This window comes from Salmo salar, chromosome ssa17, assembly GCF_905237065.1.
Source record: "Salmo salar chromosome ssa17, Ssal_v3.1, whole genome shotgun sequence".
NCBI lineage: Eukaryota > Metazoa > Chordata > Actinopteri > Salmoniformes > Salmonidae > Salmo > Salmo salar.
The window spans coordinates 50,880,352-50,951,909 of NC_059458.1; the positions used below are offsets into that span (position 1 = coordinate 50,880,352).

The 71,558-nt window shown below is 42.6% G+C and overlaps 2 protein-coding genes and 2 long non-coding RNA genes across 7 annotated transcripts; 1 reads left to right on the forward strand and 3 right to left on the reverse strand.

Moving 5' to 3' along the window:
* Positions 1-10,583: 10,583 nt before the first annotated feature.
* On the reverse strand, positions 10,584-28,251 carry LOC106575963 (solute carrier organic anion transporter family member 1C1). 4 transcript variants are annotated; one of them, XM_045699677.1, is made up of 13 exons: positions 27,982-28,251; positions 27,625-27,723; positions 23,818-23,951; positions 23,232-23,364; positions 22,859-22,983; positions 22,473-22,571; positions 18,789-19,076; positions 17,706-17,901; positions 14,301-14,466; positions 13,793-13,989; positions 11,663-11,727; positions 11,402-11,519; positions 10,584-11,325 (listed from the first exon to the last, which is right to left on the reverse strand). In XM_045699677.1, exons 4-13 carry the CDS (start codon positions 23,279-23,281, stop codon positions 11,106-11,108), a joined length of 1,524 nt encoding a protein of 507 aa, XP_045555633.1. In that variant the 5' UTR covers positions 23,282-23,364; positions 23,818-23,951; positions 27,625-27,723; positions 27,982-28,251; the 3' UTR covers positions 10,584-11,105. The 4 variants fall into 4 exon arrangements, with proteins under 4 accessions (XP_045555633.1, XP_045555634.1, XP_045555635.1 ...); XM_045699678.1 differs by lacking the exon at positions 23,818-23,951; XM_045699679.1 differs by lacking the exon at positions 22,473-22,571.
* Positions 28,252-28,255: 4 nt separating this feature from the next.
* LOC123728216 (uncharacterized) lies at positions 28,256-30,824 on the forward strand. Its single transcript, XR_006760099.1, has 3 exons — positions 28,256-28,820; positions 28,937-29,024; positions 29,822-30,824. It is a non-coding gene; the product is annotated as an uncharacterized lncRNA (long non-coding RNA).
* On the reverse strand, positions 30,497-31,336 carry LOC106575965 (uncharacterized). Its single transcript, XR_006760098.1, has 5 exons — positions 31,300-31,336; positions 31,051-31,201; positions 30,903-30,940; positions 30,662-30,769; positions 30,497-30,540 (listed from the first exon to the last, which is right to left on the reverse strand). It is a non-coding gene; the product is annotated as an uncharacterized lncRNA (long non-coding RNA).
* Positions 31,337-32,225: 889 nt separating this feature from the next.
* LOC106593152 (mucin-19) lies at positions 32,226-60,677 on the reverse strand. The gene is made up of 35 exons (XM_045698638.1): positions 60,626-60,677; positions 60,407-60,451; positions 58,407-58,635; positions 57,599-57,728; positions 57,384-57,447; positions 56,489-56,571; positions 55,930-56,113; positions 55,648-55,773; positions 55,293-55,413; positions 51,737-51,872; positions 51,529-51,623; positions 51,237-51,433; positions 50,892-51,041; positions 50,490-50,584; positions 50,201-50,333; positions 49,324-49,567; positions 42,528-42,568; positions 42,320-42,408; positions 42,023-42,177; positions 41,518-41,656; positions 41,240-41,344; positions 40,761-40,958; positions 40,277-40,519; positions 39,771-39,927; positions 38,315-38,425; positions 37,936-38,077; positions 37,786-37,814; positions 34,720-34,863; positions 34,380-34,583; positions 33,919-34,160; positions 33,661-33,713; positions 33,198-33,374; positions 32,796-32,968; positions 32,505-32,574; positions 32,226-32,382 (listed from the first exon to the last, which is right to left on the reverse strand). The coding sequence occupies exons 1-35, from the start codon at positions 60,675-60,677 to the stop codon at positions 32,226-32,228; spliced, it is 4,713 nt and encodes a 1,570-aa protein (XP_045554594.1).
* Between the last annotated feature and the right edge of the window lie 10,881 nt (positions 60,678-71,558).

The window sequence follows — 71,558 nt, forward strand, 5'->3', positions numbered from 1 at the left end:
AGTGGTAGCATGAGACGGTGTCTACAACCCACACAAGTGTCTCAGGTAGTGCAGCTCATCCAGGATGGCACATCAATGCGAGCTGTGGCAAGAAGGTTTGCTGTGTCTGTCAGCGTAGTGTCCAGAGCATGGAGGCGCTACCAGGAGACAGGCCAGTACATCAGGAGACGTGGAGGAGGCCGTAGGAGGGCAAAAACCCAGCAGCAGGACCGCTACCTCCGCCTTTGTGCAAGGAGGAGCAGGAGGAGCACTGCCAGAGCCCTGCAAAATGACCTCCAGCAGGCCACAAATGTGCATGTGTCTGCTCAAACGGTCAGAAACAGACTCCATGAGGGTGGTATGAGGGCCCGACGTCCACAGGTGGGGGTTGTGCTTACAGCCCAACACCGTGCAGGGTGTTTGGCATTTGCCAGAGAACACCAAGATTGGCAAATTCACCACTGGCGCCCTGTGCTCTTCACAGATGAAAGCAGGTTCACACTGAGCACGTGACAGACGTGACAGAGTCTGGAGAAGCCGTGGAGAATGTTCTGCTGCCTGCAACATCCTCCAGCATGACCGGTTTGGCGGTGGGTCAGTCATGGTGTGGGGTGGCATTTCTTTGGGGGGCTGCACAGCCCTCCATGTGTTCGCCAGAGGTAGCCTGACTGCCATTAGGTACCGAGATGAGATCCTCAGACCCCTTGTGAGACCATATGCTGGTGCGGTTGGCCCTGGGTTCCTCCTAATGCAAGACAATGCTAGACCTCATGTGGCTGGAGTGTGTCAGCAGTTCCTGCAAGAGGAAGGCATTGATGCTATGGACTGGCCCGCACATTCCCCAGACCTGAATCCAATTGAGCCCATCTGGGACATCATGTCTCGCTCCATCCACCAACTCCATCCACCAACTGTCCAGGAGTTGGCGGATGCTTTAGTCCAGGTCTGGGAGGAGATCCCTCAGGAGACCATCCGCCACCTCATCAGGAGCATGCCCAGGCGTTGTAGGGAGGTCATACAGGCACGTGGAGGCCACACACACTACTGAGCCTCATTTTGACTTGTTTTAAGGACATTACATCAAAGTTGGATCAGCCTGTAGTGTGGTTTTCCACTTTAATTTTGAGTGTGACTCCAAATCCAGACCTCCATGGGTTGATAAATTGGATTTCCATTGATTATTTTTGTGTGATTTTGTTGTCAGCACATTCAACTATGTAAAGAAAAAAGTATTTCATAAGATTATTTCTTTCATTCAGATCTAGGATGTGTTGTTTAAGTGTTCCCTTTATTTTTTTGAGCAGTGTATTTTCAAAGAAGCTTGGATCATCATTATTCGGACCGTATAGGTTAATAAGCCATATCTGTTTATTGTCCAATAACATGTTTAAAATAATCCATCTACCTTGATAATATGTTTGGACAATTTGCACATTTGGATCAAAATTACTGTTAATTAAAGCCTTTTGAATTTCTTTGCCCATGGGAGAAATATATTTCACCCCCCCAGTTCTTTTTCCACAAAACTTCATCTAAAATTGTTGAATGGGTTTCCTGTAAACAATAGATATTATATTCCTTCTCTTTTAACCAGGTAAATACTGATCGTATTTTCTTATCTGCTAGGCCATTACAATTGTAACTGGCTATACTTATTTCACCACTTACCATAATGAGACACAACTTTAAATTATTTTTATGAAAATATGTTTGTAAACGTACCATTAAAAAGTAACATGATGATTGAGTGTCTATATAGCTGTACCATGATATTTGCATTGCTACTAAGTAAACCTCCAATTGGTCCCTACTATTCCACCCGCTAAAAGCCTTCCTCATCCCAATGCCCGGCAGACCACCCTCGATCCCCCGTATCCCATAGCCCTGAACAGACTGGGATCCATCCTTCGAAAAGAGCACACAGTACCATTTACCGAATTGAAGTAAATCAATTGCCAAATGTATTTCCATCGCCCTCACTTCGATTTGTATTATATATAGCTGTGGATCATCCTCTATTGTCCCTAACATCTTTTACTCCTTCGCAACAGTTGTGAGATACACACATACACCCACACACACTCAACCCTTTCCCCCCACACAACCATAAGCTCACATTCTCAACAGTTGCACCATCCCAGAGCCCAACTCAAGAAAGGTCTTGATTTACAAATGCATTTACAGTTGCAGCTGCATTAGAAGGTCTGCAAGACCGTGCAAAAAAATGGGCAGAAATTTAGAGATTTTATTAACCATTGTCACATCCTAGATGATGGAGGTCAAATGTACACCTTTTCCCTGAAACACCCACATCTTTCGAATTTCGAAAGGGGAGGGGACATTCGGCCCATGGACTTGCGGTGGGTGGTTCTGTAACGGCCGTCTGAAGGAGTAGACCAAGGCGCAGCGTGTTGAGTGGGGTCTTAAAACCTCTTACATCTAGACGTTCCGCTAGCGGAACACCTGCTCCAATATCCAATGATAGGCGTGGCGCGAATTACAAATTCCTCAAAAATACATGTCAAAAATGTTATAAAATAATTTGCATTTTAATGATGGAAATAAGTATTTGACCCCATCTCAACCAGAAAGATTTCTGGCTCCCAGGAGTCTTTTATACAGGTAACAAGCTGAGATTAGGAGCACACTCTTAAAGGGAGTGCTCCTAATCTCAGTTTGTTACCTGTATAAAAGACACCTGTCCACAGAAGCAATCAATCATCAGATTCCAAACTCTCCACCATGGCCAAGACCAAAAAGCTCTCCAAGGATGTCAGGGACAAGATTGTAGACCTACACAAGGCTGGAATGGGCTACAAGACCATCGCCAAGCAGCTTGTTGAGAAGGTGACAACAGTTGGTGCGATTATTCGCAAATGGAAGAAACACAAAAGAACTGTCAATTTCCCTCGGCCTGGGGCTCCATGCAAGATCTCACCTTGTGAAGTTGCAATGATCATGAGAACGGTGAGGAATCAGCCCAGAACTACACGGGAGGATCTTATCAATGATCTCAAGGCAGCTGGGACCATAGTCACCAAGAAAACAATTGGTAACACACTACGCCATGAAAGACTGAAAACCTGCTGCACCCGCAAGGTCCCCCTGCTCAAGAAAGCACATATACATGCCCGTCTGAAGTTTGCCAATGAACATCTGAATGATTCAGAGGACAACTGGGTGAAAGTGTTGTGGTCAGATGAGACCTAGAAAATCATTGAAAATTACAAGAATAGCTAAGTTGAACAACAAAATGTCACCATTACAGTATATACATGTCCTAATCACTGACTACAGTACTGTATCTACAGTATTCTCAATATTGACAAGAATGATATCTATTAATTCACAAGACCGCTTAAGAACAGTGCTTCACAAGGATAAGATTGTACAGACAACAGCATTCCATCGCCACGAATATGTTCTAATATTCTTTACCCATAACAGTCTAAACCCTGTCTTAGCCAGGGGAGGGGGTTTTACTAAGTTATATGGAATTGTTTTAAGAAGGTCATACAAAGGATCATTCAGCTATTTGATTTTGAATTTTAACCTGTTATGGCTAGGGGGCAGTATTTTCACGGCTGGATAAAAAACGTACCCGATTTAATCTGGTTACTACTCCTGCCCAGTAACTAGAATTTGCATATAATTATTGGCTTTGGATAGAAAACACTCCAAAGTTTCTAAAACTGTTTGAATGGTGTCTGTGAGTATAACAGAACTCAAATGGCAGGTCAAAACCTGAGAGATTCCTTTACAGGAAGTGGCCTGTCTGACCATTTCTTGAACTTCTTTGCCATCTCTATCTTTTACAAAGGATCTCTGCTCTAACGTGACACTTCCTACGTCGTCCATAGGCGCTCAGAGCCCGGGAAAAACCTGAATGTCGTCATCCCAGCCCCAGGCTGAAACACATTATCGCCTTTCTCAAGTGGCCGATCAAGGGACTGTGGGCTTAGGCGCGTGCCCTGGCCGTTTTTGCTAAACCAACATTTATTTACAGTCCTGGTCATTCCGAAGACAACTTTTTTATTGGTGTGCTAAACTTGCCGGGTGTCTAAATAGCTAGCCCGTGATGCCTGGGCTATGTACTTAGAATATTGCAAAATGTGCTTTCACCAAAAAGCTATTTTAAAATCGGACATATCGAGTGCATAGAGGAGTTCTGTATCTATAATTCTTAAAATAATTGTTATGCTTTTTGTGAACGTTTATCGTGAGTAATTTAGTAAATTGTTAGCAAATTCCCCGGAAGTTTGCGGGGGGTATGCTAGTTCTGAACGTCACATGCTAATGTAAAAAGCTGTTTTTTGATATAAATATGAACTTGATTGAACAAAACATGCATGTATTGTATAACATAATGTCCTAGGTGTGTCATCTGATGAAGATCATCAAAGGTTAGTGCTGCATTTAGCTGTCTTCTGGGTTTTTGTGACATTATATGCTAGCTTGAAAAATGGGTGTCTGATTATTTCTGGCTTGGTACTCTGCTGACATAATCTAATGTTTTGCTTTCGCTGTAAAGCCTTTTTGAAATCGGACAGTGTGGTTAGATAAAGGAGAGTCTTGTCTTTAAAATGCTATGAAATAGTCATATGTTTGAAAAATTGAAGTTTTTGTATTTTTGAGGAATTTGTAATTCGCGCCACGCCTATCATTGGATATTGGAGCAGGTGTTCCGCTAGCGGAACGTCTAGATGTAAGAGGTTAAGACCCCACTCAACACGCTGCGCCTTGGTCTACTCCTTCAGACAGCCGTTACAGAACCACCCACCACAAGAAGACCAAGCAGCGTGGTATGGAGGAACAGAGGGTTATGGACTCCTGGACTTGGGAGATAATCCTGGATGGGGCAGGACCCTGGACAACGCCTGGGGAGTACCGGCCGTCCGCAGTGGGAGATCGAGGCAGCTAAAGTGGAACGCCGATACTGGGAGAAACAGGCAAATCAACAAGGCAGGCACGAGAGGCAGCCCAAATGTTTTTTTTTGGGGGGGGGGTGCACAGGCAATAGACCTGAGCCAACTCCCCGTGCTTACCATGGGGAGCGGTTGACGTGGGGAGCACCGTGCTATGCGGAAGTGCGCACGGTCTCGCCCATCCGCATGCCCAGTCCGGTGCGGTCGATACCAGCCCCCCGCAAGTGCTGTGCTAGAGTGGGCATCCAGCCAGGGAGAAGTGCGCCGGCGCAGCACATCTGGCCACCTGTGCGTCTCCTAGGTCCAGCCTACCCTGCGCCTGCTCTACGCACGGCAGCCCTCAATCTCCAGCACAGCCCAGTTTGCCCTGAGCCAGGGCTTCACCCGTGCCGGGTTACAGTGACAACTCAGCCAGGATGGGTTGTGCAGGCCGTGCGCTCCAGACCTCCAGTGCGTCTCCAGGACCCGGTCTATCCGGTGCCTGCTCCCAGAGCCAGGCCTCCTGCATGTCTCCCCAGCCTGGTGAGTCCTGTGCCTGCACCCAGAGCCAGGCCTCCTGCAAGTCTCCCCAGCCTGGTGAATCCTGTGCCTGCTCCCGGAGCCAGGCCTCCTGCATGTCTCTCCAGCCTGGTGAATCCTGTGCCTGCTCCCAGAGCCAGGCCTCCTGCATGTCTCCCCAGTCTGGTGAGTCCTGTGCCTGAGTTGCCCGCCAGTCCGGAGCTGCCAGAGTTGCCCGCCAGTCCGGAGCTGCCAGAGTCGCCCGCCTGTCCGGAGCTGCCAGAGTCGCCCGCCTGTCCGGAGCTGCCAGAGTCGCCCGCCTGTCCGGAGCTGCCAGAGTCGCCCGCCTGTCCGGAGCTGCCAGAGTCGCCCGCCTGTCCGGAGCCGACAGCGAGGGTCCCCACTCCAGAGGCGCCACCAAAGTGGGGTGAGCCAGTGGTGGAGCGGGGTTTGTGTCCCCCCTCCTGAGCCACCTCCGTAGGGGGGAGGATTGGGAAGGGGGGGGGTGTTGCACAAGAACCGTCGTTGACTGTGGCCAGCCTCCCTTCCCTCCCTTTAGGTCTGGAGTTGTTTTTGTGTTTTTTTTTTGTTTGAGGTGCATTTCGGTGTCTGCACCTTTGGGGGGGTACTGTCACGTCCTGACCAGTAAGGGGTCAGTTTGTTATTATAGTTTGGTCAGGGCGTGGCAGGGGGTGTATGTTTTGTGGTTTTTGGGTTGATCTATGTTATTCTATTTCCATGTTTAAATATCTAGTTTTTCTGTTTCTATGTTGGAATTGTTTGGGGTTGGTCTCTAATTGAATCAGCTGAATCTCATTGCCTCTGATTAGAGACCATATTTATGTAGGGGTTTTCTCATTGTGTTTTGTGGGGGGTTATTTTATGTTTAGTTCATGTTAACCTGACAGAACTGCTGGCTGTCGTTTTCTTGTTTTGTTTATAGTGTGTCAGTATAATAAATACAAATATGAGCACTCAACACGCTATGCCTTGGTCTACTTTTTCAGACGGCCGTTACACTATTAGCCCATACAAACGCATTGAATAACTTACTACATGGAACAACATATAGTCCTGCATAAAAATCTAAAGGAAGTTTATTTTGAAGTGTCTGAGATATAAATACATATTTTTTCACCCATATTTATTTAACCCCTTATTTTTGGCACTAAACAGTCTCCATACTTCCATACATTTTCTTCAACGTACCGAGGGACCTTCAGACGAGTCTTGTAAGGCCTGTGGACAACCAACATGTACGTGTTCGTGACAGTCTCATCCTTCCATAGAGGGGTCATAATAGTTTATAGGCCAAACTGTTCAGACAATACAGATGATTTTGTCAGAAGGCCGATTTTTGTGATGTCTCATGGTCTGACAAACACCGTTCTAGCTCTGTCTCCTTTCACCACAGATGCGATTTTTGGGATGCTGTGAATTGAGAAGCATCCAATGCCAAAAAAAACAGATATAGCTAGCTCAAACTGGCATATTTTTATGCAGACAAATGTTACATGTAAAGTGTTAAAAAATGTGCACAATTGAAATCATGTGAAAATGTGTTTTTGTTCAAAAACACGTTTTCAGGTGATTTCACATGTGAAATGTCATGTGAAATGTCACATGTGAAATGTGACATGTTCTAAAAACATGTTTTCACATGTTTTCATGTCAATCACAATGGACTTGGATACTTTTTGACCCGTTCTGCAAATTAACTTGGCATTACTCACTTGCAATTGCATTTAAACTTATAGGATACTTTTGATGCGCTTATGGCACAAACTGTAAAAAAAAAAGTCCTGTAATTTTATAATACGTTACCGGCTACTGAGTCGTCATGAAAATAGTGAAAACAACTTTTAATGTATTTCTACAGCTAAACTGTATTTTGTCAGTAAACTTACAAAAATGTACTATATTCAGGAAGTAGACAGAAATTCAAACACTATTTTCAATGCCATGAAATTAGGAACTTTCTGAATTGACTGGAACTTAAATGCAATTGACCTCAACATTGGTTCACACACTTGGGATGCAACCACACCTGGGATTTGATCTCACAACCTCTTAGATGACAGCAATCTGATTTTCCTGTTTCACAAGTGTGGTGAGTCTCGTGTGGCTCAGTTGGTAGAGCATGGTGTTTGCAACGCCAGGGTTGTGGGTTTGATTCCCACGGGGGACCAGTACGGAGAAAAAATGTATGAAATGTATGCATTCACTACTGTAACTCGCTCTGGATAAGAGCGTCTGCTAAATGACTAAAATGTAAATGGTGATGACAGTGATTGGCCACAGATTTATTGGCAAGAATACGTTTATGCACTTTGCTTAAAGTTGCCCGGAATCAAGTCAATAATTGTGCGAATATAATTGTGCGACAACACCAACTAAGAAGTAGCAGTGCTCAGGGTCACTTGACATTAAGGCCTAATTTCAATCAGATACGGTGTAAACACATGATAGCGTTAGAGCTGTTAAGTGCCCTAGAGCTGTCAAATTGGTGAGTGGGAGCTCGTGTGGTCATTGTCACGAAGCCACACTCATCCTACTCGAGTTAAAGTTCAGAACAAGAAAGTGTAGGCTGTAGAGAAATAAGGATGCTCAAATTGAAAATCATTAAAGAGGATTTCTATCAGTTTTATCGAGGTGTAGATTACATTCCAGTGTTTCAACTTGTAAACAAGACTGCATGAGATTTCTCTTAAATCGAGTAAAATGGTACAGTTTTTCTACCCATGATAACATAACATTTAAAGTGGGGGCTCATTAGCATATTTGGGGGCATGCTTTAAAATATTTTGTATTAGTGCCAACCATCAATGGAAATGTTGTATCAGATTAAGTGGTTTTATCATTTTTGACATTTTCAGTTCCAGTCTTTGTTACTGTGCATCTTTCAGTAGCTTAATTGCAGCTGGTTCACAAGAAGTTAACGTTTGCATTTCAATAACTTACTGTCAACTAGTTACATGTGGGTTATTTTTCAAATCACAACTTACTGTAGCTGATCCATCACACTCACAGACCTAATAGTCAGGTATCACAATTACAAGCTATAAATAAAATATGTGGTTGTTGTATCACATGTACTTACGTTAGCCTCTAACAAGGCTGCAGAACTGACAGTGTAAAAGCTTAATGCTTATGAACAGAACAATTTAATTGGGATGACATCCCCTCTTATGGGAGACCAAAAAGAGCTGGCTGAAAGCCACATCTAGAATAAGCCATGCCTGCAATCTTCTGTTAGGCTACTGCTGCCAATCAGCAAGTGAGGTGCATGTTGTCAACAGTTGAATCAGTGAAGACAGTAGGTTACTGGATAGATTGTTAGTGGCCACTAGTGTCCTGTAAGTTACTGGCAACATTTTGCGAGTAAGTTTTTGAGACTTTACAATATCTAACTGACAAGCGATTGCGATTGCGTCGTCTGTTGACCTATTGGGGCGGTAAGTGGTAAGCAAATTGGAGTGGGTGTAGGGTGTCAGGTAGGCCGGAGGTGATATGATCCTTGACTAGTCTCTCAAAGCACTTCATGATGACGGACGTGAGTGCTACGGGGCGATAGTCGTTTAGCTCAGTTACCTTAGCTTTCTTGGGAACAGGAACAATGGTGTGAGGGTTAACACGTCTGCATGCGCAGACCAGCTGGCTGGTGTTTTTACGGACATATTCAATCAATCCCTATCATGCTTCAAGAGGGCCACCATTGTTCCTGGTGCCACTGCAGAAACATTGATGCACTCCCAACCAAGATGTCGCAAGTTATTTTATACTTCAAGTGTCCTTGAGTACTGCTAGTTTTATGTTGGTGGTGATAATTGGACTGTTATTTACTTGATTCTGGGCATCTTTTAGCATGGTTGCCAATAAGGCTGTGGCATTATCTCTTTCATGCTCAAACATCTTTTGGTGTAGCTGCAGTGTAGCAGGACACTTCAGGCTGCTAGCGACCAAGAGGTTATGAGTTGAAATTACATTTAAGGCCGATTCCAAATTGTGGTCACAGTACAAGATTTTACAATAATTGAAGTCAGAATACTATTTACTGCAACTTTAGGCAAAGTGCAGAAATGTATTTGTGCCAATCTACAGTATCTCCACAGACCTGGTGGCACAGCAGCAACTTCAGGTAGCTAGTAACCCAGAAGTTGAATCCCAAGTAATCAGCGTACAGCAGCATACTGTCCGTTAACATTAACACCTGCATTTTACTGTAACTAGTTCTAGATTTAGCAGATTATTGATGCAACTAGACAAAGCCTGCAGGGGACCATGACTGTTTAAATTGAATTAATGTCAATTATTTTCGAAATGACATTTGACACATGGGTTTTTATGTGCTCCAATGTTGTCACGTTTATTGTCATGATGTCACATGTTGAAATGTTCCTCTCCTATGTTGTCCCATTTATTTCATGAGATTGTGTTTTAACATGTGCTCACATGTTGTCTTGTGTTGTTAGGTTCTTCTTTTTCAGAGTAAACAACTCACAGACACTAGAGAAGCTTAACCAAGTTTAATTCTGCCCAATTAATTTGCTACTATGGCCTATTTATTGCCTTACCTCCTCATGCCATTTGGACACACTGTATATAGCCTTTTTTTCTATTGTGTTATTGACTGTACCCTGGTTTATTCCATGTGTAACTCTGTGTTGTTATTTGTGTCGCACTGCTTTGCTTTTACTTGGCCAGGTCGCAGTTGTAAATGAGAACTTGTTCTCTACTAGCTTACCTGGTAAAATAAAGGTGAAATAATATATATTAAAAAAGGCTCTTTACAGCTGTAATTCGGACAGCCAAACATTTCTCACCATCACAGATATATATATATCCCACTTAAGACACTCCTCCTTCTCTCCAATCCTTACATCTTCTGGTTCCACAGGAAGAGGGTAACAGGATACTAAACTCTTATTACTCCCTTCGTGGGATCTGACCTCACCTCCTGACCTCAACCCCTCCTTCGCCTAATCCACAGATGTCCATCTGCCTCCCCTATAGCAATCCTGTGATCTCCTCCCATCCACCCAGCACATTCCACAGCCACTCTGTCTTTCTACAGATCTCCTTAATATAATATGCGTCTGATCTATCATGTCTTTAATATCTCAATGTTCAAAATTTCAAATCCAACAGTGTGGTGTCATGGTATTATGCTGACATTTTGCATCCCCTTGTTGTCACATTTATTTAACATGAGATCATGTTTTCACATGTGCTCACATTGTTGATGTCACGTATAGTTTCATGTTATTACGTTGCTTCACATGGAAATGGAAATAGGACAGAAATCAAGTTTGGAAAGAACTTGTAAGAGGTTTTTTGTTTATAGTATGTAGAGACAAGTAATAGGTGCGGCCTGTGGATGGCAAACTATTCATAATGAACTCATATGGGAGGAATACATCATTGGGATCTCATATATTGAATACTGCATTAATAACATTGAGAGGATGGTAAATATATCAGGGCTTTGGTCGAAGAGATCTAGCAGCAAAATCAGTTTCACAAATAGCGACCAATTCCTACCAATGTACTGGGTCTTGGCTTAAGACTGTACCGAGTTGTGGCAAAAAAATGTACTTGTTCATTTGACAAGTCACCAAATACCCCAAAACACTTCAGGTGGATCATGGGCATGGCACAATACAGGATCAAAAAACCATTTGTTTTGGAAATCTCTTTGGTATCTTAGATGGTGCTCTCACTGTCCCTGTCCAGGTCATCTTTGTTCTTAAAGATGCTGACCATTGCATTGGGATTGTTGTTCCCATTGGCCTCCAGGGCTGTAGCCTTGGCCTGGCTTCGCAGTTCCAACTTCTTCTGCCGCTTGGACAGTTGCAGGTACAGCACCACCCACAGCATGTTGGCCAGGCCGTATAGACAATAGACCAGACCCAGGAACGTTATTCTACAGGGGAGAGAAGGGACAGAGGTTATAATAAAGTCCATCCATCCATTTATCAGTTGAGTTCAGTTGACTGTACCTGAATGCATATGAGTCGTAGAGTCTGCATGCTCCTTGACCCCCACATCGCTTTAATCCCCACTTCAGACACGTCCTGTCAACCAAAGCTCCAAAGTAGATAGGGGGAGGGATTCCACCTGCAAACACACACACAAGTTACTGAAGTGTTTTACTTTCTCAAGTTCCTCAACCAAAGAAATTGAATGAAAATAGAACGTTTTGAGAATGTTCCACAAGGTTCTAAGATTGTTCTTACCCTCAACAAACTTATCTTACTTACCCAGAGTTCTGTCTATCAATGTATGCATCCCAAGAGCCAGTGATTTTAAATCGGGGTGTATAGATCTGAAACAAAACAAAAGCAACATATTGAGGTTGCAAACAAAAATAATACAAAAGTGATTCCAATCATAGGTGGGCAGTTTCAGTTGTCTGAAGTAAAAAAAGTACTACTTAAGTCGTTTTTGGGGGTATCTGTACTTTACTATTTACATTTACATTTAAGTCATTTAGCAGACGCTCTTCTCCAGAGCGACTTACAAATTGGTGCATTCACCTTATGATATCCAGTGGAACAACCACTTTACAATAGTGCATCTAAATCTTTTAAGGGGGGGGGGGGGTTAGAAGGATTACTTTATCCTATCCTAGGTATTCCTTAAAGAGGTGGGGTTTCAGGTGTCTCCGGAAGGTGGTGATTGACTCCGCTGTCCTGGCGTCGTGAGGGAGCTTGTTCCACCATTGGGGTGCCAGAGCAGCGAACAGTTTTGGCTGGGCTGAGCTGGAACTGTGCCGGGCTGGAGGTGCCGTTCCCTTCACAGCTCCGTAGGCAATCACCATGGTCTTGTAGCGGATGTGAGCATCAACTGGAAGCCAGTGGAGAGAGCGGAGGAGCGGGGTGACGTGAGAGAACTTGGGAAGGTTGAACACCAGACGGGCTGCGGCGTTCTGGATGAGTTGTAGGGGTTTAATGGCACAGGCAGGGAGCCCAGCCAACAGCGAGTTGCAGTAATCCAGACGGGAGATGACAAGTGCCTGGATTAGGACCTGCGCCGCTTCCTGTGTGAGGCAGGGTCTTACTCTGCGAATGTTGTAGAGCATGAACCTACAGGATCGGGTCACCGCCTTGATGTTAGTGGAGAACGACAGGGTGTTGTCCAGGATCACGCCAAGGTTCTTAGCACTCTGGGAGGAGGACACAAGGGAGTTGTCAACCATGATGGCGAGATCATGGAACGGGCAGTCCTTCCCCGGGAGGAAGAGCAGCTCCGTCTTGCCGAGGTTCAGCTTGAGGTGGTGATCCGTCATCCACACTGATATGTCTGACAGACATGCAGAGATGTGATTCGCCGCCTGGTTATCAGAAGGGGGAAAGGAGAAGATTAATTGTGTGTCGTCTGCATAGCAATGATAGGAGAGACCATGTGAGGATATGACAGAGCCAAGTGACTTGGTGTATAGCGAGAATAGGAGAGGGCCTAGAACAGAGCCCTGGGGGACACCAGTGGTGAGAGCGCATGGTGCGGAGACAGATTCTGACCACGCCACCTGGTAGGAGCGACCTGTCAGGTAGGACGCAATCCAAGCGTGGGCCGCGCCGGAGATGCCCAACTCGGAGAGGGTGGAGAGGAGGATCTGATGGTTCACAGTATCAAAGGCAGCAGATAGGTCTAGAAGGATGAGAGCAGAGGAGAGAGAGTTAGCTTTAGCAGTGCGGAGAGCCTCCGTGACACAGAGAAGGGCAGTCTCAGTTGAATGCCCAGTCTTGAAACCTGACTGATTAGGATCAAGAAGGTCATTCTGAGAGAGATAGCAGGAGAGCTGGCCAAGGACGGCACGTTCAAGAGTTTTGGAGAGGAAAGAAAGAAGGGATACTGGTCTGTATTTGTTGACATCGGAGGGATCGAGTGTAGGTTTTTTTTTTTTTTTTTTTTAATTTATATTTTTGACAACTTTTACTTTTACTTCACTACATTCATAATGAAAATAATGTACTTTTTACTCCATACATTTTCTCTGACATTTTGAATGCTTAACAAGACAGGAAAATTGTCCAATTCACACACTTATCAAGAGAACATCCCTGGTCATCCCTACTGCCTCTGATCTGGCAGACACTCAGAATCATGTCTGAGTGTTGGAATGTTTGCTTAATATAAGGAATTTGAAATTATTTATACTTTTACTTTTGATACTTAAGAATATTTTTGCAATTACATGTGCTTTCAATACTTAAGTATATTTCAAACTAAATACTTTTAGACTTTTACTCAAGAAGTATTTTACTGGGTGACTTTCACTTTAACTTGAGCCATTTTCTATTAAGGTATCTTTACTTCTCCTCAAATATGACAATTGGGTACTGTTTCCACCACTGGGCAGTTCCATCCATCCTATTGTCTTGTCTTACCTGAGCAGGACGATGTATCCAGATGTGCCCCCGCAGGCAGAGACGAAGGCCCCCAGGACAGAGACAGCCATGTAGAACTTAAACATCCTGTCACAGTCACTCTTCCTGGGGCACTGGCCCAAGATGGCGGACATGTTGGTTGGTGGAGCCATCAGCCCCACCTTCAGCTCCTGCATACATGTGCAGTTATGGAACTCCTGTGGAACAGAGGAAGGAGAAGGTGGAAAAACAGAAGGAGAAACAGTGACTTTAAATTCATCAAAGTTGGTTATGGGTTTGACCCACAAGGTGAGCAGGTTTTGGCTCCAGCCCAGTACTACACACAACGTATTGTGTGGTATAGTATATAACATTTCGAAGTGTTCACTGGAGTTCTACACTCATATGTTGTCCCTATGGAAACAGAGACTTCTGTAACAACAGAGAGATGTATGTGTTAGTAAACAAGGCAGGAGGAGTTGAGAGTAACTCAGAACACATTTAGACATTTAGTCATGAGATGTCTTACCATCTCCTTGCCTATGCCCGTGGAGGTCTGGCAGCCAGCAAGACAGGGGGAGGCATAGGTGATGCCATTTCTGGCACACACAGGGTCCCAGTGTTTCAGGGAACAGGAGCGGCCCATGTTACACTGAGACAGCAAGCTCTCCTGTTGGTAAGACACCTCTGTAGCCCTGGGGGATAAAGGTAACAATGTAGCTATGAGTCAAATGTGTGACAATGTATTGTGTTTATTGTTTTACATGGCAGTGCTGTGCATAGATAATGAATACAAAGACAAAGATCAAAGTCTGTATTTTGTTATCTTATATTATCTAAATCAGTAGCAATAGTAATAGTAAAAAAAAATCTGATTTTGTGGCAATCCAAATATAATAGTTGATGAAGCACACACACACTGTGCTTCATGCCTTCTCTTAGAATCACTGTATAAACGCTAAGTCTCCAGCTATTACATTTCTACAAATTAATTTACTCTATTTACGCAATATGAACTACAGTATTTACCCTTGGTAACCCACTTCTTGGGTTGTCACACTGTAGGAAGTATTGGATGAGCAGGAGGCAGGAGAGGAACTAACCCTAACCCTAACATTTACAGTGCTTTCAGAAAGTATTCCCTTGACTTTTTTCACATTTTGTTGTGTTACAGCCTGAATTCAAAAATAGAATAATATAAACTCAGCAAAAAAAGAAACGTCCTCTCACTGTCAACTGTGTTCATTTTATGCAAACTTAACGTTTAAATATTTGTATGAACATAACAAGATTCAACAGCTGAGACATAAACTGAACAGTTCCACAGACATGTGACTAACAGAAATGGAATAATGTGTCCCTGAACAAAGGTTGGGGATCAAAATCAAAAGTAAGAGTCAGTATCTGGTGTGGCCACCAGCTGCATTAAGTACTGCAGTGCATCACCTCCTCATGGACTGCACCAGATTTGCCAGTTCTTGCTGTGAGATGTTACTCCAATCTTCATCTAAGGCACCTGCAAGTTCCCGGACATTTCTGGGGGGGAATGGCCCTAGCCCTCACCCTCGATGCAACAGGTCCAAGACGTGCTCAACGGGATTGAAATCCGGGCTCTTCGCTGGCCATGGCAGAACACTGACATTCCTGTCTTGCAGGAAATCACACACAGAATGAGCAGTTTGGCTGCTGGCATTGTCATGCTGGAGGGTCATGTCAGGATGAGCCTGCAGGAAGGGTACCACATGATGGAGGAGGATGTCTTCCCTGTAACGCACAGCGTTGAGATTGCCTGCAATGACAACACACTCAGTCCGATGATGCTGTGACACATCGCCCCAGACCATGATGGACCCTCCACCTCCAAATCGATCCCGCTCCAGAGTATAGGCCTCGGTGTAACGCTCATTCCTTCAATGATCAACGCGAATCCGACCATCACCCCTGGTGAGACAAAACCTCGACTCGTCAGTTAAGAGCACTTTTTGCCAGTCCTGTATGGTCCAGCGACGGTGGGTTTGTGCCCATAGGCGAAGTTGTTGCCGGTGATGTCTGGTGAGGACCTGCCTTACAGGCCTACAAGCCCTCAGTCCAGCCTCTCTCAGCCTATTGCGGACAGTCCGAGCACTGATGGAGGGATTGTGCGTTCCTGGTGTAACTCGGGCAGTTGTTGTTGCCATCCTGTACCTGTCCCGCAGGTGTGATGTTCGGATGTACCGATCCTGTACAGGTGTTGTTACTCGTGGTCTGCCACTGCGAGGGCAATCAGCTGTCTGTCCTGTCTCCCTGTAGTGCTGTCTTAGGCGTCTCACAGTACGGACATTGAAATGCATTGCCCTGGCCACATCTGCAGTCCTCATGCCTCCTTGCAGCATGCCTAAGGCAAGTTCACACAGATGAGCAGGGACCCTGGGCATCTTTCCTTTGGTGTTTTTCAGAGTCAGTAGAAAGGCCTCTTTAGTATCCTAAGTTTTCATAACTGTGACCTTAATTGCCTACTGTCTGTAAGCTGTTAGTGTCTTCACGACCGTTCCACAGGTGCATGATCATTAATTGTTTATGGTTCATTGAACAAGCATGGGAAACGGTGTTTAAACCCTTTACAATGAAGATCTGTGAAGTTATTTTGATTTTTATGAATTATCTTTGAAAGACAGGGTCCTGAAAACAGGGTATTTCTTTTTTTGCTGAGTTTATATTTTTGTACCAATCTACACACAATACCCCATCATGATGACGTCAAAACATGTATGTAGGCATTTTTTGCTAATTAATTGAAAATTAAATACAGAAATATCTAATTTACGTAAGTATTCACACCCCTGAGTGAATACTTTGTAGAAGACTCTTTGGCAGTGATTACAGCTGTGAGTCTTTCTGGCCAAGTCTCTAAGAGCTTTCCACACCTGGATTGTACAACATTTGCCCATTTATTATTTTCAAAATTCTTAACTCTTTCAAATTGGTTGTTAATCATTGCTAGACAACTGTTTCCAAGTCTTGCCACTCAGGAACAATCACTGTCTTATTGGAAAGCAACTAGAGTGTATACTTGGCTTTATCTTTTAGGTTTGTCCTTGAGTAATGTGTTTTATTGGATTTGACCCAAACATAATAACTTGTCTTCAGGACAAAAAATGAATTGCTTTGCCACATTTCTTGCAGTATTACTTTAGTGCCTTGTTGCAACATGAATATTTATATTCTGTACAAGCTTCCTTCTTTTCATTCTGAATTAGGTTAGTATTGTCGAGTAACTACAATGCTGTTGATTAATCCTAAGTTTTCTCCTACCACAGCCAGTCAATTCTGTAACTGTTTTAACATCACCATTGGCCTCATGGTGAAATCCCTAACCGGTTTCCTTCCTTTCCGGCAACTGAGTTAGGAAGGACGCCTGTATATTTGTAGTGACTGGGTGTATTGATACAGCATCCAAAGAGTAATTAATAACTTCACCATGCTCAAAGGGATATTCAATGTGTGTTTTTTTTTTTACACATCTACCAATATCTGCCCTTTGCGAGGCATTGGAAAAACCTCCCTGGTCTTTGTGGTTGAATCTTTTTTTGAAATTCACTGCTTGACTGAGCGACCTTACAGATAATGAATTGTATGTGTGGGGTACACTATTATTGCAGACAGAGTAAGTCTATGCAACTTTTTATGTGACTTGTTAAACAAATTTGTACACCTGAACATATTTAGGCTTGTCATAAGAAAGCGGTTGAATACTTATTGACTCAAGTAATTTGTAAAAATTTAGAAAAACATAATTCCACTTTGACATTATGAGGTATTGTGTGTAGGCCAGTGACACAAAATCTCAATGTAATACATTTTAAATTCAGGCTGTAACCTAACAAAATTTGGAAAAAGTCAAGGGCTGTGGATACCTTCTGATAGCACTGTAAATTGCATGAACTACAGTACTTACCCTTGATAGGTCATGGTGAGGCCAGCCACCTCTGAGTTGTCACACTGTAGGAAGTACTGGATGAGCAGGAGGCAGAAGGAGAGGAAGGAGGAGATGATGGAGAGTCGGGCTGCTCCCAGAACGCTCAGCTTGAAACGCTTCATCACCAAGCCTCCCACGATGACCCCAACTGCCACCGCAGGCAGGTTTATCGAACCTGGACAGAGACAGACAAGTCAAGTTTGTAGTACTTTATTCTCCCAAAAGTGATCAAATCATTTGCCATGCATCACATTTTAAAACATAAAACAGGCTAAATTGAAAGATTTGCAAAGACTGTCAGGAAAGTAGTTGACCATAGATGGATACATGTGTATCAGCATGATTTATAATGTCTAGCATGTGTATAACTAATGCATAGCAGAGTATTTTAAATGCACTGTTACTGCTGAGAGTATAAGTTGTGTGGGAAAAGTGTTGCATGACAGTCATGTACAATATGAGCTAGATACTCGTTGACAAGTGGTGGTGAGTAATCAGGTTAGCTACTGTACTATCTAATAACAGTACAGAGTGCTCTTTCAGTTTAAAGTTGCCGCCCACACATGCACACACTTTTAGTCATGTTTATCTCAGTCACATGTTCTTTCAATGGCAACATGGCTTTGGCTTTCTTCTGAGTGAAGGAGAGAGAAAGTGTCTGTGTGTGTGCCTCTTGTACTGTAGCCTACCTATCAAGAAGATTGCCTTGGAGGGAGACTGCATGTAGACCTGCTCCATGAACTTGGATGGGGTCAGGGGTTAGGGGTCTGTTAAGGGTCAGTGGTCTGACTCTGGATCAGGTTTGTCTAAGCTGTAATGTCCATCAATGATTGAAGACAATGCAAGAATTCTGCCACCCCAGTTCCATTAGTCACTAGCCTCTTTCCCCAGCACCTAACAACTCTGGGATCATAGATTTGAAAGAATTGGACTGATGAAGGTTAGTTAGCAGAAACACAACTTTGGGCAAGGTGGAGCCATTACTTTTTCCAACACCTATCCCACCCTCTCTGAAGCTAGGTGAAGAGACTAGGAATCTAAATGGAATCAATCCCACAATACCTTTAGCCATGGCAGCCATGGTGACAGGCTGTGGTGCATCCTCCTCAGTATTGTCCTCTGGTAGGAAACTGCCCTGCTCCTGCTCCTCCTCTGGGGTGTCAGAGGAGTTCTTCGCCTGTATGTCCTCCTTCTGTTTCTTTTTGCTGGGGCTCTTGCACTGCTTAGCCAGAGTGTTGGGGAGGAACCAAAATGGAATCCCAGCCAGGAGCATCAGGAAGCCAGATACCAGGAAGCCTAACCACCAGGCCCCCACCCAGCGAGAGTCCTTGTGGTTGATGGAGATGCTCTCTGTGGGTAGGAGAGAGATACAGATGTGAGTGAATATGAGGGTGAACAGGGTCAGTTGATCAGCCGTTGCCTTAAAATAACTAACTGGGCTGCTGAATTCATATTCCATTATAATCTGAAATAGCAATAATATCAATATCAATGTTATCAAGTAATGCTCAAAATGTGATGAATCAGCTACATGGCTCAATTAGCTCTATAGAAATCCCTGGTAAACTTAGCTCTCTAAGGACCATCATTACAACACAGCAAATTCTCCAGTTGAATAAACACTGATTCTTACATTTAACACTGTTCCAGTGTCTATACGGGTCCACACTTTTCAGTGTTAAATTAACACTTTGCTTAGTGTTAAGTCTTGTTCGTATATTTTCCAGTGTGCCTTTCGAGTAGTTACCACCCATGACTGTATTTGTTATTGACAGACATGGTTATTGCATTCATTGTCAGTCTTGTGGCCATCAGCAAGTGAGATCCAAAGTGAATATGTTTTCATTAAAATCTAATTCTTTAAGACACAGATACAATACACACACTGTGTGCACAAAACATTAAGAACACCTTCCCAATATTGAGAACTGCTGGCCCATGTTGACTCCAATGCTTCCCACAATTGTGTCAAATTGGCTGGATGTCCTTAGGGTGGTGGGCCATTATTGATACACACGGGAAACTTTTCAGTGTGAAAAACCCAACAGCATTGCAGTTCTTGACACAAACTGGTGCGCCTGGTACCAACTACCATACCCTGTTCAAAGGCACTTACATCTTTTGTCTTGCCCATTCACCCTCTGAATGGCACAAATACACAATCCATGTCTCAATTGTCTCAAGGCTTAAAAATCATTATTTAACCTGTCTCCTACCCTTCTTTTTCACTGATTGAAGGGGATTTAACAAGTACCATCAATGTGGGATCATAGCGTTCACCTGGATTCACCCGGTCAGTCTATATCATGGAAAGAACAGTATGAAATAATATTTTGTATACTCTGTATTTCATAAGGCCTAGTTTTACCCTAATACAGTGGCCTGAAACTCATGGTTTACAGGCCACTTCAGGTCTGCAAGTCACATTATGTTGGCTTGCAAGGTCATGTGTAATTCCTATTGGAATCCAGCCAGAATGTGAATATCCAACATTTGGAATTGTTATTCACTCACAACCTGCATTCAGCATTACTGCCAGGGTTGGGAAAATAAAGATATGACAGTACCTAAGGCATCTAAACTTGAACAACCATTTCAGTAACGGGTGAAATAAGTTCAAGTAACAGATTGGATTAGTTTAGAACAATGTATGTTATTTATATTTCCATTGCATGAAGTTAATTAATAAATCAATGTACATTTAATAAAAAATATAGAAATTGAAACAAACAATTCTAAAAATCACCCTGTAATAGAGCATGCTAGGAAATATGATAATGATGGGTGTGGTTTTGGTTCAACACTGGTTATTAACATCAACACTGGGGTTATTTTACACCACTGAGTGTTAATTTAACTAGTACAGAGTTAATATAACTCCTGAATTAACATTAGAATGTTATATTGAGAAATCAACAAAAGTTTTCACTGCCCAATTTGCTGTGTGGATAAAAATATACTGTTCTAGATAGATAGGATAATTCTTCTCTTAATGCAGACAGATTTAAATATCTCTATGTTTAGAAATGACCTTCAGCACCCAACAAGTCCCAACCAATAAACCGAGATGACCAAACCATTCTGCAAACAAACCACACAAACAACTACCCTCTGACACGATTTAGCAACATCATAGAAGTTAATCAACTTCAGATTCAACCAAAATAGATGGATTAACAACTTAGTAACTAATAAAATGAGGCAAATGCAACATGATTATTAGTAACACATATTCCGCCATAAATACAATATTGATGTGTACATATAAATTCATCCTAACTTACGTAAAATAGAAAATGTACGATTTGTTAGCTTTTTAGTGACAGGGGGCAGTATTTGGAAATTAGGATGAATGACATGTCCAAATTAAACTGCCTACTACTCGGGCTCAGAACATAGGATATGCATATTATTAGTAGATTTGGATAGAAAACACTCTGAAGTTTCTAAAACTGTTTGAACGATGTCTGTGAGTATAACAGAACTCATATGGCAAGCAAAAACCTGAGAAAAAATCCAACCAGGAAATGGTTTGTAGTTTTTCAAGACTGGGCCTATCAGTACACAGTGACTTAGGGTTCATTTTGCACTTCCTAAGGCTTCCACTAGATGTCAACAGTCTTTAGAACGTTGTTTCAGGCTTTTGCAGTGGACAGAGAGCAAACAAGACCTCCTGGAGTCTAATGACCGAGAGAATGACATGGCCTCAATTGCGCGCATTCACGTTTGAGGTAGCTGTGTTCCATTACATTTTTGAAGACATTTGAGTCGTCCAGTTGGAATATTATTGATGTTAAAAAGGCCCTAAAGATTGATGCTATACATCGTTTGACATGTTTCTATGAACATAAATATAACTTTTTTTGACTTTTTGTCGTGAAATTTTCGGCGCGCTTCCTACATTTGGAGTAGCTTACTGAACACGCTAACAAAGAGGACATAAATGATGGACTTTATCGAACAAAACAACATTTATTGTGGACCTGGGATTCCTATGAGTGCATTCTGATGAAGATCATCAAAGGTAAGTGAATATTTATAATGCTATTTATGATTTTAGATGACTCCAAAATGGCGGGTATCTGTATTGCCTGATGTATTTTTCTGAGCGCCGTACTCAGATTATTGCAAAGTGTGCTTTCCCCGTGAAGCTTTTTTGAAATCTGTCACAGCGGTTGCATTAAGGAGATGTTTATCTATAATTCTTTGAATAACAGTTTAATATTTTATCAACGTTTATGATGAGTATTTCTATAAATTGATGTGCTCATTCACCGGAAGTTTTTGGAGGAAAAGCATTTCTGAACATTACGGGATAATGTAAAATGTTTCTTTTTATATAAATATGAACTTTATCAAGCAAAACATACATGTATTGTGTAACATGAAGTCCTATGAGTTCAATCTGATGAAGATCATCAAAGGTTAGTGATTCATTTTAGCTGTATTTCTGGTTTTTATGACGCCTGTCCTTGCTTGGAAAATGGCTGTGTGGCTTTTATTTTTAGGCGCTGTCCTAACATAATCTAATGTTTTGCTTTCACCGTAAAGCCTTTTTGAAATCGGACAACATGGTTGGATTAAGGAGAAGTATATCTTTAAAATGGTGTAAAATAGTAGTATGTTTGAGAAATTTGAATTATGAGATTTTTGCTGTTTTGAATTTGCCGCCCTGCTATTTCACTGGCTGTGTCCCGCAGCTAGCGTCCCACATAGCCCATACTAGTTAATTCAAGGGTCAGTTACCTAAATCCACAGAGCCAATGTCCACATAGATCTTGGCACAGAAGAAGCCAAACATGAAGCCAAATACAGGCCCCAGGATGCCAACAGTCTGTAAACACGCTGAGGCAGAGGAGACAGAGAGAGTTGATCAGATACAGTGGGCTCATTGTCATGGCTGGAATGGAATAAATGAAACGGAGTCGTGGTTTCCATATGTTTGATACCGTTCCATTAATTCCATTCCATGGACTCCATTGAGCCCGTCCTCATATAGCTCCTCCCACTAGCCTCATCTGGTTTGGGGCTAATACTGTATGTAGACTAAAATTCATAGGAATAATATATTGAACTATGTTCCCAGATGCAGCCAGACTCTGATGCTGTAGTGATGGTGATTAACTCATTACCTGCTTTACTCGCAACTGTAGACTGATCATTTATGACCAGATGACTGGTGTTGGCCAGACAAGGCAGAATACTTTCTGTAGTGTTTTCCTCAGGAATATGTGACAGGGTTGTTTCATATACATACCTGCATGGGAAAGAAATGAAATGTATGTTTCCTCTATAAAGTGATACATTGGTTTTGAGACGCCACATATCACTTCTTCATACCCAATCATTTCTTTGTTGTTTTTTGTACCACTTCTTTAGAAGTGATAAGATTTTATTTCAATTCTTTATTGTCACGCCTTATGTTCATTTATATGTATATACTATTCACAAATATAAACAGTCTAGAGATAAATATTCAATAAACCAAATAAGAGGTAGACTTACTGTCCCTGGAAGAAGTGTGGCAGAGCAGTGAGGAAGGTCCCAGCAGCCATGATGAGACAGCCAATCCCTATCAGTCTGGGCCTGTGGAGCTTCGCCCCAAACTAACTCACAAATGCTATCACCAGCAGGTTACCTGGTAGGAGAAAGAACAGAACCATGATATAGCCAATGAGTAATGTTTATGGAGCTAAAGTTAGAAGGCAAAACCTCACAGGGCGCAGGCTTTTAATGTTCAGAATCTAATCAACCCCAATACTTCTTGGAGTATATTTCTTAAAGGATTGTGAGAAAAATTTTGAAAATTCCACCTAGCCCATTACAGGGCTTTTAACTTTCAACCTTATTTGTCCCAGAGGAATTTTGGTTGTGCAGCAAGACCACAAGTAAAAAGACAAAAAAGAAACATGGAATGGTTAGGTGGAACCCTTTAACTGTACTGTTTACACACTTTCAGATGGTCAGGACAAGTATATAGGGCCAGGGTTTGATGTCCTCTTTAAGAACGATAATCATCATCTACTGATTTCGGGCCCTGGGAAAACAAGACTTTAGGACTAAGTATTAAGACATTAGGATTTAGGCCTACCAATCTCAAAGCTGCCATCAATGACTCCTATGAGTGAGCTTGGGATGTCGAAGCGTTTCTCTGATAGAACTCTTCATGTAGCTTCCCCCGAAGGCTTTTGCGAAGTACACAAAGGGCAGGGAAACCAGGAACAGCTATGAAAATAAACACAAAGCAGAGTTCCATGAAGTGTGTCCCTAGAGTCTAGATGTTGATCTGAGACCAGATTTGTGTTTCCCAGATTATAGTTAATGTTGGTGTTTGGGAAGGGTAAACTGATATCTAAATCTACCCAGAGAACAACAAAACAACATTGAAGGGTCAGGAAAACATGAGTATGGAATGTTTGACACCACTTCCACTGTCCTACATTCAGTTGATTGTTAATAAGACAGGACATCTACTGTAGTTCAAGACAATCCTAAAGCAACGAATAATACCCAGACACAGACAACAAGACTCTGACCCATTTGGAAAAGGTGTTGTCATCCAGCCATGTGCTCATATCGCTTCAGTTATCCTGTTGGGGCTAGGGGGCAGTATTGAGAATTTTGAAAAAAATATGTGCCCATTTTTAACTGCCTCCTACACCAACTCAGAAGCTAGAATATGCATATTATTGTTCAGGTTTGGATAGAAAACACTCTGAATTTTCTAAAACTGTTTGAATGGTGTCTGTAAGTATAACAGAACTCATATGGCAGTCAAATCCCTGAGACAAATTCTGACAGGAAGTGGATACCTGATGTGTTGAATTACCTTTAAGCCTATGCCATTGAAACACACAGGGGCTTATTAATCTTTGAGCACTTCCTATGGCTTCCACTAGATGTCACCAGTCTTTACAACGTGTTTTGAGTCTTATACTGTGAGATCTGACCGAACAAGAGCCTTGGAACGGTGGTGGCCGATTAGACTCTGGCGCGAGTTCATGTTGGGTACTCTCGTTCCAATACGTTTTAAAAGAGAATGCAATCGTCCGCCTTGAATATTATTCATGTTCTGATTAAAAAAGGCACTAATGATTTATGCTATACAACGTTTGACATGTTTGAATGAACGTAAATATTTTTTTCCCCCTCCTTCATGAAGAGAAGTCCGGCAGGCATAGATCATGTGCTAACAACACGGAGCTTTTTGGACATAAATTATGAGCTTTTTCGAACAAAACTACATTTGTTATGGACCTGGGATTCCTGGAAGTGACATCTGATGAAGAGAATCAAAGGTAATGGATTATTTACATAGTATTTTCGATTTTAGATCTCTCCAACATGGCGGTTAGTCTGTATCGCAAAGCGTATTTTTCTGGGCGCAGTGCTCAGATTATTGCAAAGTGTGATTTCCCAGTAAGGTTCTTTTTAAATCTGGCAATCCGGTTGCGTTCAAGAGATGTAAATCTATAATTCTTTGAATGACAATATAATATTTTACCAATGTTTTCGAATAGTAATTATTTAATTTGTTGTGCTGATTGACTGGCGGTTATTGGAGGGAAACGATTTCCTCAACATCAACGCCATAGTAAAACGCTAATTTTGGATATAAATATGAACTTGATAGAACAAAAAATGCATGTATTGTCTAACATAATGTCCTAGGAGTGTCATCTGATGGAGATTGTCAAAGGTTAGTGCATAATTTTAGCTGGTTTTCTGCTTTTGGTGACGCCTGTCTTTGAATTGACAAAACATTACACACAGCTATTGTCAATGTAGTCTCCTAACATAATCTAACTTTATGCTTTCGCCGTCAAGCCTTTTTGAAATCGGACAACGTGGTTAGATTAAGGAGATGTCTATCTTTCAAAGGGTGTAAGATAGTTGTATGTTTGAGAAATTTGAATTATGACATTTAATTGTTTTCAAATTTGGCGCTCTTGATATTTCACCTGTTGTTGATAGGGTGTACCAGGGGTGGGACGCTTGCGTCCCACATAGCCCATAGAGGTTAAGGATTCATAACAGACAAAGTAACATTTTACAGGTTTGGCTGTTGGATGACACAGCAAAACATGTAACTCTTGTATCTGCCCCCCCCTCCACCCCCCCTCCACCCCTCCACCCCTCCTGCTTCATCACCTTTTTGCCTATTTGGCCTCCCTCCCCTTCAGTCCCTTCAGTTCAGATATAGTTAAGAGTTTGTTTGCTCTTTTGTTAGTCAATCTGCCATTGGTGGTTTTTTCTAAAAGACTGAACCTGAGCTGTACAGAGAATAAACAATTAAAGAGCTGTCGGTAAAGGTCTGGATCAGAGGCTGTCCATGGAATACGTTTACACAATCACTGTAATCCCATCTGCCATAGACAACAGCAGCAAATATAACAGCCAGGCTGTCATGTAAAAATCTTCCCAGCGTGAAATAGTTCACAATCGTTCTGATCTTGTTCTGATTGTGATGTCATGCTGTAAAATTTCTCACAGCGTGAAAATAAAGCTCTGCCTTATCTCAGCTCACTGGTCACGATAACAAAACCCACCCATAGCACGCGCTCCAGCAGGTATATCTCACTGGTCATCCCCAAAGCCAACACCTTCTTTGGCCGCCTTTCCTTCCAGTTCTCTGCTGCCAGTGACTGGAATGAATTGCAAAAATCGCTGAAGCTGTAAGCTTATATTTCCCTCTCTAACTTCTAACTTTAAACATCAGCTATCTGAGCAGCTAACCGATCGCTGCAGCTGTACATAGTCCATCTGTAAATAGCCCACTCAATCTACCTACCTCATCCCCATATTGTTTTTATTTATTTTTCTGCTCTTTTGCACACCAGTATCCCTACTTGCACATCATCATCTGCTCATTTATCACTCCAGTGTTAATCTGCTAAATTGTAATTATTTCGCTAGTATGGCCTATTTATTGCCTACCTCCTCACGCCATTTGCACACACTGTATATAGACCTTTTTTTTCTATTGTGTTATTGACTGAACGCTTGTTTATTCCATGTGTAACACTGTGTTGTTGTTTGTGTCGCACTACTTTGCTTGATCTTGGCCATGTCGCAGTTGTAAATGAGAACTTGTTCTCAACTAGCTTACCTGGCTAAATGAAGGTGAAATAAAAATGTTGCCAATTCAATAATTGCACGTGTATCTCTTTATGTGGATGACTGAGCTCGTGAGGATGCCTCCCTCTCACACCTTCACTCGAACTCGAAAAACTATTCTGTGGGCAAGCGCATATGCTTCACACATCTGCCAATCAATGGTGACAAGGAGTATTGACACTGACCAATCAGAAGCTTTTGGAGGCATGAGATCATCATATAAATACCCGGACTCGAGCACCAAAGTGCTAAGGGTTGATGTGAGAAGATATCTTTTTGGCACTACTTTTTTGATTGACAGTGCATATATTTGTTAGTTAGATAGCTAAATCAAGGGCAAGGGAGGGTGAGAGAGAAACATCCGCATGAGCTCAGCCATCCACATAAAGAGACGCACATGCAATTATTGAACTGGGAACTATTTCACGCTGGGAAGATTTTTACATGATTTTTACAATACTTGACTTACTTTGTCGTCTTCATTCCTATGTGGAACATAAGGCTTCTACGAGAGAATGGCACTATTCCCTAGCTTCTCCCTGTTTGGCCAGTACTTCAATCAGGCTTATTTCATCTTATTGAACATTTATTTTTCTCTTTCCAGGATACATATTTTTTAAAAGAGACATCAGTTAAGTTCTTCTTGCAAGTTCTGTGTGGACCACAAAGTTCCAAATGTTTCTTTCCAAGTACATCTAATTTGACTGTTTCTCTTCATCATCTACTAGGAGGCATACGTCCTTACTACCCTGAAGATGAATTGAGGAATTAAAACACTGACCTTCAGTTTGGAGCAGCAAGGCTCCCGGGGGGCTTTAGTTTCAACACTCATGATGACCTCTGCAGTTGACACAGGTAAATGTAGAGTGAACCAGGAGACCTACAGGCAGACAGACGGCAAGATCTGGGGTTGACTACTGTGGTTATCAAAACCTTCCGGTAGAATCACATTTTCTTAGGTACACAAATGTCAGTGCTGCTATGCAGGTTAAGCATTACATAATAATTTTCTCCTCCTGTTGCTCTAGTCATTATACCAATTATTAATCAAATCAGTCAACATACTATGTACAACACACACTATCCAGCACAAGGAACAGTATGTTGATTAAAAAAATACAAATATACCAGTTTTTACCAGTGCAGCAGCAGAGGTCCCACGAGGAGATGGAGAGATGTGTTAGAGCAGCAGAGGATTTCACTGACAGGACTTTGGTTGAAGAGCAAACCTTTATCTTAAAGAGGCATTATAGCCCAGGTAGTTTGGATCCTGGATGTTGATTGGCTGAAACTCTAACATCCATTCTACAGTAATCAGTAACCCGCAGGCCACCACTCATGTGAACTCTTTGATCATGTTGACATGCAGGTCTTCCCCTAAAAAACGTGAGTGTCCATGAGAGAGGTAGGACCCAATCATAGGAATCCTGGAGCAGAGTCCACAAGGTTCACGGAACACTATGGCTCAGACGCAAAACAAATAGACAAACATGCTCACACATTTACACACACAACCGCTGAACTCATGGAGAGAATATCATATGAGAGACTCCGTGACACACTGTAAATCCTCTCCTTGAGTCCTACTACTAAAAACAGTGTATTTTACAAGCAGGTCACATAGAGTTAAAGTATCAATCTTCTACAGACTTGCAGTGATTAAGGTCCCTTTTCCTCCCTCATGAAACTCATGAATGCTTTTCTAAGGCAGGGTGTAACCATGCCTGTTCAAAGTCTTCCAGGTCTTTGTTGTAGCGTTTCAAACAATATCACTCTCCCTCAACTGAGGATGGGACAGGAGGCTGTGGAACAATGGTTCTCAACCAGGGGAGCTAGAACACCTAGTGGGCCTTACAGAGATCTGACGGGTCTATGGAAAAGCATGGAAAAACATGAACTAACATGCCAACATGAATAGAAAAACATCAGCAACAAGAACATAATATTTTATGGAAGAGCACTGTTAGTTGTTTTAAGGTGAATATGTTATTGTTTATTATGAAGACAAAAGGGTTAGTGACATTGTGCCATTTAATTTCAGTGGGGTTTCCTCTTTAAAATGTTCTCAGAAAATATTTATATTATTCTTACAGGGGGTCTCCACATTTGAGGGGTGTCTCAGTAGGCCCCCCAGAGGAAAGGTTGAGAACCCATGGCAGCCATAGAAACTGATCCTGATTGGTAGGTAATAGTGCACCTATACATCTCTGATAGGATTAGCAACTTTTGTTGAACTCAGCTAATCAATACTGATGTTAATGTATCAGATTATTCTTAATCAATACTGATGTTAATTCAATTCATGCAAATTCATCAATGAAAGTCAACTGATTTTGTTAAGTAAATGGTTATTCAATGTAGAAGCTTCAGTACTTTATTTTAAATAAATCAGAAAAATCAAAGTGGTTACAGTTTTTGAAATAAACATTTCAATAAAATAAGAAAATCACTTTCAAATTGGAGCTGCAGTCATTTATATTAAAAAGTGCTGGGTTGATCATTAGAAGATTTCCTATGTGAAATCTATGGAACACATACACAATCAACAATATGCTACATACAATTGTCCATTTCCTGCACTGGAACAGAGAATATGCAATATAGAAAAAGTCCTTCGACCGATGTGCACTAGGTGAAAAACCTATTACACTAAGGAAACCATTGTTCTGCACGTACCGTACAGTATACCCTCAACACACCGACCAAGACAGTATTATAAGAAGGTAGCAGAATCTAGAAAAAACATTGATTTGGCACATTGTCACCATCTTAATAACAGTTCAATATAGATTTTTTGGTTTGTGTGCATATACGTTCAGAACACAAGGCAATGTTTACTGCAATATACTGCAGTTATGGCACTCGCAGCTGGTAACATGTGCATACAGGTGTGGCATAACGGAGCCTCCATTACAGGTCAGATTCACTGACTTCCTCTCATAACTCCTCACTCTGCAACACTCACACTTCTGTTCCAGGTGGAGAATACTGCGAGCAACAACCCATCTGAGGTTTAGAAAGAGGGAGGAGAGGAAGGAGAAGAGGACCAGACAAGATATTCACATTGTAGTCATGTCACACACTCTTATCCAGAGAAACATACAATAAGTGCATTAATAATCTCTGACCAGTCTTACCTCGTCTCTGTCCCACACTGGCCTTGACACATGGGCAGCTGTAGTGTTGCTGTGCAGTTGTCTACAGTGATGTTCACACTAGAAACCCTGGTAGCACAAGTCTGGTTACCTGGGGTAGAGAGAACGGCAGTGGGTGAGTGGAAAAAAATGCATCAACCTCATCATCACAGTTTTTTCTCTGAACTAAAGGTTTCTATGTTGAAAACTTTAACAATTGTTTTAACAGAGGACTGACAAACAAAATACTAAAATAGTTTTTTTTGTGAACTAACCCTTTAACACAGTTCAGAGTTACATTGTAAATAATCTTCCCTTGGAGCTATAAGCAGTAGATTCAGACTAGGAAACATTCTATTGTTGTTGATTTTCTAGTCTCTCCTTGCAGTGGAAACATCCACAGTGAATAAGTGAACCACCTCAGTTCAACCACTAGATGTCCGACTCTCCATCTCTTCATGGTCAGTGTGACCAGATATGATCATTTACCTACAACACAGACTGGAGATAAGAGTTAGCTTACATGTGTAGCAGCAATGTTGTTCGTCCCATACTCTGTCCTCCTAGAAACAAAAAAGTTACATTGAAAAGAATGTCCTGTAGCTCCATACGTTGTGACAGCTGTTGACGTAAAAATGTCTTCATAAATACATTTGATTGATACAGAGAAAGAGCAGCAGGTACCTCTGAGCAGTTCTGATGGGGACACACCCTTCTCACTGTCTGAGTGCCTTCTCTGGTACAGCTATAGGACTCACAGGGCAGGGCAAGGTCTGTCCATCTGTCTCCCACCTAACCAAACAGGCACATAGACATCAGACAATGAAGAGCTGCCAATGTGTACAAAGGTCTTGTGTGTATATATACATTTTTTCTGGTACAGTAGCTATATAAAATTGGTGTTTCTAAACATCTGGATGCTTACTTTGTAGGTCCTTCCGTCATAGTTACATGTCTTCTCAACTGCAAAGGAAAGTGAGGTAATGTGAGCACTAGGAAGGTGAGTGTATTTAGAAACACCCTATACAAAAGACATGCATCATTATTATTCAGTATCAGATCCATTATCTTACCACAGGTCTGTTTGCCACAGCAGCCGGTGACCAGGACTGAGTTCTGACTGCAGAGAGGTGGGGGGGAGGGGGGTTTAGGTTGACACTCCTCTGTCTTGGTTTGGTTGCTACACGTACACACCTGACAGTTGGATTGCCATGTCTCCCCAAGCTGTAAAACATAAGAACATTAATACTAAAAAGTACCAGTATATCAGCTCTGTAACAGAGCTGTAATCATGGAGCCATGAAAGCACATGGTCTTCTCACCTGCTTGTGTTCTCCCAGTGGACCCTTGCAGTCTGGAAGACATGATGAACAGGTTTAACTTCATACACATAAAACATCAGTATAGTATGAATGGTTGGGGTCAATTCCAATCTAATTGTAATTCACTCATGAAGTGGAGAATTTATGTTGAATTCAATTCGAATGTCAACAATCTTCAAGGTCTTGAATTTATTTGCAATTAAACTGTTTGGACTGTTTGAACTGGAATTGAAAAACATAACATTTTTGGAAGTGAATTGGAATACAATATTTGTATACTTCCCAGTAAATGAAATGAATGCACAAAGTATGACAAAACGCCTGCAGGATTTATGTAAAATTAATTTCAACTTGTATTTCTATATTACCAGTATAGCTAGGCTGTCTAAACAGTGACATGATCAGTCTGAAAGCCTGAAGGAATTGAATTTGAATGTGGAATTGTTGGGGATAATATTGAATTGGGAATTGAATTCATGTAATTTAACTTACTTTAATTCCTCTCAATTCCAATGTATCTCTGAATTTAACTTGACCTGGAATTAGAATTTAATTAAATGGAATTTACAGGGAGAGGGAATTTAATTAGAATTGAAATGGTGAAATTAACCCAACCCTGATAGTATGTATAAATTGCAAACCTGGAGGTCATTGCAGTCAATGTGTTCAGGCCAAATCCTGATTTGGGATGCTCATAGCACAGCATTTCTCAAACTCGGTCCTCAGGACCTCAAGGGGTGCAATTTTTTTTTTTTACCCCTAACACTATCAAAGCTTGATGATTAGTTGATTATTTGAATCAACTGTGTAGTGCTAAGGCAAAAATCAAAATGTGCTCCCCTTGGACCGAGTTTGGGAAAACCTGTCTTTGCATAACTCAGATGTTCACAAGCTAAACTTCAACCTATACAAGTGGATTTCTCAAGTTAGGATTTGGCCCTAGGCTCAAGAGAGATTCCCAATCTCCACTCACAAGGACACTCCGACACACAGATCTTCTTGTGCTCCTCAGCTCTGAACTGTCCTCTGAGACAGAAACATCCAGCCTTAACTTCCTCCAGTACTCTCCCTTGAACACGGACTCTGCAGAAAGAACGTGGAACACAGAAGACTCTTGAACTTTTTAGACACTTTTTTATACAATTAGACATGTAAAATGTCCTCTGTTAAATAATGTTAGGACACAGGGAGATGGATTCACTTACCCTCCGTGACAGTAGTCATCCAATTGACCTTGGCACTCTCTGTACACCATCCCTGTTGGGCACCCAACAGCTGAAAAAAAGAACGTTATTTAGTGAAATGTTCTTTCGCTCTTCTTGTCCTTGTGTCTTAATGAATTTCCCCAGCATCAGCACACCATGATGGATAAATATATTTTATTATATACACAAATACAACTACATTTCTTAATTTTTTTTTATGTCTCAGCTGATTTTCCAAGCACCAACACACATTTCAGGAAGTTTTAGAAACTTTAAAAAAAGTTAAATTACCACAGGTCCCATTGGTGAGTGTTCTCCAGTTCACACAGATGCCTGCTTTCTTACACTCCTCAACAGCCTGCTCCAGAGGAGAACAAGCCATGTCGTTCCTCCCACACGAATCAAACCTACAGTTCCTCTCAAGCTGGCTCAGATCCACCTGCCTTCTGCAATCTGCAAAAACTCTGTAATGACACATACCAACAGAATGATCAACAAATAGGAAAATAAACCTTCAATAGTTTTACAACACACTGCTTTTGGCACAACACAATCAGTTTGTATGTTGCATGGTTTTATCTCAATATAATGTTTTATCATTGCTGTCACAGCAACATTGAATGAAACGCCAGATTTTTGACCATTTGGGAGATCATCATGTAAAATAAATCAAATTGAATTGAATCATCCTACGGGTGATGGAGAAGGTCACAGAGGGGGCTGCCAGGACAGCTGGAGGTTCGAGGAGGGCCTGTATGATTGCAAGGGACGTCCCTGGGAGCAGCGCTACACTCAGGCTTCAGGGGGTCCTCATAGATCCAGTCATAGGCGGTCTTATCACAGCAGCTGTCAGCTTCGGACTCCCCACTTCTACGCACACAAGAGCTCCCACCACACACACCTGCCAATGGCCAAAAATGTAAACGTAAGCTTGGAAATGCAAACATGCATAAACGCTCGCAAGCATGCACACAGTCAGGCATGCACGCACACACAGACACACTTCCTAGTCTAATACAAACCGCATTGTCCTTGGGTGTTATGCAGGAAATGCTCCATGGCCAAGGTGACAGTCACAGTGTTGGATGGTGTGAGAGAGATATGTGAGCGTATCTCAGGGATGTATACAGACACCATATAGCCGGTCGTCTCAAACCTGATACCATTCTCCTCATAGGGAGGCTCGACGCTCTTCTGGTTCAGAGTAGACTAGGACAGAGAGGAGCAGAATGGTTTGAGTGAGTGAGATCTCAGAAAGATCACTATCATGGCTATATATTCAAGAGTCAATCAATCAAATGTGCTGACTACTGGAATGAATTAACTAATAATTTAATGAATGGATGGACGGATGAATGAATCCTTAAACCAATCAATCAATCAATCAATCAATCAAGTTGAAGACCGGCAGTACCTTCACCCTGTACTCATCCGGTACGATGCTGACAGTGGCCGTGTTGTTCTGGTACTGCAGGATGATGCCTTTGGCACAGGAGCCGTCCAACTCGGGAATACAGAAGTAGTTGTCCACGGCAACAGTCAGATGGTGACGCAGCGTTTTCTCCTTGACCAGGATGTATGTACAATTATCCAGGAAGTCAAAGGTCACACCCTGGAAGGAGATGTAGTGAGGGTCTCCATAGAGGTCACAACGACCTGGGGGACAGGGGGAATAAGAGTAGAGGGGCATAAGAGTAGAGGGGGAATAAGAGAGGAACTGACTTATAATAAGTGCATTCCCTTAAGGAAGACAAAACTACTACATAAAAAGAGCATCAGACTTTGCAGGAAGTAAAACCCTCTTCAAAAACAAGATACAAGGATAGACAAACTCTAGAACTTCACGCAAAGGTACAGAAAGGCAGCCAGACTCACAATCACACTTCCAGTAGTCACAGCATCCGTCTGAGACTCTGACCATCTGTCCCCTGGGGCACATGGTGGGGCGAACTGGATTCGGACAGGTGACCGAAGTCATCTCTATCTTCCCACCCTTACAAGTCTTACTGAAGCAGTCTTCTGTCCACTTATCTCCACACGCCCATATCTGGTTCCTCTTCAGGTCTCTACACTCACAAACTAGAAACAAGGTGAAGATTTCACTTAAACATAGTGGAACAATTTCTGCATCTATTTGTAAGGTCAGCATTAGTGTAGATTGTAGAGATATCAATAATCCAAATTGCCAAAAATATATTTAAATATGTTGGCCTACTTGTACGTGTTGTAGACTCTGTAGATATTGTTGTTGACATGGTTGTTGGACCCGTAGATGTTGTCGATTCAGAGGTAGTGGGAGAACGTGTAGAGAAGGTTGTTGGTTGACTTGTGAACAGGGTTGTAGCTTCAGTCGATGGTCCTTCAGATGTTGGTTTGGTTGTCATTTCAGTAGAAGGAGTTGGTTTGGTTGTCATTTCAGTAAAAATAGTTGGTTTGGTTGTCATTTCAGTAAAAGGAGTTGGTTTGGTTGTCATTTCAGTATAAATAGTTGGTTTGGTTGTCATTTCAGTAAAAGGAGTTGGTTTGGTTGTCATTTCAGTAAAAATAGTTGGTTCGGTTGTCATTTCAGTATGTGAAGTAGTTGGTTCGGTTGTAGATGTTGGTTCAACATATTTGGTTGTAGAATATGAGAATGTAGTTGTGGGTTGTGTAGATGTTAATTTAGTTGTAGTTTCAGTGTATGCTGTAGTTGCTTCTGCAGTAGTGGTTTGTCCGGCGGTAGTACTCAACACTAACACAGCTGCTGTACTAGGTTGAGTATTTCTAGGTCCTGTAACTATCGATGGGAAAAGTGTGGTTGTATATTCAGGTGTGGTTCTTGTTGTTGTGGGTTGTTTAGGTGTGGTTGTATATTCAGGTGTAGTAGTGGGTTGTTTAGGTGTGGTTGTATATTCAGGTGTAGTAGTGGGTTGTTTAGGTGTGGTTGTATATTCAGGTGTAGTAGTGGGTTGTTTAGGTGTGGTTGTATATTCAGGTGTAGTAGTGGGTTGTTTAGGTGTGGTTGTAGATTCAGGTGTAGTAGTGGGTTGTTTAGGTGTGGTTGTATATTCAGGTGTAGTAGTGGGTTGTTTAGGTGTGGTTGTATATTCAGGTGTAGTAGTGGGTTGTTTAGGTGTGGTTGTATATTCAGGTGTAGTAGTGGGTTGTTTAGGTGTGGTTGTATATTCAGGTGTAGTAGTGGGTTGTTTAGGTGTGGTTGTATATTCAGGTGTCATAGTCAGTATAGTTGTAGGTTCAGGTGTAGTAGTGGGTTGTTTAGGTGTGGTTGTAGGTTCAGGTGTAGTAGTCGGTTGTTTAGGTGTGGTTGTATATTCAGGTGTAGTAGTGGGTTGTTTAGGTGTGGTTGTATATTCAGGTGTAGTAGTGGGTTGTTTAGGTGTGGTTGTATGTTCAGGTGTAGTAGTGGGTTGTTTAGGTGTGGTTGTATATTCAGGTGTAGTAGTGGGTTGTTTAGGTGAGGTTGTATATTCAGGTGTAGTAGTGGGTTGTTTAGGTGTGGTTGTATATTCAGGTGTAGTAGTGGGTTGTGTAGGTGTGGTTGTATATTCAGGTGTAGTAGTGGGTTGTTTAGGTGTGGTTGTATATTCAGGTGTAGTAGTGGGTTGTTTAGGTGTGGTTGTATATTCAGGTGTAGTAGTGGGTTGTTTAGGTGTGGTTGTATATTCAGGTCTAGTAGTGGGTTGTTTAGGTGTGGTTGTATATTCAGGTGTAGTAGTGGGTTGTTTAGTTGTGGTTGTATATTCAGGTGTAGTAGTGGGTTGTTTAGGTGTGGTTGTATATTCAGGTGTAGTAGTGGGTTGTTTAGGTGTGGTTGTATATTCAGGTGTAGTATTGGGTTGTTTAGGTGTGGTTGTATATTCAGGTGTAGTAGTGGGTTGTTTAGGTGTGGTTGTATGTTCAGGTGTAGTAGTGGGTTTTTTAGGTGTGGTTGTAGATTCAGATGTAGTAGTGGGTTGTTTAGGTGTGGTTGTATATTCAGGTGTAGTAGTGGGTTGTTTAGGTGTGGTTGTATATTCAGGTGTAGTAGTGGGTTGTTTAGGTGTGGTTGTATATTCAGGTGTAGTAGTGGGTTGTTTAGGTGTGGTTGTATATTCAGGTGTAGTAGTGGGTTGTTTAGGTGTGGTTGTATGTTCAGGTGTAGTAGTGGGTTGTTTAGGTGTGGTTGTATATTCAGGTGTAGTAGTGGGTTGTTTAGGTGTGGTTGTATGTTCAGGTGTAGTAATGGGTTGTTTAGGTGTGGTTGTATATTCAGGTGTAGTAGTGGGTTGTTTAGGTGTGGTTGTATATTCAGGTGTAGTAGTGGGTTGTTTAGGTGTGGTTGTATATTCAGGTGTAGTAGTGGGTTGTTTAGGTGTGGTTGTAGATTCAGGTGTAGTAGTGGGTTGTTTAGGTGTGGTTGTATATTCAGGTGTAGTAGTCAGTATAGTTGTTGTAGGTTCAGGTGTAGTTCTCATTGTAGTTGATTGTGTAGGTGTGATTGTAGGTTCAGATGTAGTTGTGGGTTTTTTAGGTGTGGTTGTATATTCAGGTGTAGTAGTGGGTTGTTTAGGTGTGGTTGTATATTCAGGTGTAGTAGTGGGTTGTTTAGGTGTGGTTGTATATTCAGGTGTAGTAGTGGGTTGTTTAGGTGTGGTTGTATATTCAGGTGTAGTAGTGGGTTGTTTAGGTGTGGTTGTATATTCAGGTGTAGTAGTGGGTTGTTTAGGTGTGGTTGTATATTCAGGTGTAGTAGTGGGTTGTTTAGGTGTGGTTGTATATTCAGGTGTAGTAGTGGGTTGTTTAGGTGTGGTTGTATATTCAGGTGTAGTAGTGGGTTGTTTAGGTGTGGTTGTATATTCAGGTGTAGTAGTGGGTTGTTTAGGTGTGGTTGTATATTCAGGTGTAGTAGTGGGTTGTTTAGGTGTGGTTGTATATTCAGGTGTAGTAGTGGGTTGTTTAGGTGTGGTTGTATATTCAGGTGTCATAGTCAGTATAGTTGTAGGTTCAGGTGTAGTTCTCATTGTAGTTGATTGTGTAGCTGTGGTTGTAGGTTCAGATGCAGTAGTGGTTTGATCAGGACCTAAAGAGGCAAAACACATAAATGGATGTGTTAATACCACATTTTTATTTATTATTTCACCTTTATTTAACCAGGTAGGCCAGTTGAGAACAAGTTCTCATTTACAACTGCGACCTGCATTCCTGATAATATAATACTTTAATATAAGTCAGTCACAATTGTGATCAAAGTCTTAACTGATTTACAAATATGTTAATGCCGTCATAACTTATATCCACTTACCACAGTTAATACGTCCCTGTTCACAAGTGCTGTAGACAGAGAACACAGTAAAAGATCAGTTACCATTCTCCTGTATGTTAAATTTATTTTCCCTTTGTCATTTCCTCACATAGGCCTACATGCACTGATATAGTGTAAATAGGTACTCACCATTTCTCAGTGGGTGTCCTGATAACTGTACCAGGTTTAACAATAGTCTCGTTGGAATAACAGGTGCAGTTGTCCAAAGTGGAGCATCTCCTTGTGTTCTCATCATAGTATGGAGCCTCTGCTGGGCATCTCGGGTAGCAGCCTGCACACAGAGACAATGCCAAAGTTAGCATTAAGGTCAACATCACTGTGAGGAGTAGATTCATCTCTCATGACAGATATAAACATACACGTGAACTTAAACAGAATTATCTATTAGTGTACACAATATTTGGTTCTGGGATCATAGCCTGGTGACAGGTTGGTTTCATAGCACAAACAGACCTGGGACCATGTTAGATGGATCATCCATTTCCATTAATTGAGTCAGTTCAGTTACCTTCCAGCTTGCCATTGAAGAGGTTGTTTTTGCCACAGGTCTTGATATGTCCACAGGGATCGTAGTGCCAACTACTGTGGCCCTGCTCATTGTAGTAGTCGCAGTATACCGCTGTATGAGTAGGTAGAGGAATAGTTCACTCAAACACTGTTTCAATAACACATACATAGACAGTTGAAGTTGGAAGTTTACATACACCTTAGCCAAATACATTTAAATTCAGTTTTTCACAATTCCTGACATTTAATCCTCGTAAAAATTCCCTATCGTAGGTCATTTAGAATCACCACTTTATTTTAAGAATGTGAAATGTCAAAATAATAGTAGAGAGAAGGCTTGATTTCAGATTTTATTTCTTTCATCACATTCCCGGTGGGTCAGAAGTTTACATACACTAATTTTTACATTTTAGTCATTTAGCAGACACACTGATCCAGAGCGACTTACAGTAGTGAATACATTTCATCTACTTTTTTTTTTTTTCATGCTGGTCCCCCGTGGGAATAGAACCCACAACCCTGACATTGCAAACCCCATGCTCTACCAACTGAGCCACACGGGACCACTCAAATAGTATTTGGTAGCATTGCCTTTAAATTGTTTAATATGGGTCAAACATTTTGGGTAGCCTTCCACAAGCTTCCCACACTAAGTTGGGTGAATTTTGGCCCATTCCTCCTGACAGAGCTGGTGTAACTGAGTCTGGTTCGTAGGCCTCCTTGCCCGCACATGCTTTTTCAGTTCTGCCCACAAATTTTCTATAGGATTGAGGTCAGGGCTTTGTGATGGCCACTTCGATACCTTGACTTTGTTGTCCATAAGCCATTTTGCCACAACTTTGGAAGTATGCTTGGGGTCATTGTCCATTTGAAAGACCCATTTGTGACCAAGCTTTAACTTCCTGACTGATGTCTCGAGATGTTGCTTCAATATATCTACATAATTTTCTTTCATCATGATGCCATCTATTTTGTGAAGTGCACCAGTCCCTCCTGCAGCAAAGCACCCCCACAACATGATGCTGCCACCCCCGTACTCCACGGTTGGGATGGTGTTCTTCAGCTTGCAAGCCTCCCCCTCTTTCCTCCAAACATAACGATGGTCATTATGGCCAAACAGTTCTATTTTTGTTTCATCAGACCAGAGGACATTTCTCCAAAAACTACAATCTTTGTCCCCATGTGCAGTTGCAACCCGTAGTCTGTCTTTTTTATGGCGGTTTTGGAGAAGTGGCTTCTTCCTTGCTGTGCGGCCTTTCAGGTTATGTCGGTTGAAAAACGAGTTTTAATGACTCCAACCTACGTGTATGTAAACTTCTGACTTCAACTGTAAGTAGCATTTAATTGAAAGACTATCCTGGGCAGGCTCATACATATTTAAAAAATAACAATAAAGTGTTAGCGTTACTTTTAAATTAAATACTGAGGATAATATTTGCATCAGTTGTGTTACGTACGGCACATGTCTGGCGTTCTCCAGCGGACACACACGTCCTGGTCACTGCAGGCCTCAGTGTAGGCCGCCACGGCCGTACAGAAACCCAAGAACTTCCCCTCAAACTCACAGGAGCACGACTCCAACACACAGGCCTGGTAGTAGGGCTCTGGGTCCACCTGCAGAACAAAGCAGAACATCTTAACTGAATGTCTCCTTAAATGTGTTACATAATAATATAATACATGCAATTTAGCAGATGCTTTTAGGGGTACATAAACATTTAAAATATCTTATACGGGTGTTTGTGGGAATCAAACCCACTATCCTGGCATTGAAAGCACCATAATCTACCAACTGAGCTACAAACGACCCACATGTTTGGGGTGAACTATCCCTTTAAGCCTACCTTTAAGTGGAGGTGTGTGATGTTCGGGGTAAACTAACCTTTTAAGCGTACCTCTTTGGCAGTCCTTAATTAAAGGTGTTTAACGTTTGGGGTGAACTGTCCTTATAAGTGAACTGTACCTTCAAGTGGCAGTCCTTAAAGGTGTCTCCCCTGAGGATCATACAGCGTCTCTCGGCCCAGGCGGAGCAGTAGGAGTGGCGCTGGCACGGAAACACCTCATTGGTCACGTCAGAGCAGGGGGGTGTGGCCGTCTTCCAGCTGTTGCCAAAGGCGAGGGGGCTGGACACCACCGATGACCCGCTTATCTGCAGGTCGTTCATCTCGTTGGAATCGAAGTTCCCGCAAAGTCCACACACTCGGTTCTGTGAAATTACAGCTGATTAATTAGGTAATTAACTTAATAACCATCAAATGAATTGATGGGTTACTAACTTAGGCAAGACATTTGTGCTAACTTAACCATAGCTTAATACTAAACAGTACTTAGTAGCTATGAAATGATATTTCAGCAGTTGAAATGATATTTCAGTAGTTGCAATGATCAACGAGCAATAGGGAAATCTTACAGGTTACATCTTTAACATCTAGATAGAGACGACTCACCCTCCAACGGTCGTCCAGTATGACGGTAAGTCTGGTGTGTTTGTCCCAGATGAGGGTTAGTCCTCTAGAAGGCACTGAGATCATCATGTAGAGGCCCACAGTGTGGGTGGAGTACAGAGGCTCCGCCTCCAGAGAAGCCCATCCCCCTTGTAGCCGTCTCGTCACCTTCATTTCATTCAGAGTCAGAGTGACATTACCCTGAGAGAAAAGACAAACACCTCATTAATGAAGTTAATAACTCTCCATATTACATTCCTATTACCACAGGTATTCAGTAGAAAATTACAAATTTTCATGCAAAATTTCTGATACGTATTTACATTATTCAATGCAATTAGTATCCACCTGGTGGTCCCAAGTGGTGCTTAGTCCTACTTAACAAAACACATTCCAAACAAACTGAGGGGTAGTTCTATTTAATAATAATGGACTTCAAAAGCATGGCGTGACAGAGGAGAGAAGTGAGCTAAGTGTATTACCAGCAGGTCTAACACGATGGTCCGGGAACAGGTCAGAGCCTCGTCACAGCACGGGACACTCTCCACTTTGACAGAAAACGACCCAGCTTCACTACCACAGCCATCCTATGAGAGAAGGAAGAAAACAGCAGAATTGTAGATGTTTTTTTTGAAGAAGCAGTACTATTAATTTCTCAGCAGTACAGAATAGAAAACAAAACAAACATCCCTAACAAAATGAAGAACAATGCTTGATAACCCAATGAAAAGGTGATATCAGATTGCCTTCTCTGACTCACCTCCACTAATGTGTACTGACAATTCCCATCGTAGCGATACCATTTAGAGTCGAAGGTTTGATAGTGTCCGTTTCCATACACCAGGCATGTACCAGGGCATGGTTCATCTACACAGCTCCACTGGGCATGGTGGCAGGTGCTGGGAAGTGGATGGAGACAAACCTTTAGGGGGCGATTCTGAACTTCCACTTCAGTATAATTTTTTGCTTAGTCATGTATTGATGTTAAAAGGAAACTACGTAAAAAATCAACTTAAGTAGAGGTTAGGATTCAAATGATGGATTACATTTCAGACAGTAAGTATATAACACTATCTTTGCTTCAGCTCAGACAAACACTTCCTGATGTTTGTTAGATATAATACACTTCGTGGTGTGTTTGTTGGTTTGTTTGTCTTTAAAAATAGATACATCCCCAAGTCGTACTGTGATACATTCACTTATGCATGTATCTGTAATTAATACACACTTCAGCAGTTGCAAGGCAACAGTTGTGGCTCACTCACCATGTTCTACAGTTGGTCTTGACACTCTGTCCCGCTTTGAACACTCTGCCGCTGTACTGACAGGTGCAGTTGTCCACAGTGACACACATACCCCAATGGTCTTCCAACTGGCCCCCTGGACAGTAACAGCCACTTGTACAACTCTGAACAGCACTCTGGGAACAAAGAAGATGAGTGTCTCATTACAATTCAATGCTAATTGAATCAATGAACAGTTTTCAGTTCTACTTTTGGGCTAGCATGAAATATTAACTTTTTATAATTTTTTAAATATTAACTCTAATTCTGTGAACTTACTGTTGGTTTGCTCAGACTGGCACATGTTGTTTGAGCTGTGTCTATTGAAAATTGTGAGCAATGCACACAAACCTTCCCCTGGGTGCAACCTGAAACAGACAGTAGCATACAGTATTATATTTGAAGGCATATCAAACACAAAAATAGGGTAATATCATGTAAAAATTAGACCATCGAGAGCCTATTAAATAAAAATATATATATTTACCACAATCTTCAGAGCACAGCAATTCTCCATCCTCACATTTGCTGCAAAAGGGTATAAAAAGGTGGATGTAAGATGTTGGTGTATAGGCTGTCTGATCGTCATCAGTGATCAGGCCAACCACCGCTGTGTCTTCAGCAAACGTAATGATGGTGTTGGAATCCTGCGCGGCCACGCAGTTGTGGGTGAACAGGGAGTACAGGAGGGGACTAAGCACGTACCCCTGAGGGGCACCCATGCCGAGGGTCAGAGTGACGGATGTGTTGTTGCCTACCCTCAACACCTGGGGGTGGCCCATCAGGAAGTCCAGGATCCAGTCAGTTGCAGAGGGAGGTGTTCAGTCCCAGGGTCCTGAGCTTAGTGATGAGCTTGGAAGACACTATTGTGTAGTCAATGAACAGCATTCTTACGCAGGTGATCCTCTTTTCCAGGTGGGAGAGGGCAGTGTGGAGTGCAAGAGAGAGTTTGTCATCTGTGGATCTGTTGGGGCGGTATGCAAATTGGACTGGGTCCAGGGTGTCTGGGATGATGGTGTTGATGTGAGCCATGACCAGTCTTTCAAAGCATTTCATGTCTACAGATGTGAGTGCTACCGGGTGATAGTAATTTAGACAGGTTACCTTGGCGTTCTTGGGCACAGGGACTATGGTGGTCTGCTTGAAACATGTAGATATTACAGACTGTCAGGGAAAGGTTGAACATGTCAGTGAAGACATTTGCCAGCTGGTCAGCACATGCTGCCAACACCATGCTTCACTGTGGGGATGGTGTTCTCGGGGTGATGAGAGATGTTTGGTTAGCGCTAGACATAGTGTTTTCCTTGATGGCCGAAAAGCTAAATTTTAGTCTCATCTGACCAGAGTACCTTCTTCCATATGTTTGGGGAGTCTCCCACATGCCTTTTGGTGAACACCAAATGTGTTGCTTATATTTTTCTTTACAAATAAAGCCCAGCTCTGTGGAGTGTACGGCTTAAAGTGGTCCTATGGACAGGTCCTTCAGGGTTAACTTTGGTCTCTTTGTTGCCTCTCTGATTAATGCTCTCCTTGCCTGGTCCGTGAGTTTTGGTGGGTGGCCCGCTCTTGGCAGAATTGTTGTGGTGCCATATTCTTTGCATTTTTAATAACGGATTTAATGGTGCTCCGTGGGATGTTCAAAGTTTCAGATTTTTTTTTATAACTCAACCCTGATCTGTACTTCTCCACAACTTTGTTCATGGTATCACTTGCTTGGTGGTGCCTCTTGCTTAGTGGTGTTGCAGACTCTGGGGCCTTTCAAAACAGGTGTATATATACTGTGGCATACAGCAGATCAGCCACCAGTGGGAGACTCGTTGAGGCGGAGTATACATCACGAGGCGATAGCTCCATTTGCTGGACGTGCCAGGTCTCGACGGGCTCTCCGCCCAGGGCTAATTGGGGCTGATTGTGGAGTTGGTGAGTAATCAAGGGCTGATTGCTCACCAGCTGTAAAAGCCCCATAAAGCTGCCAGAAGGGCAGCACACAGGAGAGGACTGGAGGAAGTAAGGTGACTTCTGTGTTGTTGGAGACGGTGCCCGAGCTAAGACGAGGGAGTTTGAGTTTGTGTGCCAAACAGGATACAGCAAGACCTGGAGCCCAGAAGACGGTATCCCGGAGAGGCTCTCATGGGGGAGACCTATCCTTTTCTTTTGATTTTTATTTAATAAACACCCTTGAAACCAAGCTAATCATACTCTGTCCGTGTCTTGACCAAACCCCCTGGTCTGCCACAATACACAGAGATCATGTGACAGATCATGTGACACTTAGATTGCACACAAGTGGACTTTATTTAACTAATAATGTGACTTCTGAAGGTAATTGGTTGCACCAGATCTTATTTAGCGGCTTCATAGCAAAGGGGGTGAATACATAAGCATGCACCACTTTTTCATATTTTTTTTTGTATACTTTTTTTTAAACAAGTAATTTTTTTCATTTCACTTCACCAATTTGGACTATTTTGTGTATGTCCATTACATGAAATCCAAATAAAAATCAATTTAAATTACAGGTTGTAATGCAATAAAACAGGAAAAACGCCAAGGGGGATGAATACTTTTGCAAGGCACTGTATGTATATGGTCACATACTAGGGGAGAAGTGAATGGAAACTGTAGAGTTCCAGTGTGTAGAACAGTTTTTGCCCAATCTGCGTTCTTTAACCTGTTAGGGCTAGGGGGCAGCATTGACACGGCTGGATAAAAAACATACCCGATTTAATCTGGTTACCACTCCTACTCAGTAACTAGAATATGCATATACTTATTACATATGGATAGAAAACACCCTAAATTTTCTAAAACTGTTTGAATGGTGTCTGTGAGTATAACAGAACTCAAATGGCAGGTCAAAACCTGAGAGATTCCTTTACAGGAAGTGGCCTGTCTGACCATTTCTGGAACTTCTTTGCCATCTCTATCATTTACTAAGGATCTCTGCTCTAACGTGACACTTCCCACGTCGTCCATAGGCTCTCAGAGCCCGGGAAAAAAGAGAATGTCGTCAATCCAGCTCCAGGCTGAAACACATTATCGCCTTTCTCAAGTGGCCCATCAAGAGACACTAGCTTATGCGCGTGACCCCGACCGCCCCCGCCTTTGGGATTTTTTCCTCTGTTTGCCGAAAAGGAGATTCCCTGTCGGAATTTTATCGCTTTTCTACGAGAAAAATGACGTAAAAATTGATTTTAAACAGCGGTTGACATGCTTCGACGTACGGCAATGGAATACTTTGAATTTTATTGTCAGGAATTGCGCCAAGCGCGACACTTCTTTACTATTTCGGATAGTGTCTGGAACGCATACGAACAAAACGCCGCTATTCGGATATAACGATGGATTATTTTGGACCAAACCAACATTTGTTATTGAAGTAGACGTCCTGGGTGTGCATTCTGACGAAGACAACAAAAGGTAATGACATTTTTATAATAGTAAATATGATTATGGTGAGTGCTAAACTTGCCGGGTGTCTAAATAGCGAGCCCGTGATGCCTGGGCTATGTACTTAGAATATTGCAAAATGTGCTTTCACCAAAAAGCTATTTTAAAATCGGACATATCGAGTGCATAGAGGAGGTCTGTATCTATAATTCTTAAAATAATTGTTATGCTTTTTGTGAACGTTTATCGTGAGTAATTTAGTAAAATGTTAGCGAATTCCCCGTAAGTTTGCGGGGGTATGCTAGTTCTGAACGTCACATGCTAATGTAAAAAGCTGGTTTTTGATATAAATATGAACTTGATTGAACAAAACATGCATGTATTGTATAACATAATGTCCTAGGGTTGTCATCTGATGAAGATCATCAAAGGTGAGTGCTGCATTTAGCTGTCTTCTGGGTTTTGGTGACATTATATGCTGGCTTGAAAAATGGGTGTCTGATTATTTCTGGCTTGGTACTCTGCTGACATAATCTAATGTTTTGCTTTCGTTGTAAAGCCTTTTTGAAATCGGACAGTGTGGTTAGATTAACGAGAGTCTTATCTTTAAATGGCTGTAAAATAGTCATATGTTTGAGAAATTGAAGTAATATGATTTTGAAGATTTTGAAAATCGCGCCACAGGATGGCAGTGGCTGTTACGTAGGTGGGACGAATTCGTCCCGCCGGTCCCATAGAGGTTAAAAGCTGTTCAACACTGGAACCAACTACCAGAAAACCAAAAATGGTGACTAGTGTCCGTGCTTTTTCACAAAAAGCAGTATAAAGAACAGCAGGTTTGTACCCACTTACAAACCTTTTTCTTTGCTGTTTGTTTTTGTTGCTGGTTTTTTACAACTCATGGTTCCAATAGCAATGCATCCAATGATTATTATGTTCAAAACTTGACATTTGTCTGTAAACGTATCTGTATATCCTGACCTCTGTTTTTGTTATTATTCCTAACACAAAAAAAATTGTCTGATGTTTGTATGTTGTCTGTTCGTATATAATGTATTTACTTGTTTATATGTGACTGTCACGTCCTGACCAGCAGAGGGAGTAGTTGTGTAGTATTTTGGTCAGGACGTGGCAGAAGAAGTCTGTATGTGTTTTCTAGTATATCTGTTTCTGTGTTAGTCTTGTGACTCCTGATCAGGAACAGCTGGATATCGTTGTTCCTGATTGGGAGTCATATATTAGGAGTGTGTTTTTCACCTGGGGTTTGTGGGTTGTTGTTTTAGCACTGCTTTATGTTAGCCTGCTAACTGTTACTGTCGGTCTATTGTTTCTTGGTGTTCATTTTATTCTAATTAAATAGAAAGATGAGCATTCACATCCCGTCTGCGTTTTGGTCATCCATTCACCACGACAGCCGTGACAGAACAACCCACCAAACAAAGACCAAGCAGCGGAGAAAGGAGCAGCAGAGGGAATACATGGACTATAGTGAGAGATGGACTTGGGAGGAGATTCTGGACGGGGCAGGACCTTGGCACCAGGCTGGGGAATACTGTCGCCCAAGGGAAGAGATAGAGGAGGCCAAGGCGGAGAGGCGTCGATATGAGGCTATGTACGCGCTGGCGAGGAAGCCGGAGAGGCACCCCCAATATTTTTTTGGGGGGGGCACACGGGTAGTTTGGCTAGGCAAAGGAAGAGCCATAAGCCAGCTACCCGTGATTATATGGAGGAGCGTATGGAGTGGAGGGCGTCGTGTTTTGCTGAGGTGAGCACAATCTCACCCATACGCACGCACAGTTTGGTGCGAGCTATTTCAGCCCCCTCACAGATGCCATGCTAGAGTGGGCATCCAGCCTGGTAGGAGGATGCTTGCGCAGTGCGTCTGGTCGCCGGTACGCCTCCTAGGACCAGGCTACCCTACGCCCGCTCTACGCACGGTAACCATCAAGCCCCTGCACAGCCCAGTTCGCCCTGTACTAGCACCCCGCTCGTACAGGGCTGCTAGTTCCACCCAGCCAGGACGGGTTATGCAGGAGGTGCGAGCAAGACCACCTGTGCGCCTCCATGGCCCAGTCTGTCCGGTTTCCGCCACTCTCGTGCTGACCCGGAAGTGAGTACCTCCAGTCTGGCACGACCAGTACCAGCACCACAGATCAAGCTTCCCATGAGTCAGCCTAGTCCTATTCAGCCTGTTCCCGCTCCTCGCACTAGCACTGAGGTGCGTGTCCCCAGGCTGGTACCTCCACTACCAGCCCCACGCATCAGGCTTCTAGTGCGTCAGACCAGGCCAGAGTGTCCGGCAATAGTGCTTCGTCCAGAGTGTCCGGCAATAGTGCCTCGTCCAGAATGTCCGGCAATAGTGCCTCATCCAGAGTGTCCGGCAATAGTGCCTCGTCCAGAGTGTCCGGCAATAGTGCCTCGTCCAGAGTGTCCGGCAATAGTGCCTCGTCCAGAGTGTCCGGCAATAGTGCCTCATCCAGAGTGTCCGGCAATAGTGCCTCGTCCAGAGTGTCCGGCAATAGTGCCTCGTCCAGAGTGTCCGGCAATAGTGCCTCGTCCAGAGTGTCCGGCAATAGTGCCTCGTCCAGAGTATCCGGCAACAGTGTGCAGTCCAGAGTATCCGGCAACAGTGTGGAGTCCAGAGTATCCGGCAACAGTGTGCAGTCCAGAGTATCCGGCAACAGTGTGCAGTCTAGAGTATCCGGCAACAGTGTCGAGTCCGGAACCGAGGGAGCCTGCCTGTGACCCGGAACCGAGGGAGCCTGCCTGTGACCCGGAACCGAGGGAGCCTGCCTGTGACCTGGAACCGAGGGAGCCTGCCTGCGACCCGGAACCGAGGGAGCCTGCCTGCGACCCGGAACTGAGGGAGCCTGCCTGCGACCCGGAACTGAGGGAGCCTGCCTGCGACCCGGAACCGAGGAAGCCTGCCTGCGACCCGGAACCAAGGGAGTCTGTCGACAATCCGGAACTGAACAAGTGTATATTTAACTGTGAACTAAATGAGTCTGCGTACAGCGTTGACCGGAAAGAGTCTGCCTACAATCCGCAACAGTGAGTCTATCTACGACCCGGAACCCAATGAGTCTGCCTACAGTCTGGAGGGCAGTAGGCCGGAACCAGAGCCACCTCCAGGATAGGTGGGTTGGGGGGGGGGGTGTAGCACAGCCACCCTCCCTTCCCTCCCTTTTTTGTTTAGGGGTATTATTTTTTGTTGTGGTATTGGGGATTTTTGTGTTTTCTTATAAGGTGCATTCCGGGGTCTGCACCTTTAGAGGGGGGGTACTGTCACGTCCTGACCAGCAGAGGGAGTAGTTGTGTAGTATTTTGGTCAGGACGTGGAAGAAGAAGTCTGTATGTGTTTTCTAGTATGTCTGTTTCTGTGTTAGTCTTGTGACTCCTGATCAGGAACAGCTGGATATCGTTGTTCCTGATTGGGAGTCATATATTAGGAGTGTGTTTTTCACCTGGGGTTTGTGGGTTGTTGTTTTAGCACTGCTTTATGTTAGCCTGCTAACTGTTCCTGTCGGTCTATTGTTTCTTGTTTTTTGGTGTTCATTTTATTCTAATTAAATAGAAAGATGAGCATTCACATCCCGTCTGCGTTTTGGTCATCCATTCACCACGACAGCCGTGACAGTGACCATGCCCGGGGACTGCAGATGGAAATTTGCAGTTGAATACATCTGGTCCAACACATCTTTTCTCAACTGTACTGAGACTTATGTTTTGTTGTACATTGTCCCTGTTCAAATAAACGTAATAACAATAATACCAACAAACTGTAGCATGTTCTGTAATAGGATCTCCTGTTTTTTTGTGCAAGAGTCAAATTATTTATGCTGACACTGTCATCTGTAATGACACCTCCATAGCAGTATGTAAGAGGAACTCACCACTGTCGTCCATCAATGATAACAGGTCCTGGTGGTGTGACTCCTCCCTGATGGTGACATGGACACTGGGCCTTCGGGGTACAGGTGAGCCCCCCGGTCAGATGAGTGCCCTCCAGGCAGCCACAGCCCTCCACAGGTGCATCCTCCACCCCACACCTGGGGTCTGGCCGGGATAGGGAGAGACAGGTGCTGTTGCACACCTGCATTTCGTAGTCAAACCTCTGATTGTTCTCACACGATACCGCTGGAAATCCAAAATGACATTCATGTTAATAAACATTTACAGAAAATGGCAGAAATATTGGTCAGTGAGAAATCCAAACCAGTTTAATTGGAATGAATGGCAGTAGAGAAGAAGTTAATGCATTTCTTGCTTTTACTTTTGCAGCGAAATAAAAGTAATGTGATACAGTATATCAGAAATTGTGTAATAGAATTGTCAATCAAAAATATTGTCATATAAATACGGTTTACACAGGTTTTATACCGATTTTCTGTATAAATAGCCTATAAAATATATGGTGACAGACAATACATTTCTCAATGTTTGTTTTCTTGGAATGCTGTGAGTGTTATTATATGATACATGTTTGCATTTCCAACTTGTCTAAGTCCTATCACAAACTAATTTCAGCCAGTGTATGACTGTGGATTGACTGCATTGTTTGTATGGAATGTAAATTAGAAACATTATTGGAATCATTCCACCTAACAAACATACTGTGCAAATAATATTCAAATATATTGTTTTACACAATATCGTATCACAGCACTGGCTGACCACTGGCTTACCAAAGTGTCTGACCTTTTATACCATCATAAGAAGGTTAATGTCCAGTGTAGTATTCCAATTGCTAACTCTATGGGTGTTACTCACTGCAGTTGGTGGCCCTTCTCCAGTCACCCACTGTGATGCCCTGGTTGGCACAGGCTTTGGCATAATTTGCCAGGGCCACACACAAACACTGCTGCAGCCCAGTTCCACAGGTACACGTTCTCTGGATACAAGCCTGCAAACATGAAGTCACAAATAATTACAAAACATTGTTACATCATCATTTCCTAGTTAAATACAAGGTAAATAGCAATTCAAATATGTATTTTTGTTTTAACTTAATCAATGCATAAAAAGTTCTCAAGATTTGTTGGTATTAGTTAATCCTTGCCTTGTGGTAATTGTCAGTAGGCACGTGATCGTAGCACTTGGCGAAAATCCCACTGGGGTCTCTCAAGGGGTGGCACTTCTCATCTGCAAATATTTCTGAGAGGTAATCGTCCACATGTTAGATTAAGAAGCACAAAAACAGAATTAGGATTTTTCCAATTCTACACTATGTCGTATTGCAAGACGCATTCACATTCCCCTCATTCTTGAAGTCATGTAGACTATGTAATGTACCCAACAAAAAATAGCTATACTATACTATATATAAGTAACACATTGTCACTACATGCATTAGTTTCATAAAGTCATTAAAACAAACTGATTCATTTCCTTCATAGAAAAACCTACTGAACGCATGTAAGAACCTATTTTTTAAGTCATGAGGCCTTCAGAGGGACTTTACCGTTGTCGGAGTTGATGCAGACTTTAGGTATGTTAACAGGACAGTCCCCTACACTCCAGGACAGCGCAAACGGTTCCGCTGCATTTTCTACAATACCACTGCTTGTGGTGAAATCATCAGTGGTATCGGTATTGTAGTTTCCACAAAGTCCTAGTAAAAGGAACGTTACCACGTTATTTTACAGTACAGAAATGACCAGATACATGACATCATTTGTTTGTTTGTTCACAGGATTCAGTCAATGTGACTTAAATACTGATATGACAATGATAATATATAATTACAATGATCATATATAGTGATAATATATGATGCAAAACCATTATGATGATGAAAGCAAAGTACCTTCTGGCATCCCTACTTCACTCTGTGGTAGTGTGATATAGAGCTGGAGGTCTGGAGACATCTGTACTTGGATCTTCATGCCAGAGGATGTCAATACCTGAACATACATGGATGACTGCCAGAACACCATGGCATTGTCTGACTGATGTAGCTCTCGAATTTCCTCTTTCTCAAACTGTACACTGTTGTGAGAGAATCTGTAGGTATTCTGTAATTGACAAACAAAAACGTGTTTTAGAATTTGTTGATTATCATAAACAGACTTTGAATGTAAAGGGGAAGCAAAAGTTACAAACAGACAAACAGTACCTGGTAAATCTGAAGAAACACGTTTTGGATGGAGGACGTCCTCTCAGAAAAATGTATGGATATCGTCCAATTAAAGCCCTGTTTTATTTCATTGATAAAGAATAAGGGAAGTTAGTACTTTAGGTAAAAGTACTGTATGAGTACAACTCAAAATGACCATAGTGCTGTGAGATGATAATCTATTGATTTACCTTAGAGGCCATGTATGTGCATTTACCGGGAAGGGCATACTGTTTCCCATCGAACGTGGTCACAAACTGCCCTTCAATCACACACCTACTAGGGCAGCTGTTCTGAGAGCATATCCACTTGCCATTGTTGCACACACTGTAGAGAAATAAATGAGTATCATGTTACGGTATATCTGATCGGGACAAAATCAATAAGTAGACAAATTCAATGAGAAGTCTGACTAGTTCACAAATGACATCCTTTTAACACAGAGTGCCTTCGGAAAATATTCAGACCCTTTGACTTTTTCCACATTTTCTTAGGTTACAGACTTACTCTAAAACGTATTAATTTGTTTTTTTTCCTTTATCTATCTACACACAATACCCCATAAAAGCAAAAACAGTTTAGAAATGTTTGCTAATTCATATATATATATATTAAAAAATCACATTTACATAAGTGTCCAGACCCTTTACTCAGTACTTTGTTGAAGCACCTTTGGCAGCAATTACATCCTTGAGTCATCTAGGGTATGACGTTACAAGCTTGGCACACCTGTACTTCAGGTTGGATGGGCAGAGTCACTGCACAGCTATTTTCAAGTCTCTCCAGAGATGTTCGAACAGGTTCAAGTCCCAGCTGGCAGGCCACTCAAGGACATTCAGAGACTTGTCCTGAAGCCACTCCTGCATTGTCTTGGCTGTGTGCTTAGGATTGTTGTCCTGTTGGAAGGTGAACCTTCGCCCCAGTCTGAGGTCCTGGGTGCTCTGGAGCAGGTTTTCATCAAGGATCTCTCTGTACTTTGCTCCGTTCATCTTTCCCTCGATCCTGACTAGTCTCCCAGTCTCTGCCGCTGAAAAACACACACACAGCATGATTCTGCCACCTCCATGCTTCACCGTAGGGATGGTCCCAGGTTTCTTCCAGACATGACATTTGGCATTCTTGGTTTCATCAGACCATAAAATCGTGTTTCTCATGGTCTGAGAGTCTTTAGGTGCCTTTTAGCAAACTCCATGCAGGCTGTCATGTGCCTTTTACTGAGGAGTGGCTTCCATCTGGCTACTACCATAAAGGCCTGATTGATGAAGTGCTGCAGAGATGGTTGTCCTTCTGGAAGGTTCTCCCATATCCATGGAGGAACTCTTGAGCTCTGTCAGTGTCACGGTTGTTCGAAGGAGCGGACCAAAATGTAGCGTGACATAGAACAACCCAAAACACCCCCTGTCACGCCCTGCCCTACTCTACTAAAGAAAATTACATCTTACTAGGGTCAGGACATGACAGTACCCCCCCAAAGGTGCAGACTCCAAATGCAATAAATAAATAAACAACAACAAAACACAAAGGGAGGGTAGGGTGGGTAACTAATGTCTATGGCGGCGGCTCTGGTTCCAGGCATAGTACCCCCATCGCCAAATGATCCCCCCGCTTTTGTATGTCCGGAGGAACCAGAATATGGATCATCGCCGGAGGCTTCGTACCGCCAACCGCCGCTGATGACTCTGGGCTAAAGGCTGCCGCTGAAGGCTCTGGGCTGCAGACCGCCGCTGAAGGCTCTGGGCTGCAGACCGCCGCTGAAGGCTCTGGGCTGCAGACCGCCGCTGATGGCTCTGGGCTGCAGACCGCCGCTGATGGCTCTGGGCTGCAGACCTCCGCTGAAGGCTCTGGGCTGCAGACCACCGCTGAAGGCTCTGGGTTGCAGACCACCGCTGAAGGCTCTGGGTTGCAGACCACCGCTGGAGGCTCTGGGTTGCAGACCACCGCTGGAGGCTCTGGGTTGCAGACCACCGCTGGAGGCTCCGGGCTGAGGAGCGTCGTTGGAGGCTCCGTACTGATGAGCGTCGTTGGAGGCTCCGTATTGGTGAGCGTCGCTGGAGGTCCGATGCGTGGGACTGGCATAGGTGGCGCCAGACTGGTAACACGCACCTCAGGGCGAGTGCGGGGAGCAGGCACAGGACGTACTGGGCTATGGAGGCGCACTGGAGGGAGAGTGCGATGAGCAGGCACAGGACATACTGGGCTATGAAGGCGCACTGGAGGTAGAGTACGAGGAGCAGGAATTGGTCTCACCAGACTGGGGAGACGCACTAAGGGCCAAGTGCTCACAGCAGGCACGGGCTGTACCGGGTTATGGCTGCGCACTGGAGGAATAGTGCAAGGAGCAGGAATCGGTCTCACCGGACTGGGGAGACGCACTAAGGGCCAAGTGCTCACAGCAGGCACTGGCTGTGCCGGGTTATGGCTGCGCACTGAAAGGAGAGTGCGAGGAGCAGGGACAGGACGTACTGGACTATGGAGGCGGACTGGAGGGAGAGTGCGAGGAGCAGGCACAGGACGTACTGGGCACTGGATGCGCACTGGATGCGCACTGGATGCGCACTGGATGCGCACTGGATGCGCACTGGATGCGCAATGGATGCGCACTGGAGGCCTGGAGCATATGGCTTGCACAACCCGCCGTGGCTGGATGCTCAACTCAGCTCGACAACTGCAGGGTGCGGGCATAGATCGCACCGGCCTGTGAATGCGCCCTGACGACACAGTGCGCATCACCGCACAACACGGTGCCTGCCCCGTTGCTTGCTCCCCACAGTAAACACGGGAAGCTGGCTCAGGACTCCACGCTGACTCTGCCCAACTCCCTGTGTGCCCCCCCAAACATTTTTTGGGAGGCTGCCTCTCGCACCTGCCTCTTCGTTTGTATCGTGCCTCCTCTCGTCACCGCTCTTCTCTCGCTAAGGGCCGAGTGCTCACAGCAGGTACTGGCTGTACCGGGTTATGGCTGCGCACTGGAGGAATAGTGCAAGGAGCAGGAATCGGTCTCACCGGACAAGGGGAGATGCACTAAGGGCCGAGTGCTCACAGCAGGCACTGGCTGTACCGGGTTATGGCTGCGCACTGAAAGGAGAGTGTGTGGAGCAGGGACAGGACGTACTGGACTATGGAGGCGCACTGGAGGGAGAGTGCGAGGAGCAGGCACAGGACGTACTGGGCCGTGGATGCGCACTGGAGGCCTGGTAGCCTTCCCCAGAGCTGTGCCTCGACACAATCCTGTCTCGGCACTCTATGGACAATTCCTTCGACCTCATGGCTTGGTTTTTGCTCTGACATGCACAGTCAACTGTGGGACCATATATACACAGGTGTGTGCCTTTCCAAATTATGTCCAATCAATTGAATTCACCCCAGGTGGACTCCAATCAAGTTTTAGAAACATCTCAAGGATGATTAATCAAAACAGGATGCACCTGAGCTCAATTTCGAGTCTCATAGCAAAGGGTTTGAATACTTATGTAAATAAAGTATTTCAGTTATTTTTTATTTTATACATTTGCAAACATTTCTAAAAACCTGTTTTCACTTTGTCATTTTGGGGTATTATGTGTAGATTGTTGAATATTTTTATTTATTTAATTAATTTTAGAATAAGGCCGTAAGGTAACAAAATGTGGAAAAAGTCAAGGGGTCTGAATACTTTCCGAAGGCACTGCATACTCTAGTGCAATACTTTTGACTAAAACCACATAGTGCTCTGGTCCAAAATAGACTCCTGAGGTCTGATTCTCTCACCAGGTCTGGCATTTTGTTCTGCGTTCTTCCCTAGGTGCATAGTTCCTCCCGGCGTACACACATGGGCAGGCTGACACACTTACACAGTCATGGCCCTCCGCTCGATCGTTCAATACCTCACCTGAAACATAGCCATTTAAAACTCTCATCAACCTTATGTGATTGTAACACTAAAGATAATGTTTAAAATTGTCTCCCGGCAGATGGCATAATATGTGACGGTAATCTTAAAAGCAGTGCAGATCTGCTTGCTAAGACATTGTCTGCTCAGTTACAATTAATATTTTAAAGAAACCTTTTACACTTTAGACTACACTTGAAACTGTGTTTCTCCGGATGACAGTGTAAGGCCTACCTTGGGGGCAGACACAGGTGCTGGTGATGTCCTGATCATTGGTTCTAGGTGCTGGGTTGGAACAGGTGGGAACAAATGCATCACCCTGCTCCTCAAAGTGTAGTTCTCCTGGGCAATTGAACTCAGCTGTTTCACAACAGACAGACACACACGTCTTTAAGAATTTGTTAAAGACATAAAAGACAAAATTACTTTAACAAGATTAATAGTCATTATAATGTGTTATTACTGTTCATAACATATTCATAAACGAACAGCTTTTTTCTGAACTGATTTACTTACGGCAGTGTGTCAAGGTCCTCCAAGCGTAGCTGGTCTGACACCGATGGGCAATTTCTTTGTAGAACGCACATCCTACATAATGCTCTTTTTCATATCCGTAAATATTCTCATTACAAAGAGTCATGTATTTGCTTGTGTTAGCCTGCAGACATTCAATGTAGTTGGAGATGAACTTCTGACAGACCTATTAAATAATACATAATACATACAGTACATCATACTGTAAAACACTAGTGCAGACTTCAAAACAGCATAACCTATGTTACAGCAACATGGCATTATCTATATAGAAATATTAACATCAAGACTTGCCAGAAAATTGTAGGGTTCTATGTCTTAGATCCATTCATTACCATTCACCAGAAGTCTAGTGTTATTTACCAAGCCATAACCTTGAGGCCAAGCACGCAATACCAGAGACCCCAAGCAGTGGTACTAGTACTTTACCACCAGATTCAAACGGTGGTCCACGTCCAAAATAGCACCCTATTACTTATATAGTGATCCAAAAGAAGTGAGGGTGTCATTTGGGACGTAGAACATCATTCAGGAAATGTACCGTGCTCTTAGTGCGGAGGGAGTCCATGGTCTGGCACCCGTCCCCTGAAAGAACACTCTCTGCAATCAATCGCTGACGGTCATCTAATTTTGCAGGAAAATAGAGTAGTTAGTACACTGAAGTGTAGTTAAAGTGCAGTTTAGAGCAAGAAGTGTAGTTAGCGCACAGCTAACAGCAAGAAGTGTAGTTAGCGCCCAGACAATTGATATTCAAGAGGCTGTTCACTGTATTTTTCTCCATACTGCATTTTGCAGATTACTTAGACAATCCATATGTACAGTACAACGTGATATATATATATATATATATATACTGCACCAGTACACAGTACCAGTCAAAGGGTTTTTAGTTATTTGTACTATTTTCTACATTGTAGAATTATAGTGAAGACTTCAAAACCATGAAATAACACATATGGAATCATGTAGTTACCAAAAAAGTGTTAATAAACAAATCAAAACATATTTTAGATTTTAGATTCTTCACAATCACCCGACCTCAACCCAACTGAGATGGTTTGGAATGAGTTGGACCGCAGAGTGAAGGAAAAGCAGCCAACAAGTGATCAGCATATGTGGGAACTCCTTCAAGACTGTTGGAAAAGCATCCCAGGTGAAGCTGGTTGAGAGAATACCAAGAGTGTGCAAAGCTGTCATCAAGGCAAAGGGTGGCTACTTTGAAGAATCTCAAATATAAAATATATTTTGAATTGTTTAACACTTTTTTTTACTACATGATTGCATATGTGTTATTTCATAATATTGATGTCTTCACTATTATTCTACAATTTAGAAATTAGTAAAAATAAAGAAAAACCCTTGAATGAGTAGGTCTTTTGACTGTTACTGTATATATTTAGAAGAGGTACAAAAAATATGTTTCTAAGGTAATCGACCTAGTATATCTGGTCGTCCACAGAGTCCAGTCATTCCAAGGACTAGCTCCTGCTCCAGTTGCACCTGTTAGAGGACAGACCAGGGACCAGTCAATCAGTTATGTATTAATAGGTCATCTCGGCACCAGGAACCTAATCAGATTTGTTAAGGATAGCATGAGAGATTAAATAATAGGTAACAACAATGTATTTGAAGCTGTTCATGGATCAGTCACCCAGAGAGAGTCGATGCCCACGCCCACACTGCTCCAGATGACAGACAGAGGTAGAACAGTGCTCCTCAGCTTGGTGTTGATACCGTACTGGAACACATGTTGATAGGTGTGATCGTAGGGAAGGGACACCCTGTGACAAACACGTCATAGTCAATCGTCATCAATCATCATCATCCTCTTCCTCAATGCCAAGTAGGTTAATGATCATTTTAGACTGTATATTTTGTTGGTGTGAAGAAAAGGGCAGGAAAGTCTAGCTAATATTTGGTGAAATATCTAATTAATTATTTGGTCATGCTCTCAGATTAATGATGTATGTAACTGCATTACGCAAGAGACTATAGTAAGATCACCTTGGTGCATTTGAAGGTAACCAGATTCATCCATTCATTATTTTCGCTTAGAGCTAGCAGTTTATGTAAGATAATTACAGTTACAAGTAATCATAGACGTCAAAAAACTGTGAAGGACAGACATTTCACTATTCAATGTAATCACTTGCTTTGAAGTAATAGTGTAATTGGCAGTATCACAGACCACGATTAAGCACATTGGATTAAAAATCACATTCAATACAGCATACATACATTATATCCAGCGAACATGTTTTAAATCCAGCTTTACAGTTAACTTTATCTGGATCTTGAAGACCCACTCCTGAACTGTGTTATATATGATTTTATATGAAAAGTGACTATTTCTGGAACGTTGCAACTACCCCTTTATGTGTTCTGTTTTTGAAGAGTAAATAATTAGACATAATTTAACAGAATTAAAATAGAGTAAAATAGAGTAAATAAAAACAAACATTCTCTGCTCGACGAAGATGGTTCCATTGTACAGAATCCGGGTCTGGATCTTGTTGACGTTGATCTCGATATATTCCAGCAGGCCGTTTTCACCTCGACGCATGGTGATGTCACAGTCCACCCGGTTGTGAGTAAAACGTGTCAGCGTGAACGGACAGGTGGAGCGGACGTAGAATACAGTTCCGTTGAACATCTGGATGACTCCACTGCCGAAGGTCTTACACACATCTGGAAACAAACACAGAAGAGTCAAAAGTCTGCTGCAGTAATAAATCTACATAGAAAAACGTAATTTAAAGGGAAACTCCGTCACTTTTCATCCTTTTCAATTGTGTTGAACATTTAAGTGTAGTAGAGTTCAGTAGAGTTAATGTTATGTATGCATTAGATATAATTTCATTTCCAAAGCTATTGTTAAATAATCTTGGCTAGCCAAGCAATGTGTTGCTTGCTACAGTGGTTCTTCCTTTAAAAGGTTTGAGCTTATGCCTCCACCGTTTGTGGTAGGTGGTGGCAGATTATGGTAAATTGCGCCATTCTGGCAACAATGGCTGACACTTAAAAAACGTACAATAGAATTCTCTGGCACCCTGCAAGATGTCCTATAGTACGCCACAACTTTTAAAGGAAGAAGCACTGTAGCTAGCTAACCTAGCTAGCTTTAGTGAGGGTTGGGTTTCTCTGATAGAAGTGGCTAGCTAGCTAGATTATTTCTAGCAAAACAATTATCAAAATGTTCCTTCCTGCAGTGGATTGTTCTGGTCTGGCACCTCAGCTGCCTATGGACAGACCCCAGTCAATGTAAGTAGTCTTTTGTATCATTTATCTAGCTAGTTCTGAGTGAAATAAAAATATGCTCATGAAAATTAACCCCTTATTTATTCTTAATCTTGTGTGGAATTGTTTCTCTGACTCTGTCTCTTCATTCTCCACAGGGTAACTGTCAACTTGCGAGTCGGAAAATGGACACTGGAGGTGAAGGAATCTGCATTGTAAGAATACATTTGATGTTAAAATACATCATTTTCAAATACAGATGTTAAGTGCACAGAGGTCATTTGTACATTATATTTCATATTTCAGATGCGAGCTTCCAGTGACAATTCAACAATGGACCAAGTTATTTGAGCAAAAAAAAATATGATTATTGAAAGCACTCCTTGTCCATCATGCTATTGTGATTTTGTGCTGAACTTTGTAGTTTTATGCATTGTATTTTAATGTAGCCTAGCTACGGTATGTAAGTTAAAAAGCTACATTTTCCATTAATTAAATTAAATTACATTGCAACATATATTTATGAAATATATTTTGGAATATATTTTACTAGCTACCACAGCATGCTGTCAAAATGTATTTCCACTCCGCGTATTTAAATATATAAATATACATGCAGAAATATATAAAAATTGCCAATTGTGTAATATGTCAATATATGTATGTACATTTAAATATATGTAAATATAAAGCTTAAACATATATTTAGATAGCTATAATTTACATATGTTTAATTAAAGACCTTTACATACAGATTGTTAAATTATATGTCTATATATTATTTGTCAGTATGAGCAATCTAAAGTTTTAAAAACAGTGATTTTCAAGTACTAAGGGATTCATGAGGACGTGGGGAGCAAGAAAATACCGGGCAGGTTTTGAAACTCACCATTTTTCTTACTTGTAATTCTACCCTGTGAAGCATTTTTTAGGACCTTTCTTCTTATGGTATCTTTTTAACCACAGATCATAGAAACTTATCGTTTTCACATATGTAGACTGGTTTGGTGCTGGAGATAATGAATATGAGGTTGAAAAGTGTTGGAGTTGCCCTTTATGGGCCGGTTTCCCAGACACGGATTAAGTCTAGTCCAGGACTAAAAATCACTCTCAATGGAGATTCTCCAATGAAAGAGCTTTATAGTCCAGGACTAGGCTTGATCTGTGTCTGGGAAACTGGCCTTCTATGTATATGTAATTTAGAGGAAGGTACTTTACTTACTTTGATGGGTATCAGAGGTTGAAACAGAACCAACTGGGCCTAGAACTAGAAATAACAAAATATTAATATGCCAGCCCATCCATTCGCAAACTGGAGTACAATTCTGTACAGTAATAACTCATTTTACCATATATACATTTGCAGTGGGGACAATCAGTTAATCCGGATAGAAATGCATAAATTTTTATCACAGTCAAGTTTCAAAGACACCTACTGTACCTGAGACAAGAGAAATTAAGACAGCTACCAGAGTCCACCCTGGAGGAACCATGCTCCCTAGCTCAACAGTCTTAACGAGAGACAGAGAGAGAGAGTGTGGCAGAACCACAGGACAATTCACTAAACTGCCCTTATCTCTGGTCTTTTATACCCTTCTCTGACCCACCTGCTTTGAATAAGACTAGGAAATAAACCAAAGATTAAACATTCAACTCATTCCCCCACCGAGTCCCTATAGAGTTAATATCAATCCCTTTCCAGTTAAAACTTTTCCTGCATATCACCTTACATTGGGTGTATTTTATTTTATTTAACTAATGACATCCAATCCTTTATCAGGACCATGTTCAGTAAGCTAACATTGTTGAACTTTTGTGAGTACAGCTGATACAATTGCTTATTCTACATGCCAGAGAGGGGTGTTTGTTCTACATGCTGTATTTCTATTGCACAACGTTGCGTTCCCCAGCTGAATGTATGTAGCGATTTCAGTGCCAACAGAAATTGGATTTGAATTCCATCATTTTGAATTTCTATCATGGTATTGAAATTGAATGTAATATTTTATATGTTATATTATAACTTTAGTGCCTTGTTGCAAACAGGATGCATGTTTTGGAATATTTTTTATTCTGTACAGGCTCCCATTTTTACAATCTGTCAATTAGGTTAGTATTGTGGAGTAACTACAATGTGGATTATCGATCCTAAATTGGCACTACCCTCTGTAGAGCCTTGCGGTCGGAGGCCGAGCAGTTGCCATACCAGGCAGTGATACAACCCGTCAGGATGCTCTCGATGGTGCAGCTGTAAAACCTTTTGAGGATCTGAGGACCCATGACATATCTTTTCAGTCTACTGAATAGGTTTTGTCGTTCCCACGACTGTCTTGGTGTGCTTGGAGCATGTTAGTTTGTTGGTGATGTGGACGCCAATGAAGTTGAAGCTATCAACCTGCTCCACTATAGCCCCGTCGATGAGAATGGGGGCGTGCTCGGTCCTCCTTTTCCTGTAGTCCACAATCATCTCCTTTGTCTTGATCACATTGAGGGAGAGGTTGTTGTCGTTGCACCACACAGTCAGGTCTCTGACCTCCTCCCTATAGGCTGCCTCATCATTGTCGGTGATCAGGCCTACCTGTGTTGTGTCATCAGCAAACTTAATGATGGTGTTGGAGTCATGCCTGGCCGTGCAGTCATGAGAGAACAGGAAGTACATGAGGGGGCTGCGCACGCACCCCTGAGGGGCCCCCGTGTTGAGGATCAGCGTGGCGGATGTGTTGTTACCTACCCTTACCACCTGGGGGCGGCCCAAAGAAATGCCACCCCACACCATGACTGATCCACCGCAAAACCGGTCATGCTGGAGGATGTTGCAGGCAGCAGAACGTTCTCCATGGCGTCTTCAGACTCTGTCACGTCTGTCACATGTGCTCAGTGTGAACCTGCTTTCATCTGTGAAGAGCACAGGGCGCCAGTGGCGAATTTGCCAATCTTGGTGTTCTCTGGCAAATGCCAAACGTCCTGCACGGTGTTGGGCTGTAAGCACAACCCCCACCTGTGGACGTCGGGCCCTCATACCACCCTCATGGAGTCTGTTTCTGACCGATTGAGCAGACACATGCACATTTGTGGCCTGCTGGAGGTCATTTTGCAGGGCTCTGGCAGTGCTTCTCCTGCTCCTCCTTGCACAAAGGCGGAGGTAGCGGTCCTGCTGCTGGGTTGTTGCCCTCCTACGGCCTCCTCCACGTCTCCTGATGTACTGGCCTGTCTCCTGGTAGCGCCTCCATGCTCTGGACACTACGCTGACAGACACAGCAAACCTTCTTGCCACAGCTCGCATTGATGTGCCATCCTGGATGAGCTGCACTACCTGAGCCACTTGTGTGGGTTGTAGACTCCGTCTCATGCTACCACTAGAGTGAAAGCACCGCCAGCATTCAAAAGTGACCAAAACATCAGCCAGGAAGAATAGGAACTGAGAAGTGGTCTGTGGTCCCCACCTGCAGAACCACTCCTTTATTGGGGGTGTTTTGCTAATTGCCTATAATTTCCACCTGTTGTCTATTCCATTTGCACAACTAATTTATTGTCAATCAGTGTTGCTTCCTAAGTGGACAGTTTGCTTTCACAGAAGTGTGATTGACTTGGAGTTACATTGTGCTGTTTAAGTGTTCCCTTTATTTTTTTGAGCAGAGTATATTCCATTTTCCCCTAACCTTACCACCCCTCTCCTAATAAGAGTAAACTACTGGACAACAACACTTAGGCTTCCACTTCCAGCTTATACCATATAAACTCAGCATAAAAAGAAATGTCCCTTTTTCAGGACCCTGTCTTTCAAAGATAATTCGTAAAAATTCAATTAACTTCACAGATCTTCATTAAAAAGTGTTTAAACAATTTTTACCATGCTTGTTCAATGAACCATTAAAAATTAATGAACATGCACCTGTGGGACGGTCGTTAAGACACTAACAGCTTACGGAGGCAATTAACGTCACAGTTATGAAAAGTTAGGACACTAAAGAGGCCTTTCTCCTGACTCTGAAAAACACCAAAAGAAAAAGAAAAATCAAATCAAATCAATTTTATTTTTATATATCCCTTCGTACATCAGCTGATATTCTCAAAGTGCTGTACAGAAACCCAGCCTAAAACCCCAAACAGCAAGCAAAGCATGTGAAAGAAGCATGGTGGCTAGGAAAAACTCCCTAGGAAAAACTCCCTAGAAAGGCCAAAAACCTAGGAAGAAACCTAGAGAGGAACCAGGCTATGAGGGGTGGCCAGTCCTCTTCTGGCTGTGCCGGGTGGATATTATAACAGAACATAGTCAAGATGTTAAAATGTTAAAATGTTCATAAATGACCAGCATGGTCAAATAATAATAATAATCATAGTAGTTGTCGAGGGTGCAACAAGCACGTCCGGTGAACAGGTCAGGGTTCCATAGCCGCAGGCAGAACAGTTGAAACTGGAGCAGCAGCACGGCCAGGTGGACTGGGGACAGCAAGGAGTCATCATACCAGGTAGTCCTGAGGCATGGTCCTAGGGCTCAGGTCCTCCGAGAGAAAGACAGAAAGAGAGAAAGAGAGAATTAGAGAGAGCATATTTAAATACACACAGGACACCGGATAAGACAAGAGAAATACTCCAGATGTAACAGACTGACCCTAGCCCCCCGACACATAAACTACTGCAGCATAAATACTGGAGGCTGAGACAGGAGGGATCAGAAGACACTGTGGCCCCATCTGATGATACCCCCGGACAGGGCCAAACAGGCAGGATATAACCCCACCCACTTTGCCAAAGCACAGCCCCCACACCACTAGAGGGATGTCTCCAACCACCAACTTACCGTCCTAAGACAAGGCTGAGTATAGCCCACAACGATCTCCGCCATGGCACATGACCAAGGTCCCTGCTCATCTGCGTGAACGAGCCTTAGGCATGCTGCACGGAGGCATGAGGACTGAGGATGTGGCCAGGGCAATAAATGTGGCCAGGGCAATGTCCGTATTGTGAGACGCCTAAGACAGCGCTACAGGGAGACAGGATGGACAGCTGATCGTCCTCGCAGTAGCAGACCACATGTAGCAACACCTGCACAGGATCGGTACATCCGAACATCACACCTGCGGGACAGGTACACGATGGCAACAACAACTGCCCGAGTTACACCAGGAACGCACAATCCCTCCATCAGTGCTCGGACTGTCCGCAATAGAAGGAGAGAGGCTGGACTGAGGGCTTGTAGGCCTGTTGTAAGGCAGGTCCTCACCAGACATCACCGGCAACAACGTTGCCTATGGGCACAAACCCACCGTCACTGGACCAGAAAGGACTTGCAAAATTGCTCTTCACCAACGAGTCGCTGTTTTGTCTCACCAGGGGTGATGGTCGGATTCACGTTTTTTGTCGAAGGAATGAGCATTACACCGAGGTCTGTACTCTAAAGTGGGATCGATTTGGAGGTGGAGGGTCCGTCATGGTCTGGGGCGGTGTGTCACCGAGCTAATTTTCAACCTGTTAAGAAAAAAATATGAACACGTTAAATTATGCAGTCATATTCAGGTCCTGATTGGTCAACAAGCTTATTTGACAGGTCAAATAGTGTCATTACACATTAACCTGTTAAGGACAGACGTTCCGCTAGCAGAACGCCGTTCCGCCTGCAGAACCCCTAGCCAACAGCCAATGGCATCGCACAGCGCGAAATACAAAACCAACTAAAATACCACAATTCAATTTTCTCAAACAATCAACTATTTTACACCACTTTAAAGATAAGACTCTCGTTAATCTAAGCACATTGTCCGATTTCAAAAAGGCTTTACAGCGAAAGCAAAACATTAGATTATGTTAGGAGAGTACATAGACACAAATAATCACACAGCCATTTTCCAAGCAAGCATATATGTCACATAAACCAAAACCACAGCTAAATGCAGCACTAACCTTTGATCTTCATCAGATGACACTCCTAGGACATTATGTTATGCAATACATGCATGTTTTGTTCAATCAAGATCATATTTATATCAAAAACCAGCTTTTTACATTAGCATGTGACGTTCAGAACTAGCATACCCATTGAAAACTTCCGGTGAATTTACTAAATTACTCATGATAAAAGTTCACAAAATACATAACAATTATTTTAAGAATTATAGATACAGAACTCCTTTATGCAATTGCGGTGTCAGATTTTAAAATAGCTTTTCGGGGAAAGCACATTTTGCAATATTCTGAGTAGATAGCTCGGCCATCACAGGCTAGCTAATTTGACACCCACCAAGTTTGGTGCTCACTAAACTCAGAATTACTATTAGAAAAATTGGATTACCTTTGCTGTTCTTCGTCAGAATGCACTCCCAGGACTTCTACTTCAACAACTAATGTTGTTTTGGTTCCAAATAATCCATAGTTATATTCAAATAGCTCCATTTTGTTCATGTGTTCAGGTCACTATCCGAAGGGTGCATTTCGTGACAAAATTTCAAAATATCCCATTACCATACTTAGAAGCATGTCAAACGCTGTTTAAAATCAATTTTCATGCTATTTTTCTCGTAAAATAGCGATAATATTCCAACCGGGCGATGTTGTATTCATTCAAAGGCTGAAAGAAAAAAATGGAGTAGTCTCGTGGAAGCGCATCTCCAGTGTCACTGTCCCCAGGTTGACCACTCACAAATTCTCCTGCTGTTCTTCGCCCAGAGACTGCAGATACCCCATTCCACTTTCTGGCGCCTTCTGAGAGCCAATGGAAGAGTTAGAAAGTGTCACGTTACAGCAGAGATGCTGTAATGTCGATAGAGATGCAACAGAAGGACAACAAATTGTCAGACAGGGCACTTCCTGTATGGAATCTTCTCAGGTTTTGGCCTGCCATATGAGTTCTGTTATACTCACAGACACCATTCAAACTGTTTTAGAACCTTTAGAGTGTTTTCTATCCAAATCTAGTAATTATATGCATATTCTAGTTTCTGGGCAGGAGTAGTAACCAGATTAAATTGGGTACATTTTTTATCCGGCCGTGAAAATACTGCCCCCTATCCCAAATAAGTTAATAATATGCATGTCAATCTCTCCTGGCACAAAGTGGAGGAGAGATTGCCTTCATCACTACTTGTATTTATGAGAGGTATTGACATGTTGAATGCACCGAGCTGTCTGTTTGAACAACTGGCACACAGCTCAGTGTATACAAAACACCACAAATCACGTTTTTGACTGCGCTGGGCCTTTAAGACCAATCTGCATGTTTTGAATGCTCCCTCCCACTGCTCTTGTCACATTCCAACATCTGGCACTGACTTTCAACACACCACTACTTTCAGTTGTTTATGCATCATGTATACATCATGGCCATGGACACAGTGCTGCTAACCTTGTTTATGTAGACTTCATCCTATTTGTTTGTGTTTAGTTTCAGGTTTTCATATTCTGGTCTGTGACAAGGTTTCAGTGGGATATATCAGGTGTTAGGATAACTGTTGATTTCTGAGACAGACTGTATTGGGAATGCTTCCAAGTGGTGTGCTAGTACAGACATTGAAATGTAGCCAACTAGTTTCATTAAGTTTTTAAAAATATTCATCCATCTGTCATCTGTGAATCGTGTCACATCAGATGGCAGGTCCAGTCTGGACTAGCAGATCAGATCAGTGTAAATGTCAGCAGCAAAGATGTGGATCCTCATCCTGCTTCCAGCTGATGCAACATTCAACATTCAGTGCAGAGCAGGGATATGTTCAAAAGATAACATCAGTTTATTGTTTTTGTAAGTCTAAATGCTACATTGCCATCTAATAAAATGTGCTTCAGCTAGGCTCAAACACAGCCTCCCACACTTTTTAGACATGAGTGTCACTGGCTCCTTGTAAAGTGAGTATTGATTTGTCTTGCTATTGGACATTATTCAGAACAGCTTCCTTGAACTTGCCACAAGTGCTGGATTTATGTCTCTAAAAGCCATAGCTGTCAGCATGTGTCCTTGCATTGTTGTTGTTTTTTTTACTGATTTGACAAGTTGCTTTTTGTGCCAACTCTGAGTCCTTGAAAGTTTGGTTTTAATGATGTGCTCTGCTTTGTGGCAGACTTCTATTTGACAGTCAACCCTGTGAAGCCTTTTGAAAAATGTTCAATGACACAACAGAGTTGTTACGTTAGGCTATTATTCAGTGTTGTTAGCCTGGTAATGATTTCATGTGGGTCCTGAGAAATCAAATCAAATTTTATTTGTCAGATGCTTCGTCAACAGCGGCTGTAGATTAACAGTGAAATGCTTACTTACGGGTCCCTTTGCATTGTTGGAAAAGGACCCATATGTAAGCATTTCACTGTTGGTCTACACGTTTACGCTTGATGAAGGGTGGGAGTGTAACACAGAGATTATGGGCACATTCGAGCGGAGTGCTTTTGTCAAGACCTTGACCAACGTTGGTCACTGCCTTTCAAAGTGTGTTGCTTTATGGGTATACAAATTCTCAGACTTATGACTACATGTCGACTGCATGACATTTACAACAACCATGTGATCATAGGTCATGAACTTTCGAGTGCAGTCGACCGGAAAGCATTGTGGGAGACAACCATATTTTGATTTCTTGGAAGCAAAAGGCAATACATGGTCATAAATGGTTGATCATTGGTTATTATCAATACATGTTACTGTTTTATACATTTTAAGCATTTCGTTGGACGATGTATACCATGCTTATCCCGTACACACGACTAATAAAACTTGAAACTTGCATGTTTACTGTTTTGGGTGGATGACTATTTAGACGTTAAATACATCTTCATCCTTACATCCTTACAATCAAATTCCATAGGCCTTCATGTGATCCAAATGTCTAACACAAATAAATGAAATATCCTACTTGCAACAATATAGCTGTAATGTTGTGTCCCGTGTTATAGCCTATCTGTCTTGTCTCTAATATTAGTTATTGTCGGGGATTTCTTAGCTGGCAATTTTAAAGGCTTAATCTGTTTCTGGGAAACTGGCCCTTAATGAGCAAGTATCCCAGACACCAGTTTTGGGGTTAATACCAAGTGCATTTGACTGCTTGAAATAGTGTTTACCTAGTAACTTATGTGAACTGATGTACATATCGTCTAATCCTTTTCATATTGTTTATCCAGTATGTAAACTGATGTACGGTACAGGGAGTGTTTTGTCCTTTATGTGATTGAATCAAATTCTGTTCTTTACATGCTTACTGACAAAAGGAACATAAAGGTTGAGAATTAAAGAATTTACACTCCAGGCTGTAGTGATGCTGACACACAATCAATTACCATACAGTAAGAATCATGCTGTCACGACTTCCGCCAAAGTTAGTTCTTCTCCTTGTTCGGGCGGCATTCGGTGGTCGACGTCACCGGTCTTCTAGCCATTGCCGATCCACCTTTCATTTTCCATTTGTTTTGTCTTGTTTTCCCACACACCTGGTTTACATTTCCCTCATTACTTGTCGTATTTAACCCTCTGTTCTCCCCCATGTCTGTGTGAAATTGTTGTAAGTGCTTGTGCACATTTTGACTGGTGCGCGACGGGTTTTGTACCCATATTTTGTAGTTCTGGATGCCGTTGGTTTTGATAATTAAACTGCTCCGGTTATTACCCAGTTCTGCTCTCCTGTGTCTGACTTCCCTGCCACCAGTTACACACCCATTACACATGCAAGTTTCAGTAAACATGCAAGTTAAATTTAATAAATTCTGTTACAATTCCATGTTTCACAATCACACATAAGGTACAAGGGCATGAAGTAATGGCAAACAGAGCATATCTGTCACGGGCGTCGTAAGGAGTGGACCAAAATGCAGCGGGTATATTGATCATCTTTACTTTATTAACGAGAAGACACTTAAACAAAACAAACGACAAACAGTCCGGTAAGGTGCACAGACTATACTAGGAACAACCACCCACAAAACACAAGTGAAATAAACCCCAACTAAATATGGCCTCCAATTAGAGGCAACGACAACCAGCTGCCTCTAATTGGAGGTCCTACCAAAACCCCAACATAGAAATAGAAAAACTAGATAAACACAGAATAGAAAATGTAGAACTTAAACCGAACCACACAAAACAAACACCCCCTGCCATGCCCTGACCAAACTACAATAACAAATAACCCCTTTTACTGGTCAGGACGTGACAATATCCCATGTGCTGCAAGAAATGTATGTTCTAGTAGCCTACCTGGTTATATTTTGAGAAAACTATCACAAAAATACAAAACAAGGTTTGTGAATTTCTGCAGGTGCTCCTCACCAATTGCAACTTGAAGTCAGAATCAGAGCATTGTGAGAGAAAAAGCTTGGGCTAGTATCTAATTACCTCATCAGGATAATAATTCCTTGGACCATGTTAATCATGTTCAGCATCGTGTAGGTGTCACGGTTGTTGTAAGAGACAGACCAAGGCGCAGCATTTGTTGAGTTCCACATATTTATTTAAAGTGAAACTTCTTTAATAACCAAAACTAGCAACACAACGTGACTACATGGTGACACAAGCACCAATACAAACAATATCCCACAAACACAGGTGGGAAAAATGGCTACCTAAATATGATCCCCAATTAGAGGCAACGATTACCAGCTGCATCTAATTGGGAACCATACAAAACACCAACATAGAAATATTGAACTAGAACACCCCCTAGTCAGGGCGTGACAGTAGAACTGGCATTTCGATGGCATCCACTTCATCGGCAATAACAAAGGTGAATGCCATATCTGCCATTGTCAAGTTTCCTAGAAACTGCAGAAGTTGTACCTTCCCCGACTTAATAATTATCATAAAAAACAAACGTCATTACCATCACAATAAACTTAAAAGTGGGCAACAGTCATAATATAATTCGCTTATGAGCCAATGTGTATTATTTAACATTTTAAAATAGTCCTCACTTATAGGAATGGGTAATTGTTTAAAAGTTGCTAGCTATCCCATAAAGCCATCACCGAAAATACATTTTCATCTTCACTTGTTTGGTAACTACCTGTTTTTTGACAACGTTTGGAACATTTTAAAGAATGCAGCGTCCGTCTCGCAACAGAGCCTTCAACTGCAAGGGGTGTGGGAGAAAGGTAGACTTGCTGAGGGAAAGAAAGATAGAAATACATTAGCTAGCGAAAGAGGAGACTGACAGCAGGCCCTGAGTGGAAATAACAGATGGCTATACATCCCCAAGCAGGAACCACGCAAAGCCCAGGCAAGCTGTATGTATGGCCATGACTAAATATATGCCAAGCGTAAGCCTGCAATGCATGCATTATTTTCATATCCATATGAGGAGAGTCTAGCCCCTACTATGTTAGAGCTAAAAGCAGATATGGGCGTTATCCAGCCACTACAATGTTAGAGCTAAAAGCAGATGAGGGCGTTATCCATTGGGTTGAAAGAAAATGGTGGCAGAACGCATAGGGGGTTTTACCTCATTTACATAAAGGATGGACCTATGTATTGTATATGCATAAAAGCAGAGCCGGGGCCAAAGGAAGGCAGTTGTGGTCCGCGGACCGGCTCGGCTTTATTACTCTGTATTAAAGTCTATATTGAATTTACAAGTTCTTGTAAGAAGTGTTATTCTTAAGACAATTTTCCACGACAGGGGGCATTGCCATTCCACTCCGTTGTGGACCTTCCCATTGAAGTGCATGACATCCGGTGCAACGTAACGGAGTGTTTATGGGTAATGTGAACGAGGCTTAAGTAGACCACAGACGTGAATGCTGGAACATTGCTACATTGTGGGAGGCAACCCATCAGTGTTCCCTGCTATGCTCCAGCTCATGGCGTTTCTCCTCTCTCACCCTCTCAGATGAACAGCTAATTTATCTCTGTCTCTCCCCTCTCTCTCTCTTCCTCCCTTTTTCCATCCCTCACCTCCACCACGTCTCCCCCCTCTCCCTATCTTCTCCCCCTCTCCAGGTATACTTTATGTTGGGTCTATTGGTGGTTCCTGCTGTGCTGCAGTTCATGGAGTTTCTCCTCTCAAAGATGAAACAACTAATATATTCAATTCTTTCTATCCCTCGTTACCCCCTTCCTGCCAGTGGTCCCTGCTGTACTCAGGTTCATGGGGTTCCTCATTTTGCAAGAGAGTCACTCTCACAGATGAAACAACTAATATATTGCTCTCTCCATCTCTCTCTCTCTCTCTCTCCCCCTCACTGCCCCCCTCTCTCCCCCTCTTCTCCTCTTCTCCAGGTATATGTTGTGTCTGTCGGTGGTCCCTGCGGTGCTCCAGATCATGGGGTTTCTGTTCCTGCCAGAGAGCCCCCGCTGGCTGATCCAGAAAGGCCTTACCCAGAAGGCCTGGCGCGTGCTCAGCCAGATTAGAGGCAATCAGAACATTGACGAGGAGTACGACAGCATCAAGAACAGCATCGAGGAGGAG

What these genes read in the sequence shown, in the direction of transcription:
- LOC106575963 (XM_045699678.1), bottom strand. Translation starts at nt 23,281, where the DNA reads ATGGCTGCTGGGACCTTCCTCACTGCTCTGCCACACTTCTTCCAGGGA. An exon ending in CATGGCTGCCATGGCTAAAG is followed by an intron (nt 17,902 to 18,788) that starts GTATTGTGGGAT and finishes GTCTCTGTCCAG; the next exon opens with GTTCGATAAACCTGCCTGCG. An exon ending in TACGACTCATATGCATTCAG is followed by an intron (nt 11,326 to 11,401) that starts GTACAGTCAACT and finishes TCTCCCCTGTAG; the next exon opens with AATAACGTTCCTGGGTCTGG.
- LOC106593152 (XM_045698638.1), bottom strand. Translation starts at nt 60,677, where the DNA reads ATGGTTCCTCCAGGGTGGACTCTGGTAGCTGTCTTAATTTCTCTTGTC. An exon ending in CACCTGTGTCTGCCCCCAAG is followed by an intron (nt 55,414 to 55,647) that starts GTAGGCCTTACA and finishes GCTATGTTTCAG; the next exon opens with GTGAGGTATTGAACGATCGA. An exon ending in ACAGGGACGTATTAACTGTG is followed by an intron (nt 34,864 to 37,785) that starts GTAAGTGGATAT and finishes CAACATCTGAAG; the next exon opens with GACCATCGACTGAAGCTACA.